The 71457-nt window shown below is 39.7% G+C and overlaps 3 protein-coding genes and 1 pseudogene across 3 annotated transcripts; 2 read left to right on the forward strand and 2 right to left on the reverse strand.

Moving 5' to 3' along the window:
• Positions 1–11662: 11662 nt before the first annotated feature.
• On the reverse strand, positions 11663–14624 carry LOC103219989 (lithostathine-1-beta). The gene is made up of 6 exons (XM_007970069.3): positions 14590–14624; positions 14182–14291; positions 13447–13565; positions 13002–13139; positions 12132–12243; positions 11663–11923 (listed from the first exon to the last, which is right to left on the reverse strand). The coding sequence occupies exons 2-6, from the start codon at positions 14243–14245 to the stop codon at positions 11856–11858; spliced, it is 501 nt and encodes a 166-aa protein (XP_007968260.1). The 5' UTR covers positions 14246–14291; positions 14590–14624; the 3' UTR covers positions 11663–11855.
• A 7970-nt stretch (positions 14625–22594) lies between these two features.
• On the reverse strand, positions 22595–27588 carry LOC140713275 (transcription factor NF-E4-like; annotated as a pseudogene).
• A 6822-nt stretch (positions 27589–34410) lies between these two features.
• On the forward strand, positions 34411–37470 carry LOC103219988 (lithostathine-1-alpha-like). Its single transcript, XM_007970068.3, has 6 exons — positions 34411–34556; positions 34857–34964; positions 35592–35710; positions 36006–36143; positions 36896–37007; positions 37218–37470. The coding sequence occupies exons 2-6, from the start codon at positions 34901–34903 to the stop codon at positions 37283–37285; spliced, it is 501 nt and encodes a 166-aa protein (XP_007968259.3). The 5' UTR covers positions 34411–34556; positions 34857–34900; the 3' UTR covers positions 37286–37470.
• Positions 37471–57129: 19659 nt separating this feature from the next.
• On the forward strand, positions 57130–60187 carry LOC103219987 (lithostathine-1-alpha). The gene is made up of 6 exons (XM_007970065.3): positions 57130–57202; positions 57504–57613; positions 58265–58383; positions 58691–58828; positions 59550–59661; positions 59857–60187. Exons 2-6 carry the CDS (start codon positions 57550–57552, stop codon positions 59922–59924), a joined length of 501 nt encoding a protein of 166 aa, XP_007968256.1. The 5' UTR covers positions 57130–57202; positions 57504–57549; the 3' UTR covers positions 59925–60187.
• The last annotated feature ends 11270 nt before the right edge of the window (positions 60188–71457 follow it).

The raw sequence follows: 71457 nt of genomic DNA on the forward strand, positions 1-71457 counted from the left end.
ATTGTCATATCCTCCTCTGAGTGTCATCAGTATCTCAAGTTTCCTAACCACCATCTCACTTTCTCCATGCATACACTTCACAGACAAACGTAGTCAAACTCAGTTTTGTGAATACATTGTCTCTACTATTCAGTTGCTGGACCAGTTAACTAATCAACTGAGGTTGCTGATGGGGTTTGATCTCTTTCTCTGAGACTCCCAAGGAGAAATCACTCTGGCAAGGACTATTGCCTGCTGGCCACCATAACTCTATGGGCGTAGGGTCAAATTTGGTCTGAAGAAAGATCCAACAACTCTGAGACTTGAGATCTGAGTAAATTACCTTTTGTAAGAGTAGTGGATCCTTGAATCCAAAACATGAAAAACTAAACCACGAGACATGTTTAGAGCCACCACCTATGAAACAACATGGGCATTTCCAAACACACATTGACACTAGTTACAGGAGCAGCAGAAATAAAACTGCCCTAAGATCTTAAACTTAGGGAAAGAGATGGAGTTTGCAGGCCGAGACTGGATTCTCGCTCGCATGAAAAGATCTTCTCCTCAGATAAACAACAGCATGCCTCCAAGGCATAGTATACTCACAAATCTAAAATGAAAGCCTAATGTCTGTCTGTGTATGTTTTAAGGTAAAGAGTAAAGAAGCCAATGAGATGACCATTTAACAAATAGCCGTTATAGTAATTGAGGAGACAAGTATTAACTAGAGCCCAGATAAATGAAGATGATAGGCGAATCAGGAGAAGCTATAACATTGGTCCCCCACAAAACTTATGTTGGAATTTCATTTTCATTAAGAGGTGGAATCTTTATGAAGTGATTGAGTCCTGAGGGCTTGGACCTCATGAGTAAGATTAACGCCATTATAAAAGAGGGAATTTGGCTCTCTTTGCTTCTTTGCCCTTTTGCCTTTTGTCAGGCGGTGATGTAGCAATAAGGTCCTCACCAGATGTAGTAACTATATCTTAGATTTCCAGCCTCCAAAACTGTGAGAAAATTAATTTCTGTCTATTATCAATTACTCAGTCTCAGGTATTCTGTTGTAACAGCACAAATGGACTAAGACTGGAAGAACGCCTACTTCATATCCCTTACTCCTTCTTCACCAATATTAGAACCAATCATTTACATGATGTGTCATTGTATCATGCTAAGAATATTTTAGACCATTTTGCATTAGAGTTTACAAATGCAATTTGGTCTTTATGGGTGAGATATGTATATATGATATATATTCTGGATACAAGTATTTAAGTATGTATCCAGAATATATGCATTTTGGGCTTAATGTATCTATTTGGGAATTACAAAAGTTTCCTTTAAAAGATCACTCGAAACTATCATCTGTAGGAGTTATTTACCTGCAAAATATATTGGTTTAGAAGGGTGAAAAGGATCAAGTTTGCTGATAATTGTGCAAATTCTATACCATCCCTATGCATCTTTTAACATAAGATAAACTTTAATCATATTTAGCCATTTTATTTTTAATTTTGTAATATTTATAGCTTAACCCCATTCTAAATTGAACCAGATGGAGCTTAGCTGAAAGGATTTCATCTACAGATTCTACCTGTAGGGGTCCGCTCCGTGACAGGTCATTAGGGGGATTTGTTTAAGTCCTGAGTAGTAAAAAAAAAAAACAAAACTGCATTTACCATCAACAACTTATGGAGAAAAGAATTAAAAAAATCAGTAACACAAACTTTGAATAGGTTTATCATAAAACATTTTTGAAACTTAGAGAGAAGAGACAATTTTCTAGAAAAGTCTATCAAACTCATTCCAAAAAATAGGAAAATTGAATGGACCTACAGTCATTAAACAAATTAAAATTTAAGCTTCAATACATAAAGAACCATTTAAGCTACAAACACGAATTAAAATAAATAACCCTGTTCATAGTACTTTGAAAGTTTTGAGGCCTGAGAGATCTTATGAGTCTTCAATAAACAGATAATCCCAATCTTACACAAGCTATCAGAAAAGCCTATAAAAGAGGAAAGTTTCCAGTTCATTCATGAATATATTATACCTTTAACACCAGGTCTGAATAAAGGTACATCAAATATAAGAACTAGAAATCTGCAAAAATTACAAACTTAGATAATCCGTCAGAAATTCAAAACCTCTACATGAACAATGTGACAAGCTGACTGAGTATTCACGATGAAAATCATATTTTTTGTAACGTAATCTCAGTAGTGGCATCCATCACTTTGCAATTATTTCATTTCTCAGGATCTAATCACTATGCCCCGCTGACACGAAAGGGGAGAGTAGTACAGAAGGATTTGATTACTGGAGGGTGAAAGTCATGGTGTGGCAAGGAGCCAAACATCAATTTGATCAATATGTAGATTATTTCCTTTTTTTTTTTTTTTTGTCCGTTAAAAATTATCCTGCTAAGAACATTTGTACACAAGTTTTTCTGTGAACGTAAGTTTCCATTTCTAGTGAACAGGTCCCTAGAAATAGAGCTGCTTGGTCATATGGTAACTTCATGATTAATATTTTGAGAAGTTGTCAAGCTGTTTTCTAAATCAGCCCCATCGTTTTACACTTCCCACCAGCAGTGGTAGAGAATTGCAATTTCTCTACATTATCAACAGTGCTTGTTATTATGTCTTTTTAATTATAGCCTTATTAGTAGGTATGTGAGGTACACTCTCCTTATGGTTTTCATTTCCATTTTCCTCATGTCTAATGATGGAGCATTTTTCCATAATTAAGCATATTTTCATGTCTCATTGGCCATTTGTATATCTTATTTAGGGAGATATATTTCAAATATTTTGCCTATTTTTAATTGCATTATTTGTCTTCTAGTATTGAGGTATAAGATATAGATATGAGACTTGTATACAAGATATGCAAGATATATGTATAGCTATTATATATACATATATCTTATATACAGATTCCTTATCAGATGTATGATGTGCAAGTATTTTCTACCATTCTATGAGTTGTCTTTTCACTTTGTTGATTGTGTCCTTTTAAGCACAGAATTGGTAAATTTTATTGAAATCTTATATGCATTTATTATAGGTATATATATGTATATATTTACCGCCTGTGCTTTTGATGTCATAACTTTACAAAACTATTGCCCATTCCAAGGTCACTGAGGGTTCCTTATATAATTTCTTCCAAGTGTTTGACAATTTTATCTTTTAAATTTGTCTGTGATCCATTTTGAATTAATTTCTATGTGTAGCATTAAAATGATAAGCAATTGGCCAGGCGTGGTGGCTCACACCTGTAATCCGAGCACTTTGGGAGGCTGAGGCAGGCGGATCACCTGAGGTCGGGAGTTCGAGACCAGCCTGACTAACATGGAGAAACCCCGTTGAATATTCTTCTCCATTGAATTTCCATGACACATTTATAAAAAAAAAAAAAAAAAAAAAAAAACTAGCTGTAAATGAGAGAGATTATTCCTGGATTCTGATTTCTCTACCACTGAAATCTGTGTTTATCATTATGCCAATTCCACAAAATCTTGATTATTGTAGTTTTGTAGTAAATTTTGAAATCCAGAAGCGTAAGCCCTCCGATGTTGTTTTTCTTTATCCAGATTACTTTGGCTATTCTGAATTTCCATATGAATGTTAGAATTAGCCTCTCAAATTCTGCAAAAAGGCCAGCTGGGACACCAATAGGGATTGTGATAAATCTATAGATCAATTTGGGGAGAATTTTCACCATTATATTATATTATCTTAGTCACTGAACAAGAGATAAATTTTCATTTATTTAGATTGCTGATTTCATTTACCAGTGTTTTGTCATTTTTAGTATACAACACTTGAACTTTTTAAAAAGTGAATTTCTAAAAATTATATTCTTTCTATGTGAACACAATGAAATTGTTTCTTGATATCATTTTGATTTGTTCATTGCTAGCATATGGTTTATCCTACAGGATGTTTTTTTGTATGTTTGAGAACTCTGTATGTTTTGCTGGTGTTGGGTGAAGCATTTTACAGATGTCTGTATGATCCAGTTGGATTAGAATATTTTCAAGTGTTCTACTTCCTTATTGATCTTTTAAGCATTCTACTCTCTATTCCAAGTGGTGAATTGAGGTGTATTATTACTGAATTATCTACTTCTCCTTTTAATTCTGTCAGTTTTTGTTTTACGTATTTTGTTTTGCTTCTTTTTTTATTATTATTATACTTTAATTTCTGGAATACATGTGCAGAACATGCAGGTTTGTTACATAGTTATACATGTGTCATGGCGATTTGCTCCACCCATCAACCCGTCATCTACATTAGGTATTTCTCCTAATGCTATTCCTCCCTATGCTGCCCCTCCGCCCCCTGACCCCCGACAGGCCCCAGTGTGTGATGTTCCCCTCCCTATGTCCATATGTTCTCATTACTCAGTTCCCACTTATGAGTGAGAACATGCAGTGTTAGGTTTTCTGTTCCTGTGGTAGTATGCTGAGAATGACGGTTTCCAGCTTCATTCTTGTCCCTATAAAGGACATGAACTCATCCTTTTTTTAATGGCTGCATTGTATTCCATGGTGTGTATGTGCCACATTTTCTTTCTTTTTCTTTTTGGAGATGGAGTCTTGCTCTGTCAACCAGACTGGAGTGCAGTGACACAATCTTGGCTCACTGCAAGCTCTGCCTCCTGGGTCCATGCTATTCTCCTGCCTCAGCCTCCTGAGTAGTTGGGACTACAGGCGCCAGCCACCATGCCTGGCTAATTTGTACCACATTTCCTTTATCCAGTCTATTACTGATGGGCATTTGGGTTGGTTCCAAATCTTTGCTATTGTGAATAGTGCTGCAGTAAACATATGTGTGCATGTGTCTTTATAGTAGAATGATTTATATTCCTTTAGGTATATACCCAGTAATGGGATTGCTGGGTCAAATGGTATTTCTGGTTCTATATCCTTAATGAATTGCCACACTGTCTTCCACAATGGTTGAGCTAATTTACACTCCTACCAACAGTGTAAAAGTGTTCCTATTACTCTACATCCTCTCCAGCATCTGTTGCTTCCTGACTTTTTAATGATTGCCATTCTAACTGGCATGAGATGGTATCTCATTGTGGTTTTTTATTTGCATTTCTCCAATGACCTGTGATGATGAGTTTTTTCATGTTTTTTGGCCACAAAAATGTGTTCTTTTGAGAAGTGTCTGTTCATATCCTTCACCCACTTTTGGATGGGGTTGTTTGTTTTTTTTTCTTGTAAATTTGTTTAAGTTCCTTATAAATTCTGGATATTAGCCTTTTGTCAGATGGATAGATTGCAAAAATTTTCTTCCATTCTGTAGGCTGCCTTTTCACTGTGATGTGATAGTTTATTTTGCTGTGCAGAAACTCTTTAGTTTAATTAGATCCCATTTGTCAATTTTGGCTTTTATTGCAATTGCTTTTGGTGTTTTAGTCATGAAGTCTTTGCTCATGCCTATGCCCTGATTGGTATTACCTAGGTTTTCTTCTAGCGTTTTTATGGTTTTAGGTCTTACATTTAAGTCTTTAATCTATTTTGAGTTAATTTTTGTATAAGGTGTAAGAAAGAAGTCCATTTTCTGTTTTCTGCATGTTGCTAGCCAGTTTTCCCAACACCATTTATTAAATAGGGAATCCTTCTCCATTTCTTGTTTTTGTCAGGTTTGTCAAAGATCAGGTGGTTGTAGACATGCAGTGTTATTTATGAGACCTCTGTTCTGTTCTGGTAATCTATATATCTGTTTTGGTAACAATACCATGCTATTTTTGTTACTGTAGCCTTGTAATATAGTTTGAAGTCAGGTAGTCTGATGCCTCCAGCTTCGTTCTTTTTGCTTAGGATTGTCTTGGCTATGCAGGCTTTGTTGTTGTTGTTGTTCTATATGAAATTTAAAGTAGTTTTTTTTCTAATTCTGTGAAGAAAGTCAAAGGAAGCTTGATGGGAATGGCATTGAATCTATAAATTACTTTGGGCATTATGACCATTTTCACAATATTGATTCTTCCTATTCATGAGCATGGAATGTTTTTCCATTTGTTTTTGTCCTCTCTTATTTCATTGAGCAGTGAATTGTAGTTCACCTTGAAGAGGTCCTTCACATACCTTGTAAGTTTTATTCCTAGGTATTTTATTCTCTTTGTAGCAATTGTGAATGGGAGTTCACTCATGATTTGACTGTCTGTCTATTATTGGTGTATAGAAATGCTTGTGATTTTTGCACACTGATTTTGTATCCTGAAATTTTGCTGAAATTGCTTATCAGCTTAAGGAGTTTTTGGACTGAGACGATGGGGTTTCCTAAATATGCAATCATGTCATCTGCAAACAGAGACAATTTGACTTCGTCTCTTCCTATTTTAATACCCTTATTCTTTCTCTTGCCTGATTGCCCTGGCCAGAACTTCCAACACTGTGTTGAAAAGGAGTGGTGAGAGAGGGTATCCTTGTCTTGTGCCGGTTTTCAAAGGAAATGCTTCCAGTTTTTGCTCATTCAGTATGATATTGGCTGTAGTTTTGTCATAAATAACTCTTATTATTTTGAGATATGGTTCATCAATACCTAGTTTATTGAATGTTTTTAGCATGAAGTGGTGTCAAATTTTATCAAAGGCCTTTTCTGCATCTATTGAGATAATCATGTGGTTTTTGTCATTGATTCTGTTTATGCGTTGGATTACATTTATTGATTAGTGTATGTTAAACCAACCTTGCATCCCAGGGATGAAGCTGACTTGATCGTGGTGGATAAGCTTTTTGATGTGCTGCTGGATTCGGTTTGCCAGTATTTTATTGAAGATTTTTGCATCAATGTTCATTAGGGATATTGGCCTGAAATTTTCTTTATTTGGTTGTGTCTCTGCCAGGTTTGGGTATCAGGATGATGCTGGCCTCATAAAATGAGTTAAGGAATAGCCTCTCTTTTTATATTGTTTGGAATAATTTCAGAAGCAATAGTATCAGCCCTTCTTTATACCTCTGGTAGAATTTGGCTGTGAATCCATCTGGTCCTGTGATTTTTTTGGTTGGTAAGCTATTAATTACTACCTCAATTTCAGAGTTTGTTATTGGTCTATTCAGGGATTTGACTTCTTTTTGGTTTAGTCTTGGGAAGGTGTATATGTCCAGGAATTTATCCATTTCTTCTAGATTTTCTAGTTTATTTGTGTAGAGGTGTTTGTAGTATTCTCTGATGGTAGTTTGTATTTCTGTGGGATCAGTGGTGATCTCCCTTTTATCATTTTTTATTGTGTCTATTTGATTCTTCTCTCTTTTCATCTTTATTAGACTGGCTAGAGGTCTATTGAATTTGTTAATTTTTTCAAAAAACCAGCTCCTGGATTCATTGATTTTTTGAAGGGTTTTTTGTGTCTCTATCTCCTTCAGTTCTGCTCTGATCTCAATTTCTTGTCTTCTGCTGGCTTTTGAATTTGTTCTTGAATTGCTCTTATGATTTGCTCTTGCTTCTCTAGTTCTTTTAATTGTGGTGTTAGAGTGTCAATTTTAGATCTTTCCCACTTTCTCCTTTTGGCATTTAGTGCTATAAATTTCCCTGTAAACACTGCTTTAGCTGTGTCCCAGAGATTCTGGTACATTGTGTTTTTCTTCTCATTGGTTTCAAATAATTTATTTATTTCTGCCTTAATTTCATTATTTACCCAGTAGTCATTCAGGATCAAGGTTGTTTAGTTTCCATGTAGTTGTGCAGTTTTGAGTGAGTTTCTTAATCCTGACTTCTAATTTGATTGCATTATAGTCTGAGAAGCTGTTATGATTTCCATTCTTTTGCATTTGCTGAGCAGTGTTTTCCTTCCAATTATGTGGTCAGTTTTAGAATAAGTGTGATGTGGTGCTGAGAAGAATGCGCATTCTGTTGATTTGGGGTGGAGAGTTCTCTAGATGTCTATTAGGTCCACTTCGTCCAGATCTGAGTTCAAGTCCTGAATATTCTTGTTAATATTCTGTCTGGTTGATCTGTCTAATACTGACAGTGGGGTGTTAAAGTCTCCCACTATTATTGTGTGAGAGTCTAAGTCTCTTTGTAGGTCTCTAAGAACTTGTTCGATGAATCTGGGTGCTCCTGTATTGGGTGCATATATATTTAGGATAGTTAGCTTTTCTTGTTGCATTGATCCCTTTACCATTATGTAATGCCCTTCTTTGTCTTTTTTTATATTTGTTAAAGTCTGTTTATCAGAGATGAGAATTTCAACCCCTATTGTTGTTTTTTTTTTAATTATTATTTTTGGATTTCTATTTGCTTGGTAAATATTCCTCCATCCCTTTATTTTGAGCCTATGTGTGTCTTTGCACATGAGACGGGTCTCCTGAATACAGCACACAGATGGGTCTTGACTCTATCCAATTTACCAGTCTGTGTCTTTTAATTGTGACATTTAGCTGATTTACATTTAAGGCTAACATTGTTATGTGTGAATTTGATCCTGTCATTATTATGCTAGCTGGTTATTTTGCTCATTAGTCGATGCGGTTTCTTCATAGTGTCAATGATCTTCGCATTTTGGTATGTTTTTGCAGTGGCTAGTACTGGTTCTCCTTTCCATATTTAGTGCTTCCTTCAGGAGCTCTTGTAAGGCAGGCCTGGTGGTGACAAAATCCCTCAGCATTTGCTTGTCTGTAAAGGACTTTATTTCTCTTTTGCTTATGAAGCTTAGTTTGACTGGATATGAAATTATGGGTTGAAAATTCTTTTCTTCAAGAATGTTGCATACTGGCCCCCACTCTCTTCTGGCTCATAGGGTTTCTGCAGGAAGATCCTCTGTTCGTCTGATGGGCTTCCCTTTGTGGGTAACCTGGCCTTTCTCTCTGGCTGCCCTTAATATTTTTTCCTTCATTTCAACCTTGGTTAATCCAACAATTATGTGTCTTGGGGTTGCTCTTCTTGAGGAATATCTTTGCCATCTTCTATTTTCTGAATTTGAATGCTGACCTCTCTGAATAGGTTGGGAAATTTTTCCTGGATAATATCCTGAAGTATGTTTTCCAATTTGGCTCCATTCTCTCTGTCACTTTCAAGTACACCGATCAAACGTAGATTTGATCTTTTCACATAGTCCCATATTTCTTGGAGGCTTTGTTCATTCATTTTCATTCTTTGTTCTCTAATCTTGTCTTCAAGCTTTACTTCATTAAGTTGATCTTCAATCTCTGTTATCCTTTCTTCTGCTTGATTGATTCACTTATGGATACTTGCATATACTTCATGAAGTTCTCGTCCTGTATTTTTCAGCTCCATCAGGTCATTTATGTTCTTCTCTAAACTAGTTATTCTAGTTACCAGTTCCTGTAACCTTTTATTAAGGTTCTTAGCTTCCTTGCATTGGGTTAGAACATGCTCCTTTAGCTCAGAGGAGTTTGTTATTACCCACCTTCTGAAACCTACTTCTGTCAATTCATTAGACTCATTGTCTATCCAGTTTTGTTTCCTTGCTGGTGTGGAGTTGTGGTCCTTTGGAGGAGAAGAGGCTTTCTGGTTTTTGGAATTTTCATCCATTTCACACTGCTTTTTTCTCGTCTTCATGGATTTATCTATCTTTGGTCTTTAATATTGGTGACCTTTGGATGGTGATTTTCCTGGGTGTCCTTTTAGTTGATATTGATGCTATTGCTTTCTGTTTGCTAGTTTTCCTTGTAAGAGTCAGGCCCCTCTTCTGCAGATCTGCTTGAGTTTATTGGAGGTCCACTCCAGACCCTGTTTGCCTGTATCTCACCAGCAGAGGCTGCAGAACAGCAAATATTGCTGTCTGTTCTTTCCTCTGGAAGCTTTGTCCCAGAGGGGCACCTGCCAGATGTCAGCTGGAGCTCTCCTGTATGAGGTGTCTGTTGACTCCTGCTCGGAGGTATCTCCCAGTCAGTAGGCACTGGAGTAAGAGACCCACTTGAGGAGGCAATCTGTCCCTTAGCAGAGCTTGAATGCTGTGCTGGGAGACCTGCTGCTCTCTTCAGAGTCAGCAGGTAAGAACAGTTAAGTCTGCTGAAGTTTGGCCCACAACCACTCCTTCCCCCACGTGCTCTGTCCCAGGTAGATGGGAGTTTTCTATAAGCCCCTGACTGCGGCTGCTGCCTTTCTTTCAGAGATGTCCTCCCCAGAGAGGAGGAATCCAAAGGGACAGTCTGGTTATAGCGGCTTTGTCACACTGCAGTGGGTTCCACCTGTTTCAGGTATTTTGAGACATCTTCCTGAAGGATTAACTACTTTATTATTATAAAATACTCCTTTTATTCTCAAGTAACATTGTTTGCTTTAAAGTCAAATATGTCTGATATTAGTATCGATGAAGGCAAAACAAGTCCCCCCAAAGATGGAGTCTTTCCCTATTTGGTGTCACAAAGCCAATACATGAAACAGAAAGTGAGTGTCAAGCACTGCAGGATTTATTTGATGGCCATGGAATTGAGAAGCAGGAACATGACTCACAAATTGGCTTCTCTGCTAGTTAGGGGTAAAGGGGTTAAAATACAGGGTTTCTCTAATGAAAGGACTGGACATTAAAAACAAAGGGAGGAATATTCATGTCTTTTCTGGAAATAGATTGTGAACTTCCTGGAATCAGAGTGTGCCTTCCTTTTTGTACCTTTATTGCTTCTTCTGGCCATTGTCATGGTGATTGTCGACTGTCATTGTGCTGGCATGAGTGTCATTTAGCATGGAAATGAGATCATAATGAACCCGATGTTTTTCTGAGGTCCTTTGATGGTGATTTTGATTCTAACCAGTCTCAGCTGGACTGGTTATAAAGGGAACTTTTTACCACAGGCATTCTGTTTCTTAAAGATAAGCAGAGTTAGGACAGGGTAGAAATTCAGCAATCTCATATAGGCATTACACTGAGGAACAGTACAGAAACCAGTGTTCTTACAGTTTCTGTTTGCAAAATATGTCTATTTCCTTCGTTTTATTTTCAAATTATTTGTGTCTTAATCTAACTCATGTCTCTCATACATAGCACACAGTTGAATCGTGTTTTCATTGTTGTTACTTTAATCCAGGCTGACAATTTGTTTCCTTTGTTATCAAATCACATTTAACTCTATTATTGATATGGTTGATGTTATGGGCTGAATTGTGTCCCTGCACAATTAATTTGTGAAAGTCCTAAGAGTAATATTTCAGAATTTGACTTTATTGAGAGTTAGGATATTTAAAGAGACAATTAAGTATGCCTGTATATTTAATTTACATAATTGATCATTCACTTATTCATGCATCCAAGGAGTAGCATTTAACAAACTTTGCAGGCTGGCCTCCAAAAATGTACCACTAATGCACTCAGGACTGTAGACCTGACAATTCTCCTTAATTTATCACTTCAGTCCTGACTTCAAATTGCATAACCGAGAACAGATGTGTTCTCCTCAGACCCCAACCATGCGAATTCTTCTGGAATATCAAATACTCCAGTCAGACTGGATCAACAATTTAAATTAGTTGTGTAACTCACACTAGGTTCATGCTAACATGTGTTGTGGATGAAATCTTCATCTTTTTATCTTGCCATAAACAAGGCCACCACATGTTCATAAGCCCGACATACATAAAATGTGAGTGGGGTTTTAACAAGCGGATGGCCCAGGGCAAGCTCTGGAGTGTGACAATCATTCCCACTCCAACCACCCAAGCATGGGCTGTAGAAAGAGCAAATGCAGAAGACAGAACAATGGAGAAAAATATGTTTGTTTTTATTTTTCAGGGCTCTAGAGACTGGGACAAGTAAAGGTACTGAAGATCAGCAATGCAAACTCATTAGGAAGGAGATGGTCTGAACTGAGTTGGAGAAATAGTCTAGTTTAATTTTTGACTTTGTAGTAATTGCAGGAGTGGTTCTAGATATCCATTTTTCAGCTGCCTCTAGTTTTTGAACTTGCAAACAAAGGAGAACTTCTTCTCACAAGATTCATCCTTCCATTTCTTGAATCCTATAGTACAATGAGAAGAGTCAGACAGAGAATATCAGAAGGAGGGTAGCCCCTCCTCGACCTAGGACTCAGAACAAAAAACAAGAGGAAATATTCCTTTATTTTCCAGATAAAGAGCTCACCTTTCCTCTATCCCAGTTCCCATGTTCATCCCCAGAGAAAAGCGGGAGGGAAATGACAACAGGTGGATAGATTGTCTGCCTCTCACCTGAGCATGAAGTCAGGCTTGCACAGTAGCCAGCATTAGCACTGCTTGGGGCTCCAATGTCCCAGGATTTGTAGGAGACCAGGGACCCACTGCTCCAGTGCCAGCGGCGGTTCTAGGTGGAGAAGGGCCAGAACAGGGGCCATGGTCACTCAAAAATCAACAGAATAACTAGGCCTGTGTGCACACTCAGAAACAGGCCAAGATATAGCAGAAAGAATAATCATTGTTGTCACCATGAATATCGTATTATTTCCTCTGCTTTTGCTCCTTCTCTGGAATGTCCAAATTCCTCCTCCTCTTCCAGCAAATAATAAGTGGTCAGAGTTTGATACAGAGACCCATAAAAGCCCATTACAGAGAGTGCTTCCTGATCTTTTTTCCTGAAGCTCAGAACTCTCATATCCAACATAACATTGGCTGTAGAGTAGTTGTTGATATATTATTTAGTTTAACACTGTAAGTGTTATCAACAACTACTGTACAGTTTTATATATTTGTATAAAATGTATAACAAATGCCAGCAGTAGATTCTCCTCCACTACTCTTTTCCTATACAGTCTACAGAGGGACCTCTTCCAAGACAGACAATAGCAAAATAGGGAAGAAGTTGTACATAAAGATGCATTCCTAAAAGTTGACACAATGAGTGTGCGCATGAATTCCCAGGAGCCCAGAAAATTCAGCCTTCAGCTCATGTCTCTAACTACCTACACTGAACTTCACAACGCATACATTATAGGATCTATAAAGAGGTTTCTTTTATTTAAAAAAACAAAAAGATAAAAGTTGGCGCTCGAGGTGCCAGACCTTAAACATCCCTCTTACCTCTCAAAAATGTTTATAAGGAGATAGAGGAGGCTGCAGACTGACCTTTTTGGGGTCATGGAGGCCAATCCAGACATTGCTGTCAGCAGTGCTACTCTCCTTAATCAGTGAGGCCACGAAGGCACCCTCCGCCTCGGTGAGCACAGATACCAGGTTGCCTGAATTCATGTTCTGGCAGTAGAGCTGTAGGTGAAGAAAATGGAGCACTCAGTGGAGGAGGAAGGTGTGAAGGATCTACTGAGACCTTCCAGAGGATGTAACAGAAAAAGGACAGCACAAAAATGTCCCTGATGATGCTGTCACTGACCACCAGTATCTCTGTGCTGGGAATGTGTTAAATAATGGGATAAAGTAGATTGAGAAGTTTTGGACTAGTGGTGGAATAGGGAAGGGATCAATCTTATCTCATTGCAGCCACAGGACACACTGCAAATTAGCAGCTGCCACTACCTTCATGGGCCTCCCTTCCCCTGCTGCTGTCCTCACTCACATCTGCATCAACCCAGGTCTCAGGGTCTTCATTAAAGTAGTAGCAGTAGGAGCGATAGGCATTGGTGCCTTCTGGGCAGCTGATTCGGGCATTAGGCAGCTCTGTCTGGGTCTCCTGGCCTGAGGGAAAAAAAGAGGTAATTAAGAAAGACTCTCAGGGCAAGGAAAAGGCTGGAAGGTGAATTAGGGGCTTTTCAGTTTCCTTTATAAGAATGTACTGATACAGTGTGTACTGGAGTGACTCCTTACTTCTGCCCCCTGCATCCTATCTATTTTTTTTTCTAGTTTCCTCTGCTCAAGACAAGAGCTTGCAATGAATAGGCTAAAGAAACGTGTCCTCGTCTTCCCTTTTATTTCTAAGGCTCAGGCTTCTGCCTTTAAAGACCCAGTCTTCCACCTTTCTCAAGTTTCTCTTGATTTCCCTGCACATGATTGCCTTAGCTCTCCATCCTATCAATGACTACATAAAAGCATCCAACTACCATCACATATAGATTCAATTAGATAAACTCAACCACAATGGTCACCTATAAGTGGTCTTATTAAATTCTGTCTCAAACTCATGAATGAAATGAGGGTGTTTTTGAATGGGATGAGATCAGCCATAATGATCACTGAACAACGTAAAACAAACTCTGATGTTGACTCTGCTTTATTTCAAGTGAACCCTATGCATGAGGATGGAGGGAAGACTTCAGAGCTGGGGTTGTGGGAGGTCTGGGGGAAAAAATCTCACCTTGGCTCAGAGACAGGAACATCAGGCAGGAGATCAGCATGAAGCATGAGTTGGTCTGAGCCATGCTGAGCAGCAGTGAATCTCTTGCTTAAGGAGCAAATCAGCAATCTCTGTAGGAGAACACAGGGAAGAGGGTTTGAAGAAGAGAGCAGATCCCCTATTATCTTTCTAACATCCTCTCCTCTTGGAATTCCTGTGACCAGGAAGGTCCACTGAGATAGCTACACTCCCAGATATTTCTCTTTTGGTTTGGGGATAACAGAGGCCAAATTACCCAAAATCAGCTTTGGTTTTGCTTAAGCTTCATTACTACCGGGATCTTTTATTCAGAAAATCACCCTGTATCTACCTCAAAATGAAGAGAAAATCGCATGTTAGACATGCTCTTCTCCTGTAATGCCCCCTTACCTGTTGGTAAGTGCCTTGTCCACTTGAGGTGGCTTGTCAGGTCAGACAGAGCAGGAGCTTTATATCAGGGTCTGAGAGAAAACCACATGATATAAATAGTGGGTGGAGCAAGGAGTAAGGGCCAGAAGGCCTACAAAGGGCACTAACAGGAAGAGATTCTGGCATCAGGAATAGCTTATTACTGGCACATATTAGGAGTGGTCACAAATGATATCAACTTACCATAAATAGGTTAGCAAACTGTCCAAGTTGATGTTGGGCTTTGTCCTTCCCCCACAGCATCCACGTGTCCAGTTCCCATAGCCTTTAGCCATCCTAGAAAGAGCAGAAGAGTAGATTTCTTTGTGCTATGTAAATATGGGATGATCCTTTCTTTGGTTTAGACGTGGGTAGGGGTAGGGGAAGAGTCAATTGAGTGCAAATGATTAAGCCCAATTAGCTGGTGGCTTTAAGTCATTTCTCCATTCCCTTTCAGGCTCAGGAAGCTCTCAAACCTACTTCAGAAGGCAAGGTGTATTAGTCCATTTTCACACTGCTATACTGCCAGAGACTGGGTAACTTAAAAAGGAAAGAGGTTTAATTGACTCACTGTTTAATTGACTCACAGACTTTCCGGAGGCTGAGGAGGCCTCAGGAAACTTACAGTCATGGAGACGAAGGGGAAGTAAAGCATGTCTTACATGGTGGCAGGTGAGCAAGAGGAGTGAAGAGGGAAGAGCCCTTTATAAAACCATCAGGTGTTGTGAGAATGGACTCACTATTGTGAGAACAGCATGGGGGAAACTACTCCTGTGATCCAATTGCCTCCCACTAGATTCCTCCATCCGCGCATGGGGATTATGAGCATTACAATTTGAGATGAGATTTGGGTGGGGACACAGAGCCACACCATATCACAGGGTTTAGTAGTTATGTAAATTTAAACCAGCATTTCCAGCAAGGTTTGAGTATAAGTAGTTAGCAGGATACAGATGTTCTCAAAGTCCAAGCAGGTGGGAACTACAGGGAGGTGATGCCTAAGTAAGCTCAAAGTAGTGGAATATGAAGTTGTTGGTTTGAAGTCAATCATCTGTTGTTGTGAAGTTACAGATAGTGATGGAAATTAAACACTTACTGAAATTCCCATTAAATATCCATTCAGATTCAGGGAGCAACAGCAAATCTGGAATTTAAAATTCAGTTGAAAAACTAACCAAAATGTTCACAGAAATAGAGATGGCTATATCAATCAAGATAAATGACTAAATAATATATTTTGAAATACTAACAGGAGTTAAATTAAATAAGTTAAAATCTTCGTATAAACATGAGCTCATTTCAAAAGCATATATCAACTTAAAAAGGATTTTAAAAGTCAGTTGCAAAAATTTACAAACTAATAATATTTATGCATGCTTTAAAGGGCTAATTCTTTGTATTGTTTCTTTATCTATTCACATGTAGTTTAAAGTAAAATAAATCCATAATAAAACACTATACAAAACATTTTCATACTTGTTAGAAATGCAAAATGTTTGTTCCTCAGTTCTGCAAGAAAAAATCAGCATTCAAACAAAAAGTTCTCTCAGTGAGGCAACTTTTACTTTCTGCAGAAAGGATGCCCCTCACGGATGGAACAATGGCAAAGGCATACACAGAATAAAGAGACACCAGAATATTTATTCCTTACGCATGAGGTCCCTATTGCTGTGTCCTGTCTCCATTGGCTAGAGTCAGACCTCACAATCTAAATTACAATCTGATTGGCTAATAATTTAAAACTTTTAAAAATAGGTACAAAAATAATAATTTTTCCAAATAAGGAAGGGGCATAGGCTGTGAACTGGGACATACCTATGAGCACATCCAACACAAATATCTTGGTGAAGGTACAAGGACATGGAATGTACTACGTGCCTGATGAGCATGTTTAATAGCTATATAAGATAGATAGGGCTTAACAAAGTTACTAGCATAAAGCAAGGGGGCTTGAGGGAAGTTCATCTTTAAAATAAACTATTATTTCTAACACTTATGATTTATTCTTTAACAAGAACAAAAACTTTGAAGAGGAAACATTTTACTGTCCACATTACTGTTTTCCTGGTGAATATATAACTTAATTTCTTTAAAATAATCATTTTAAACACAGATGGCAGAGGTTAATATTGTTTAGTCTAACAGGTTCAAAAGTGTTTGTCAAACTATTCCAATTTATTTCAGCATTTTCTAAAAATAATTATGTTTTCTTAAAAGCTTATAACCAGACAAAGATGTGAGGTTTTTTTTTCTATAAGTAAGAATTTCAATCATATTATTCAGAGTTAGAAAGGGATGAAGAAGAGAGAAGTATAGTGTGCTTGTTACCATGAGTTTATCTTGCCAAAATCAAACAAGCAATTATTATGATTGTTATGATTATTATTATCATTATTTTTGAGACAGGGTATCTCTTTGTCACCCAGGCTAGAGTGCGGTGGCTCAGTCATGGCTCACATCAGTCTTGAGCCTCTGAACTCAACTGTTCTCCCGCCTCAGCCTCCTGAGTAGCTGGGAGTACAGGCGCACACCTCCATGCCAGGCTAATTTTTGTATTTTCAGAGGAGACAGGGTTTTACTATGTTGCCCAGGCTGGTCTCAAACTCCTGGGCTCAAGCAATCTGCCTGCCTCAGCCTCCAAAAGTGCTGGGATTATAGGCAGGAGCCACTGTGTTGGGCCAATTTTTTTAAATTAACACAAAAAATATTTTTGTGGTAATTTTTTAAATGAGAGTTTTTCTTTACATCAAGAAGACTTCAAATAGACCATGACTTTTAAGGTACAAAAGATCCGATGCTTTCAAATACATAATAAAACACATTGTAGCTAGCCTGATATGAAAGCATTTTAAAACAAGTAACAATTGACACAACCCTCATAAAATATTTATTGCCCCAATAGCTGTATGCCCATTTAGATAACTAACCGTTATTGCTCACATATGTGACTGACCAAATCCCACATGCCAGGTAGTAAAATTGAGGACATTTACCGGCAGCCACTTTGGTTCCAAAGTGATGCCTTTATCAAGGAAGCCATATTTCCTAGACCTTTAAGATTTATCTCCTTGTCCTCAGGATTCTGAAGGTCCTATCCTCTGAACTAGTTTTACAAAGTTCTAAGAAGCTGATTTTATGCCTTTCCTAACTATTTCCTCTGTTAGTCTTCACATAGGTGGAAAGGGGTAAACTGGACATCTAGTGTTTGTATATCCCCAAATGGGGGCAATGTCTTGATAAACCTCAATAAAGCTTAGAGAGTTTCGAGGCTATGGCTTATTTTTAGTGCTATTGGCCATCTTCTATCTGCTGTTCCCTGTTTTCCACCTTTTAACAGATTTGAGACTTATTATAGAGAGAGAATCTCTCTTTTGTTTAAATCTCTTGGCAGGCATGTGAATAACAGCCTGTCTGCAAACTTTAGACTGGAAAGGAAAGGAGTTGAAGGAGTACCAAATGCACCAAGGATTTTCCATGGTCTGTTGTATTGTGCAGATGTAAAGAAACTTCCTTATAAATTAGCCTCTTCTGCTTCACGGGAAAGCTTCAGTTTATGTAACACAAACTTTCATCACGTGCTGTCTATGCCAGGCACTATTCTAAATGCTTGACAAATAGGCACCCACTTAATCCACATGACAACTTTGTAATATGGGTACCACTAGGAAACGTATATCACATATGAAGAAACTGAAGGTAAGAGCAGAGCTGAGTTACTTCCCCAAGATCAAACAGTTTGTCCATACTGAAGCTAGATTCAAAGGCAAGAAGTTTTGCTTCGGGGTCATTTTCTTAGCTCAATGAAACCTGTTAGTGTCCTTCTATTTATTTCCACATTCAACCAGTTTAGCTCTCTGAGGCCTAATTTCAATTAGGCCCATTGATCATGGCCATGGCCAGAGGCCACATGAGAAAAGCTCAAAAAAAAAAAATTCATTTAAGATATTAAGCACCCAGTCCTTACCCTACAAGTTAATCTGTCCTTTACACACACTATCATCACAATCCTGTGTGTGTGTGTGTGTGTGTGTGTGTGTGTGTGTACGTGTTTTTTAGGAAATGGGAATTGTTCTTTAGAGTCCTCATTGTAAGGTTTTTGTATTGGTTCGAACCCCGAGAGCACTCCAACAGACAACAGGAGACGGTGTGGAGCAACATGCTATTTTAATGAGCGCTTGGGTGCAGGATGGCAGAGGCCTAAAATGGCTTCAGCCCCAAGTGAGGACGGGTCAAAGGTTTTATAGTCTCCTGTAAACAGGAAGTCTGATATAATGGGTACGTTTACCCAGATGGCCTCTTTCTCGATCCTCAGTGATCTTCAGGGGTATGTGTCTTCCAGCTGGCTCTCTTCCTGCTTCTGCTATCTTGCTGGCGCACACTGCTGATGCAAGTAGCCTTGTGCCTTGGGACTGGGCCTGAGAAGGGAGGAGTTATTCATCTCCTTAAACTTTTAGACCTTGGGGAGAATCTTACATTCCTGTCTGTTTGGTTATAGGAAAGGGAAAAGGGAGACTTTCTCAATAACTACTTCAGCCATGACATAGGGGTGGTGTGGTACCTTGGAAAAAGAAAAATTTAATTTTTGTATATTCTTGAGAGATGGGTTAGTATCCATAGTGGTGGTGTAGCAAGAGCTTCATCTGGATTGTCTGGTAGTTAACTGTAGTTTCAACAGGAGTTTTAATGGCTTTTGTTATCAGTGGGGTAACACAGGGGAGAAACAAGAGGAACCCAATGATGAAGATTACTGTCCTTACCAGCGTTTTAAATCCTCCTAAATTAGAGAACCACCCTTCTAGAAGGTTTGTTGGGTCCCATCTCTTCCAGCTCTGGGCTGGTACATGGGCTACTTTTCTGATGTTTGAAGCAATTTGTAGACTACTTTTCCATTATTGTCTATGTTAAGACAGCAGTTAAAGATATTAAACTTATCACAGATTCCACCCTCTTCTGCTATTAAGTAGTCTAGTGCTAGCTAGCCTGTTTTGATAAATTGCCGCGTGCATTTGGTTTTGTTGTTGCACGAGCATTTCCAGGGCTGAAGTGGGTTTGGTTAGTGATTATCTCTACAATAGCCTGTAGTCTAATTATTCTATTTAGCATATATATAGGAGTGCGATAACCTCAGGAACCAACCTCAGCCTAAGTGGCAGGACCATTATACTCCATGATCCGTTGCAGAGGCTACTCATCCCATTGCCATCTTTGGCTTCCTCCTACCTTTAAGGATCATTTTTCTTTGTTTAGGTTATTGTATACAGGGACTCCGAGGATGTTGCCCGCTGTTAATGTTTTGGAGGAAGGTGTAGCCTTGGGGGTGCGTGGCCCTGGTACGATGGACCCAGTGGGGGAGTCTTTGGACTCTCACTGCAGTTGGCATGCTGAGTATCACAGTGTAGAGGCCTGTCCACTTTGGTTGTAGCTTTTGGGTGGGGGTCAGGTTGATAGATAAACACGTCTGTGCTTGCAAGACAATTATGTTGAGAGGACAAGGAGGTGTCGACAGGAGAGGCAGGGTCCACGTTTGCTGCTTTCATGAATGAAAAACCGTGTCTGGATTAAGGAGGGGAGGTAATTCCTGAGTGGCTCAAAGTCTGGTAAGGGTGGAGGCCCTAAGACAAAAGTTCAGCCACACGTGATTTCAAAGGGACTATAAAATGAGGGCGCTTTTGGTGTTGCGTGGAGTCTCAGGAGGGTAAAAGGGAGATTTTTTTTGTCCATAACTGGTGGGTTTCTAGAGCCAGCTTGGTGAGTTGGGCTTTAAGGACACAGTTAATTTTTTCAACTTTGCCTGAAGATTGAGGCCTGTAGGGTGTGTGGAGAACCCACTTTATTTCTAAGGATGTAGAGATGCCTTGGGTAATTTGGCTGATGAAGAGGTGCCTGTTATCAGACTGGATGGATGTTGGGAGTCCAAAAAGGGAAATTATATGCATGATGAGAGTTAGTGTGAGGATATTTGCACCTTCTGAATTTGCACCTTCTGAAGTTGTTGGGAACACTTCTACCTACCCAGGGAAAGTACGGACAAAGACTAGAAGACAGAGGAGCCATTTATCGGGCGGCATTTATCGAGTGAAGCCTACTTGCCAATCTTGCCTGGGTATCTGGCCCCGGACTTGGTGGGTAGGAAAAGGCGGTGGCTGGAGGGACCCCGGGGTGACACTGAGTGGTAGATAGAGCAGGACTGGGTAATTTTTTGAACACGGCTGGAAATGTGCGGACAAGTGAGAATAGGGCAGAGAAGTTGCAAGAGAGGTTTGTAACCAACATGGAAAGAGTTGCGGAGGCTTTGGAGGTGATGAAGACTTTGAGAGTGAGGAAGAACAAAGTGCCCTTCCTTGACATACCATGGTCTTTGCTTTTGAAGGTTTTGGGCTCAGAAGTTCTCTTTTTCTTCTCAGGAGTAAAGAGGAGAGAACAAGGACAGGGACAGAAACGGGCCTTGCACAGGTTTGTAGGGCTACCTGTTTGGCTACCTGATCTGCTAAAGCATTTCTGGCCGATATAGGATTGTCTGGGGTTTGGTGGCCCCTGCAATGAATGATGGCAACTTTCTGTGGGAGCCTGGCAGCTTGAAGGCGCTTGCTGATGGGAGAGTCATTGATGACAGGGATGTTTTTTGCAGTTAGGAAACCCCATTCTTTCCAAATGGACAAGTGTGGGTGGACTATGTGGTACATAATGATAATTTGAATATATGTTGATCTGTGTCTGGATGCTAGAGTGAGAGCTCGAGTGAGGGCGTTGAGTTCAGCTTTTTGGGAGGTGGTGCCTAGGAGGATCAGATTGGCTTCAATAGTGTGTGTGTGTTGGGGTGGGGGGAGTGACACTATAGCATAGCCAGCATTCCAGCATCCTTAATGTAGGAAGGTGCTACCATCTACAAACCAAGTAAAGGAGGCATCTGGGAGGGGTTGTTCTGTTAGGTTTGGCAAATGTGTAAGAAAGGTTTGAACAGTGTTCACACAGAAGTGTGTAGGGTCTTGGTTGGTTGTAGCTTCAGGTAAGAGCATGGCCAGGTTTAAACGGCAGCTGGTTAGTGTGGTGATTTTGGGGGTTTCTATGAATGGAGCATACAGCTGAAGGAGCCGTGGGGCATAGATGAGAGTACACTGCAGTGAGCTAACATGTCTTTGACGTTATGGGTGAATAAACGGTTAGATTGGCATGGAGAGATAGTTTTAGGCTTTTAAGGGTGAGGGCAGCAGCTCAGCTGCCATCAATGCTCGGAGGCAGTCAGGCCATCTGAGAACTGTGGCTTCAAGCTGTTTAGAGAGGTAGGCAACAACCTGGAGGCTAGGTCCCTTAGACTGGGTTAGAATACTCAGTGTAACTTCACACCATTTGTCGGTATACAGGGAGAAAGGTTTGGTGAGGTCTGGGAGAGTGAGGACGGGGGCTGAGATGAGAGCCTTCTGGAGTAGATGGAAGGGTTGAGTAAGCTATGCAGGTTTTAAAGGCTCATGGAGAGGGCCTTTAGCAGCTTGGTATAACGGTTTGGCAAGTAGAGCGAAGGAGGGAACCCAGAGCCTAAAATATCCCGCTAGTCCCAGAAAAGAGAATTTCTTGCTTAGTTTGTGGAGGTGGGAGGCACTGGAGGAGGGATATGAGGTCGGTTGTGAGCCCTTGGGTACACAGGGTAAGAGGGAGTATATATTGGTGCCTTTTTAGGGGAGAGGTAATGCCTCCGTTCTGCCAAGAAGTTTAAAAGAGAGAGATAGTATGGGCATTGCAGTCTCTTTGAGAGGCGCTACACAGGAGCAGATCATTAACACACTGGAGGAGAGTAGATGGTTTTAGGGATAAGGTACAGAGGCCGCAAGCAAGGGCCTGTCTAAAAAGGTCGGGGGCTGTCTCTGAAGCCTCTAAATAGTTCACACCAGGTGAGCTGATGTGAAATGTGGGTGTCAGGGTTTCCCACATAAAGGCAAAGAGGTATTGGGAATTAAGGTGTAAAGAATTTGTGGAAAAAAGCATCCTTTAAGCCTAGGATAGAAAATGAGTGGTATTGGAGGGAATTGCAGAAAGTAGAGTGTATGACTTAGGAACTACTGGAAGTACAGCTTGGTTAAAGAGCCTGAGGTCCTGGACTAAGTGATAAATTCCATCTGGTTTTTTGACAGGTAGAATTGCGTTAAAAGGGGAGTCTGTTGGGCAGAGTAGGTGACTGGTGAGGTGAGAAATGATAGGCTTTAGGCTTATGAGAGCTGCTTGGAGGATGGGATACTGCTTCTGTGATAGAAACTGGGTGGCCTTTTTAAGGGTAATGCGGACAGGGGTGTGGCGTTCTGCGACTGAGGGTGTGGAAGTATCTTAAACAGCAGGATTAACTACGGATGGGGGATAAGGAAAGGTTGCATGTTTTAGGGTGGGAGGTTGAAGGAGTAGAAGAAAGCTAGAAGTACTGGAGGAGTCTGGGGGGATGTGTTGGGTACCATGGAGAACGTGGAAGTGAATAGCGTGGAGTTTTGAAAGGATGTCTCTGCCTAGGAGCGGAGTTGGGCATGAGAGCGGGACTAAGAAAGAATGAGTGAAGGAAAAAGTGTGCAGGGAGCAGAAAAGTGGACGGGTGGCTCAGGGTTTGGAGACTTGTCCATCAATTCCCACAACAGAGACTTAGGAGGACTGGGTGGGTCCTGAAAAATTAGGTAAAGCAGAGTAGGTTGCCCCGATATTAATTTTAAAAAAACCATACTGGCCTCCGTGCCACCATCAGGGTTACCCTTGGCTCGGATGAAGCAGTGGTAGTTGCTGGGGCACCCATTTCAGGGCACTGTCAGTCTTCAGCGGCAAGGCTGATGAGATCTGAGTAGGAGGTTTTGGCCGGCTCCGGAAGGGATGGGGGCAGTCCTTCCAGGGGCCACTCACAGTCCGACTTTCAGTGAGGTCCTCGGCAGAGGGCGCATGGGCTGGTGGGCTTACTTGGATTTGGGCATTGTCTGGACCAGTGGCCTTTATCGCTGCACTTGAAACAGTTGCCAGGTGGAGGTGGATTGCTTGGAGGCTTCCGTCTGGAGCTGCGACCCTGGGGGCCTGCAGGGCCCCTGATGGCGGAGGTAAGCATTTGAAACTCTGCCTGTTTTTGCCTTTCAGTTTTCTCATCACAGCTGTTAAAGACTTTGAAGGCTTAATTTTAAAAGTCTTGTTGAGGGGTTTGAGGGCCGTCGTCAAGCTTCTGAAGCTTGCGCCTAATATCACAGGTGGATTGGGAAATGAACTGAAGGTTTAAAATAGTGGTTTCTTCTGGGCTGGTTGTGTCTAGGTTGGTATACTTTCTCATGGCTTCAGTTAAACGAGAGAGAAAAAGGGCTGGATTTTTGTCAGGACCTTGGGTGATTTCTGAAAGTTTTTCATAGTTTACCACTTTATGGGCACCCATTTTTAGTTCTGCAAGGAGGCACATAATTATGTGGTCTTGATGGCGCTATCCAGAGGCCCCATCTTAATAATCCCAGTGGGGGTCCTGGCTGGGGACTGCCTCCGTGCCAGTAGGCAGGACAGGAGCTTGGTGATGAATTGTGTCAGCATGTGCCCGAGCTAAGGTCCAGATATGGTCCGGTCCTGGTCTTCTGGGGTGAGGGTGGAAGAGAGGATAACGTAGAGGTCATGGCAGGTTAGTTTATAAGACTGGGTAAGGTACTGAAGCTCTCTAATATGAGAGTCTTCTGAAAATGAACTGAGTCTTTTGTTAATTTGAGAGACGTTAGTGAGGGAGAAGGGAACATGTACTAACAACACCTTCAGTTCCTGCCACTTCCCAAAGGGGGCATTCTAGCACTGGCACTGAAGTAAGGGTAGGGCATGGGCCAAAGATGGTGCCTGAGCGAGTATAGGTAGGAAAGAAGAAAGAAGCCGGAAGTGGTTCCTGCTCAGGGTTTGAAGGAGGAAAGGAGGTTGAGTTGACAGGCAGTGGAGGATAGATAGGGGCATAAGGTGGTGGAATGGTTTTACAGGCTTCAGGAGAAGGGGGGTGAAGAAGGAGAATTAGTACAGACAATGCTAGAGTTGTCCTGAGGAGAGGATGGTGTAGGAAAAGAAGTGGTTACTTTTGGAGGTGATGCCAGCTGGGAAGATGGTGGCCGAGAAGATGGTGGCTGGGAAGGTGGCGGCTGAGGAGAGAACAAGGAGGTTTGGAGGGTTAGAGAAGACAGTTGAGAGGAGGAGGTACGGGCTGGAAGGGGTGGACAGCAGTCTGTTGGATCGAATGAGGAAAAAGAGAGGGTCAGGAGGAGAAAGGTGATCAGGGCGGTGAGAATGGAGGGGAAGGATTTGAACAGGTAGGTAAGGATTGCAGAGGTCGGGTAGTAATTTGAGTGCACAAAGGCCTGGACAAAGGAATTTTTTCCCCATTTTTCCAGTCGTTGGCAATAATTGCTTAAGTCAATTAAAAATTGTAAAGTTAAATGTTGTATTTGTGGGCCATTTGGACCCGTTATTTAATTTGTACTACAACCAGGCTGTATTGCAAAAAAAAAAAAAAAGACAAGGCGCATAGGGTGGATATCTTGCCTGAGGCCTAAGGCTTGCAGGTTTTTTATGAGGCAGCCTAGAGGGCTGTTTTTTGGAATGGAGGATGAGGAGTTTTCCATAACAGAGGGTAGGCTGGGGAGAACAGGGAAAAAGGAGACCGTCCTGTACAGCCGGAGGGAGATGATAAAAGGAGCAATCGTCACTGCTGCCTTTTTCGTTCTCGGAACAGGATCAAATGGCTAAGAGGCGACCCCTTAACACCAGATGATCAGCGACTGCCTGGCACATGCCGGAGCCTTCTTGGACCAATGCTGGATTTTTGGACCAAAGAAACCAAGAGAGGCCGTGCAGATTTTTCCCTGTTAATGGGGCTCCCAAGGAAATTTACCAGTAAGTGAGATCAGTGACCGATATGCATGCATGGAGAAGCAACTGGAGACCGAGGAGCTTCCTTTGTCCAGCTGCTGTGGCCTGCTCTCTGGGGTGGAGGGGTAGGTCCGTGGAGGATGCAGACCTGAGCCCCTCCTGGGTTTCGGCACCAGATGTAAAGTTTTTGTATCACTTGAAACCCTGACAGCCTGCCAACAGACAACATGAGGTGGTGTGGAGCAACATGCTGTTTTAATGAGCACCTGGGTGCAGGATGGCTGAGGCCTAGAATGGCGTCAGCCCCAAGTGAGGACAGGTCAAAGGTTTTATAGTCTCCTGTAAATAGGAAGTGCCCTAGTCTGACATAACTGCTACGTTGGACCCAGATGGCCTCTTTCTCCATCTTAAGGGGTACGTGTCTTCCAGCTGACTGTCTTCCTGCTTCTGCTATCTTGCTGGCACACGCTGCTGGTGCAAGTAGCCTTGCGCCTTGGGACTGGGCCTGCGAAGGGAGGAGTTATTCATCTCCTTAAGGTTTCAGGCCCCAGGGAGAATCTTACACTCATAGCCTAATTATCACTTAAAGGTGACATCTCTTAACGCTGTTACAGTGGGAATTAAATTTCAACATGAATTTTTGAAGGGACAAACATTCAAATTATAGCATTCTGCCCCTGTCACCCCCAAAACTTGTGTACTTCTCACATATAAAGTACTTTCATTTTAACCCAGTAGCTCCTGGTCTTAACTCATTCTAACATAATCTTAAAAGACTATGGTCTAGATTCTCATCTAAATATCATCAAAATTGGATATATGTAAGACTCAGGTTATGATTCATTCTAAGGAAAATTCCCCTCCAGCTGTGAAATCAAAAAATTATATGTTTCTAAAATATATGGTGGGACAGGCATAGGATAGACAATTTCATAACAAAAGAGCAACAGAAAATAAAAAGAATTAGCAAACTCCAACTAAATCCCAACCCCCACCAATTAAATCATGAGGTATGAGAATTTTCTGTTTTGACTCCAAGTGCCACCATCAGTACAGCCTGGGACAAGGGTTGGGCCTCCATGGCTTTTCTGGGAGCAACGAATGCAGCAGCTCTCGCAGGCTGGAATATTATCCCCAAAGCTCTCTGCAGCTGGGGTTTCAAACTGTTATTGGGAAGTGCAGGAATTTTTTATTTTTAGTTTTAATTGGAGGAAGAGTTCTGCCAAGTGATTGATTTAACCAAAAAAGAGAATGTATTGAAGGAAAATAGAGAACAGAGAGTTTATTTCCTCTTTTCTGCTTACATTTAGCATGCCTGTTTTAGGTAATCTCTGGGGTGTAAAATTTTTCAAACCTCCCTTTTGTCAGGAGTTATTCCCTCCTGCTTATGTTTAACAACTATTTGCCTAGTAACCCACCCACTGATGTTCCATTAGGAATTGTCCTAGTGGGTAATCTCTGTGGTGGCCTTGCACCTGTGTCAGTTCTCTCTTTGGGCTCTGAGGCTCCCTGATACATTTTTTGAAATCTAGCTGTTACCATCAGCAATCCTGGAGAATTAACACTCTATGGACACTATCAAAACTAATACCCTGTACCTTCTGGAGTGATGGCCAGCACCACATCTGGGCTTCTGTAAGCCTTTTCTGAGATGGCTTAAAAGAGCTGCTCAGGAATGCAGGAATCAGAGACTTGAGGAAGCCCTGAGTGATGAGCAACAAGGTCCCAAGGGCTCCCAAGACTGCTCTTTTGACCTAATTCTGTTCTCCAGACATTGGCATTTTGGGCTTGTGATGGGAACTCATCTCCTTATCAAAATTTGGTCACACCCTAGGTTTTTCTTTTCTGAATATGCCTTTTCTTTATTTAAAACACAACCAGACTAAGAATTTTCCTAATCTTTACTTTCTGCTTCCTTTTCAACATACATTTCATATTTAATTTTTTCCCTTTTCTCAAGTTTTACTATTGACAGTTTAAAAAAGTCATGCAGCATCCTCAACAATTTGCTACTTAGACATTTCTTCCACCAAATATCCTAACTTGTGGTTCTTAAATTCTGCCTTTCATAAAATGTTGGGACACAAAGACCATTTAGCCACGTTCGTTGCCACTTAGTAAAAAGGATAACCCTCACGTCATTGTGCAATAACATGTTCTGCATTTCCATCTGGGATCTCATCAGAATTACCTCTACCATTCATATTGCTATTATTCTCTTCAAAACCACTCAAGTAATCTCACTGATGATTTAGGTTTAGCCTATAGCTCTCCTCTTCTTGAGCCCTCACCAGCGTAGCCCTTAACACTCTGTTAATAGCAATCTAGGCTTTTTTCTAGACTGATCTTCTAAACTGTTTTGCCCTCTGCCCATTACTCAGTTCCAAATCTGACACACATTTTTAGGTGTTTCTAATAGTAACAACCCCACTTCTGGTACAAATTTCTACCTTAGTGCATTTTCTACAGCTAGAACAAAACACTTGAGACTGGATAATTTGTAATAAACAGAAATTTATTTTCTAACAGTTCCAGAGACTTAGAAGTTCATTATTAAGATGCTGGAATCTTTCAAGGGCCTTCCTGCTGTTTCATGATATGGCAAAAGGCTGAAGGGCAAAGAAGCAAAAGGGAATGAAACTGGCCATTTTATAATGGTGTTAATCTCAACTATGAGAACAGAGGCTTCATGGTTCAATCACTTCTTAAAGGTCTATGTAAATATGATTACAATGTTCAATTAAATATCGACCTGAATTTAGAGAGGATAAACTTGATAATTTTCCCTGATTCTCTTACTGTCTTCATTCTTCTGAAACCTGGTTAATATTCATCTTCTCAACTGACATAATGACATTTGTTTAAAGGTTATGTGGTTGGTTATCTGTCTTACACTTTTCATCAGTTCATAGCCAGAAATACATTATGGGTTTAATTTAGATTCGTGGATTTACCTTGCCTTGGAGGTATATCATTGATCCTCTGAGGAAAGGATCTTTTCACTTGAGAGAAAATCCAGTTTGGGTTCTGAAACTCCACTTCTATTCCTCAGCCTCATATGTTATAACAGTTTATATTTCTGCTAGTTCTGTGCCTTCTGTATTTGAAAAGGACAATGACGTTCAACAAGTGTGTTCTCTTAACATAGATATTAGTTTCGCTTTTCATGTTTTATGGTTCAGGGATTCTTTAGTCCTACTGTCAAACTAAAGAGGAAAAATGAGGCAAAAGTAATATAAGTAGAGAGTTTATTTGGGCCAAGTTTGAGGACTACAACCTGGGAGCATAAATTCAAGTTTTCCTGAATATATGCTCCAATTAGCAGCAGTTATCATCAGGTTTTTAAAGGAAAAAAAAAAAAAAAAAAAAAAAGAGGCAGTTCCTAAGTTCTTTACTAATAATTTACATTAATAACAAAGACTATTTACAGGTTATAAATCGTAGTTTGTATAAAAAATATCAGGATAGTAAGTGAGGCAGCTAGTCAGAAACTAAATGCCCTTAAGCAGTTGCCCCCAGGCATGGGTGTGAAGGGGTATGACCAAACTTCCACACTCATGCCTCTCTGGGCCTGATAAATTTTGCATACCTCACATAGGTCAGAGCTCTGAGTTTGTTTTTTTTTTTTTTTTTTTCTCTTCTCACTACAAAGGGTAATTCACTTATATCCTGAAGTTCAAAACTGTTGTATTTTTTCCCAAACAAATGTTGGCCCTCCAGCCCATAGGTTTACAGTAGACAGTTGACAATATTCATTGCCAGAATGATTCCTCTTTGGAAATCTCAAAAGAAAACAAACAAACAAAAAAGAAAAGAAAAAAGAAACCTTGTCAGCAACCTCAGTTGGTTATTTAACTGACCCAGAGACTAGAAACTAGAGACAATGTTTTCACAAAACTGAGTTTGACTTTATCTGTCTGTGATGTATGTAAATGGAGGGAGTGGGATAGCGGTCAGGAAACTCGAGAGACTGTAGACACCCAGAGCAGGATATGGCAATCACTCTAGCTTTCCTATGGAGATGAGGTTGTGGATGGAAAGTTTTTACAAAATAACCATGAGTAAAATAGCTGCTGGAGTCTGCAGAAAAAGGACAGAGCAAAGTGGTAGAAGAAACAGAGGGCTGAGAAGTAGGTTGGAGTTAATGCTTTTTCTCACCACCACTGGATAGAGGTTCAGATACTTAAATTCTCTGAACACCTGCCCTCTTATGAGAGGGACAGTTTAATTATGTGTGATCCCATCTAATTATAACACTCCATTATTTCCAGTTATTTTAGAATTTTACAGCTTTTGCAGGGTGGGCAATAGAAGAGACAGATAGAGAACATAGACACTGATGTGTCTGTTTATTGGACCCAAATTCTGGCTGTGTTACTTTCTGTGAATCCTGTGTGACCTTGGGCAAGTCACTTCATCTTTTGGTGCTTATGGTATTTATGTTCAATGTAGAGATTTTTTTTTAAGTTAACATGTTTAATACTTGTAAAAATATTTCTAAGAACATAAAAATTAAAATATACATGTTTGCTTTAATGGGATAATATAATAGAAATACTCTAGACTAGGAAAGTGCATTTGAAGGTATTGTGCAAGTACAGAGAGGAATTATAGTTTAAGCTTTAATCATTGCTGTTATGTGCTTAGCAGACAGTCAGCAGCGTCTTTGCTGAATGCATCATCCCATCTTCACTCCCCTCTCCTTTCTCCTCATTGTATCTGGCAACAGTTCTGAAGAGGCATTAGAGCTGATTTATTAATTTGGGGAAGTGTGGTGTAAGGTGCAGTCCCCAGAAACCTTCAGCTTCTTCCATGGGAGTTTCTCTTTCCACAGGCTCATTTTGGGGCTTGCCTTGTCAGAAGAGGAGGCCTCCATGGTAAATGACGCTAGCATGCCATGAATGTGTGGCCCTCCCTTTCCCCACTGCCCCAAGCAGGATGCTCCACATCTTGTCCTGCTGCCTCCCTTGTCCCTTGTCCCACAGATGGTTCTGCTCCAGGCTCACACCACTCACTGGCCCTCCTCCCAGAGTCCTCCCTTCACACCCATCATCACTATTCCTGGAAGGTCTCTGCTTCTTCCTGGGCTGCTCAGGGCCATGGGAACTGGGCATCTGGTTGCTGCTGGGGAAGGGCAAAGCCTGCCTTTGACTTGCAGAGTTTACCAAGCTGTTTATGAGAAAGAACCTCATGCATGACCACTCCTGGGTTTGCCAGGAAGAGGCCCCCTGATGCTGAACTTGTGTCAGTGCCCTTTTCAAGGCCTGTGAATTCTCTCCTTGCCCTCTGCTTGGAATTTAAATTAAATGCTTATTTTATAGAGGAGAGATCTAAAGAAAAAGAGCTTCCCTTTTTTGATTTGAGGAATTTACAACTTTTCTGAGATTCCTTATTCATATTAAATAATGTAAATAAGTGGAAGCTTGTTAGTATGTGGGTTTCTAACTCTTCAGGGATGCAAGATTTTAAGAGATCATGGATGGTTTTCTCTAAGAGTTTAGTTTTTTCTTAGTGTTTTCGTGGCTTTTATTTCCATAGACAAGTGCTGAGACATGAGGAAGGGAGAAAAGAGGTCCTGGCTTGCTTCCTAACCTTCCAAGATTCCATCAAAACTTCAAATTTTCTGACCCCTTTGTTGTGTGACTTTTGGTGAGTCTGGCTCCTATCTGTGCGAAGGTGGTAAAGAACAGCTCCTTCTGTGCCAAACACAGACACAGACATGATTGTCATGCTAGTGTATGTAAAAGTCCAATTAAATTGTGGGTGAAGGATTGGGGGCTTGGTATCTTATATTTATAAACCTTTTAAGTTCATCCTTTGGGGCTTGTGGTATGGCTGTGATTGCTGAGTGGTTGTTTATTTGCTTATTTATTTTTCATTTTCTGGGTACATAGTAGGTATATATATTTATGGGTTACATGAGATATTTTATTGTAAGCATGCAATGCCTAATAAACACATTGCACTATGCCGTCTTCATTATTTTAAAATGTTCAGTTAAATTATCTTTTACTATAGTCACCCTGTTGTGCTAACAAATACTATGCCTTAGTCATTCTTTCTAAGTTAGTTATTTGGTTAAATCAGTCAGAGCTCTGGGAGAGCTGGATGGGTTGAATGTGTAGGTAAATCAAGGGAATTCAGAAGGATATTTGTGATAACTAAATGACCTTAAAGCAAAACTCACACTTATGTTTGAATTTTGCTTCACCACATAGTAGCTCTTTTATATTAAGTAAAATAGTTAAGCCGTTTCTCATCTTCAGTTTCTTCATATCTTAAATATGGCTGCAAATACCACCTGTATTTTCAGAATGTCATGGGATTAAGTGGGTTCTTACTGGTAAAACATTTAGAAAAGTATCTGGCATCAAGAACATGGCAGTGAAAGCTGTGTTACATAAACTGGAACTTTCTTGGTAAGGAGAGGAAGCTAAGTTGTAGGAAGGATTTCTTACATCTGCAGAGCACAAATAGGCCATGGAAGGTCCTCAGTGAACCTGGTACTACTTAACCTAATTTCCTCTTAGGTCTAATGTTTGCAGTATTCACATGTCTGCCAAGGACCAAAAAAAGAGGGAAATTATCTCTCCTTCATAAGTGTAAAATTTTTATTACAGGGGTGGAAAGGAGGGAATATCTACAAGGAGATGGCCAACAGCACCAAAAATTAGCCAGAGCCTTGAAACTTCCTAAGTCTTATTAAGGCATATCAAGACATTGCCCCACTGGAGGCTACGTTAACACTAGATGGGCAGGGTAATGATTTTCACCTATGAGACGACTTTCAGAGTGAATTTGGTAAAAAGATTTAAACAAGCTTATGAGAATGTCATAAAACTCAGTCAGAGGAAAGAACCTGGGGTTACTGAGGAAAACGAGATCAGCATTGAAGGAATAGGAACTATGACCTCCTTGAAAAGGGCATCACTTTGGAACCACAGTGGCTGCCCGTAAATATCCTAAATTTGTTTTTGTCTTGCATGTGGAATTTGGCCAGTCATATATGCAAGCAATAAGGGTATCTCAATAGGGACAGAGCTATTTAGGGCAATAAAGGTTTTTATGAGAGTACTCTCTCAATTATTATTTGTTTTATATCTCTCTTTTATATCACACTAGCAATAATACATTTTAGTAGGCACTATAAAGTATTAGATCCTTTATACCAGGAAAGTCATTGCTTGTTTGGAATGTTCTTGAAATGTAGATGAACTCATATTTTTAAGAAATACCACAAAATGTTTTGTTTTAATTTTTGTTTAATTAATTGTGTCTTTACTTTTTATCATATCAACCTGTGATGGTACCAAATATACTGGATTCCTCCCTACTCTATCCTTTGGTAACTCTATAGAGCATGACTTAGCCTCTTATTTATAGAAACAAGAAAGACATCTTTCACTGGTGCTAAGTTTTTTAGAAAGCGTAACTCATTTTAGTAAATGCAGAAATTAAATGGACTACATTTATAACTATGTATAAAGCTATCATTTGGAATAAATACTATTAATATTTGATATCTTTGTTTAAAATCTTTAGCTTTTATAAAACAAAGGAAAGATTTAAAAACTCACTCTAAATTCTCTATGCAAATAATATAAGTGGTTATGTATATTCTTGAATTTCAGATTTTTATTCTTTAAACTACATGTGAATTGACCAAAAAATTATACAATGTTAATTGCTATCTTTTTAAAGAATCTATACATTTTATTAAATAGTTTATAACTTCCTGCAACTGACAGTTTTGTATTCAACATTATGTTTTTGAAACTAAGCCATCTTGATAAATATCTAGCTTATTTGCTTTAATGTGTTTAGTATCTTATAATACATTATCTATTTATGCCAAGTGATACACCTGTCTCTGTGAACATTTAGGTTAGTTTTTTTTTTCTAATATTCCATTCTGAATTTTTTTTTTTTTTTTTGGATGATGATTCCACTAAATACTCAGTTGATTCTGCTAAATGCTCAATTTCATCACATCATCTGTGACTTTAAGAGATTTTTAATTTCATACTGAATTCTTCAATGAAGCCTACCCTCATATCCAACTATTTTGAGCTTTCTTAAGCATTAGCTCACTGTACAGTTCCCACCTGCTTCGACTTGGAGAATGCCTATATCAGGCTAGCTACTTATACTAAAACCTGGCTGGACATATTGGTTTACATGTATGTAACTCTTAAGGCTTGACATCTGAAGTAGGTCTTGAGAGTTCCTGAACCTGAAAAGAAATAGAGGAATGGCAGGGCACGGTGACTCATGCCTGTAATTCCAGCATTTTGGGAGGTCAAGTCGGGCAGATTGCTTGAGGTCAGGAGTTCGAGACCTGCCTGGTGAAATCCTGTCTCTACAAAAAATACAAAAAATTAGTCAGGCATGGTGGCATGTGCCTGTAATCCCAGCTACTCAAGAGGCTGAGGCAGAAGAATCGCTTGAACCTGGGAGGCAGAGGTTGCAGTGAGCTGAGATTGCACCACTGCCCTCCAGCCTGGGTGACAGAGTGAGATTCTTTCTAAAAAGAAAGAAAGAAAAAAAGAAGAAAGAAAGAAAGAAAGAAAGAAAGAAAGAAAGAAAGAAAGAAAGAAAGAAAGAAAGAAAGAAAGAAAGAAAGAGAGAAAGAGAGAAAGAGAGAAAAGAAAAGAAATAGAGGAACAACCCAAGCAACCAGCAAATTGTGCTTAATCATGTGACTCAGCCATCTCTTCCTCTACCCCTACCTATACTTAATATAAAAGAAGGGACTCCATATTTACAGAAAGGACAAGGAAATCTACTCTTTTCCTCTTTCTAGAACTACTAAAGGTCATAGGCACTGGACACCTGGTTGCTGCTGAGGAAAGGCAAAGCCTGACTTGCACTTGGACAGTTTGCCAATCTGTTTGTGGTAAGTTGATGTCATTTGCGGTCATTCCCAGTGAGTGCCAGGAAGAAGCTAGTTCGGCTGCCAGAATCTCTCTGTCTCAGTGCCATAAGTAGGCCCTCTGATCCTCACTTCTTGCCCTGCCTCTTGCTTAATTTATGCAGCTCCATTCTCAGACCTTGTAATAAACCTCCAACCAGTGCCTGGCCCAACAAGCCACTTCAGACCCAGCAAACGGGTAAGTGGACATTACAAGAGGAGGGCAACTCTAACATGGGCTCTTCCTCTTTCATCTTGGGGAAGATTCAGGATAATTTTCTAACCAAAAGGCCTCCACAGTAATGAAGTCTAAGCACGAGACATATGTGTTTCTGGGTTACAGGATCTGTATAATCTCCAACCTGTAGAGAAATGTTGAGGTTGTGAGTATCTGAGATGGCCTTGCTGCCATCAGGAATCCAGAGAGAGGAAATTATAAGGAAGGTAATCATGCTCTGCTCTTCACTGCTCAAACCCTCTTCCCTGTGTTCTTCTATAGAGATCGCTGATTTGCTCCTTAAGTAAGATTCACTGCTGCTCAGCATGGCTCAGCCTAACTCATGCTTCATTCTGATCTCCTGCCTGATGTTTCTGTCTCTGAGTCAAGGTGAGATTTTTCCCCCAGACCTCCGCAACCCCAGCCATGAAGCCTTCACTCCATCCTCATGCATATGGGTTCATGTGAGAAAAAGCAGAGTCAACATCAAGGGTTGTTTTCTGTTCTTCAATGACTTTTATTGCTGATTTCATCCCATTCAAAAACATCCTCACCTCATTAGGGAGTTAGAGATGGAACTTAGAATGACCCTTTATCAGTGAGCACTGCAGGTGGCATTGGTTTATCATATTAACACTACTCATGATGGGGGTTTGGGGATGTCTGTATGCAGACAGTCATTAGTGGAATGGTGAACTGAGGGGAGCTTTGTGTGTAGAGAAACCAGATAAGCTTGAGACAGGCAGAAGCCTGAGTACTTCGAGGCAGAAAAGCCTGAGCCCCATACATAAAAGGGACAATGGGGACACATTTCATGAGCCTATTCATTGTGTGCTCTTGTCTTGAGCAAAGACATCTTGAGAGAATATAGATAAGATGCAGGAGGGCAGTAGTGACCAATCACTTCATGACCTATAGCATCCTTCTCTTCCTATAAAGAATCCTCAGAAGCTCCTACCTCACCATCCAGCCTTTGCCCTGCTCTGAGGGTCTTTCTTAATTGTCTCTCTTTTCCAGGCCAAGAGGTCCAGACAGACTTGCCCCAGGCCCGGATCAGCTGCCCAGAAGGCACCAATGCCTATGGCTCCTACTGCTACTACTTTAATGAAGACCTTGAGACCTGGGTTGATGCAGATGTGAGTGAGGAGAGCAGTGTGGGAAGGGAGGCTCATGAAGGGGGGGAAGCTGCCACTCTCCAGTGTGTTCAGTGGCTGATATGAGATGAAACTAGTCCCCTCCCTATCCGATCATCAGCCCAAAACTTTCCAATCTACTTTATCCCATCATTCAGCACAGAGATGCCGGTGGTCAGTGACAGCATCATCAGGGACATTTCTGTGCTGTCCATTTACTGACACATCCTCTGGCAAGGCTCAGTATATCCCCCACACTTTCCTCCTCCACTGAGTGCTCCATTTGCTTCTCCAACAGCTCTACTGCCAGAATATGAATTCAGGCAACCTGGTGTCTGTGCTCACCCAGGCAGAGGGTGCCTTTGTGGCCTCACTGATTAAGGAGACTAGCACTGATGACGGCAATGTCTGGATTGGCCTCTATGACCCCAAAAAGGTCAGTCTGCAGCCTCTTTTATCTCTTGATTATCAATTTTCAGAAGAAAGAGGGAAGTCTAAGCTTTGGGAACTCTAGAACCAGCTTTTATCCTTTCTTATTTTTAATAAAAGGGACATCTTTAGAGATCCTATGATGTATGAGGTAGTGAGATTCAGTGTAGGTAGTAGGAGAGATGAGTGGAAACTGGATATTCTAAGTGTCCTGGGCATTCATTAATGCATAAACTCTATCTACTTCTAGGAAAGCATCTTTATATACCACCTCTTACCCATTTTATTATTGTCTTTCTTGAACAATATCCTTCTGTAGACTATATACAAAAAGGTACTAGTGGAGGACAACCTACTTATGGTATTTGGGAGCCTGGTGTTATACTAAACAATATACCAACAACTAATGGGCAACCAGTGGCATGGTGAATATGAGGGTCATGGGTCTCAGGAGAGAAAAATAAGAAACCACATTCCATAATGAACTTTTATTTATTTATTTATTTATTTATTTATTTATTTATTTATTTATTTTGTACCAACTTCAGAACATTTGTCATTTTGTGTGAGAGTGGGAGAGAACTGGACATTCTGGGAAAGGAGAAGCTTAAAGCAAAAGCAAAGGAAAAAATGTTCTATTCATGGGAACAATAAGGTTTATTCTTACCTTATGTTTGGCCTGTTACTGAGTGTACACACAGGCCAGGTATTTCTCTTTCCAAGTCACCTCTTTCCCTCTTCTGGCCTTTCTCCATCTAGAATCGCCGTTGGCACTGGAGCAGTGGGTCCCTGTTCTCCTACAAATCCTGGGTCATTGGATCCCCAAGCAGTATCAATCCTGGCTACTGTGTGAGCCTGACTTCAAGCTCAGGTAAAAGGCAGAGAATCCATCCATTTGTTTACCATTCCCTCCTGCTTAGTTCTGGGGATGAACGTAGGAACTGGGGTAGAGATGAGGTGAGATCCTCATCCAAGAAATGGTGAAGTGTTTTTTTCTTGTTTCTTGTCCCGAGTCCTAGATCCAGAGAGGGGCCACACTCCTTTCAAACCCCTTATTCTGACTCTTCTCATTGTGTCTTAGGATTCAAGGGATGGAAGGATGTGTCTTGTGAAGAAAAGTTTTCCTTTGTCTGCAAGTTCAAAAACTAGAGGCACTGGAAAATGGACGTATAGAAGTGATCCTGCAATTACTACAGAGTCAAAAATTAAACTGGACTACATCTCCAACTCAGTTCAAACCCTCTCTTCTCTACTGAATTTGCATCGGTGACCTTTAGTACCTTACCCACCCCCAGTCTCCAGAAATAATAAAAATAAACATGTTTTCCCCACTGTGCTGTCTTCTGCATTTGTTCATTCCACAGTCTATGTCTGAATGGTTGGGGTTGGAATGATTGCAACATTTCAGAGCTTGCTTTTTCCTAGCTATTTTTTAAAGCCTCATTTACATATCATGCCTGTTGCACTTACAAACATGTGATGCCCTTTCTTATGACAAGTTAAGAAGATAAAGATTTCAGCCATATCCTGCATGTTACCATGGACCTAGTTTGTGTTAAAGAAATAACTGCATTGTAAATCTAGAGATGGCTGGAATATTTGGTATCATGAAAGGATTTACATAATTAGGGTCTAAGGAGTCCACATCTTTTCTCAAATATGCAGGTTGACTTCATGACTGAAGTGATAATTCAAGAAGAATTGTCAGGTATAGAGAGAGGACTTCATTGGTGGTAGAATAACTAGAGGTTGGAAGACCAGGAAGTTTTGTTAAATGGTGCTACTTCAATAAATAAATAAATGATAAATTAGATAAATAAAAATCTACAGGCATATTAATTCCCTCATTAAAGATCCTATCTCCAAATATGTTAAATTCTGAAATACTGAGTTTTAGGACTTCCACAGATTAATTTTGTAGGAATTTTTCTGAGAGGCAGAGCAAGATGGCAGAATAGAAGACTCTGCCAATTGTCCCCCTTCTGCAGGGACACCAATTTAACAAGTATTCAGAAAAAACACCTTCATAAAAACCAAAAGTCAGATGAGTCCTCTTAGTACCTGGATTTAACTCTGAATTACTGAATGGTAATGGTGACACATCCTCTGAGAGAGCTGACACATCCTCTGGGAGGGCTGAATTACTGAAAGAGGCACTGAAAAGATAGAAAAAACAGTCTTGAATCGCTGATGCCAGCCCTCACCCACCCACAGCAACACTAGCGTGGTGCAGAGAGCATCGCTGAGCACTGAGAGAGGGAAAGTATAGCAATTGTGAGGCATTGAACTCAGCACTGTCCTATGAGAGCCTAAAGGAAAACCAGACCAAAATCATGTGGATGAAAAGAGTCAAACTCTTTAGAATATTTGAAGAGATTTATTCTGAGCCAAATATGAGTGGCCAACGGCCTGTGACACAGCCCTCAGGAGATCCTGAGAACATGTGCCCAAGGTGGCTGGAGTACAGCTTAATTTACACATATTAGGGAGACACGAGACATCAATCAAATACTGGAAGCTGGGGGTGAGGGGGATGGTGCTTCCAAGTCATAGGCAGATTTACAATTTTTCTGATTGGAAATTGGTTGAAAGAGCTAAGTCATTATCTAAAGACCCGGAATCAATAGAAAGTAATGTCTGGGTTATGGTGAAAAAAAGTTGTGGAAAACAAAGTTTTATCATGCAAATGAAGCCTCCAGGCATCAGGCTTCAGAAAGAACAGATTGTCAATGTTTGACATCAAACTTAAAGAATCTATTCTATCAGTAATTCCAAAAGAGACAGGGTATAATGAGGCGTGTCTGAACGCTGCCCACTATCATGTCCTGAACCAGTCCCTCAGGTTAGCCCTGGAATGCCCTTACCTAGAGGAGGAGTCCATTCAGATGGTTGGAGGGCTTAGAATTTTATTTTCGGTTCACACTCTGCTGAAATCTTCCCACACATGGAGAGTTTAAAGCAGCCCCAGTCAGAGGGGAATTTCCAATCCCAGTGGTTGGAACTTTAATTTCTGCACACCTCACCACTGCAGGCTAAAGTGCTCTGTGCTCTAAAAAAACTTGAAAGGCAGTCTAGGCCACAAGGACTGCAGCTCATAGGCGAGTTCTAGTGCTGAACTGGGCCCAGTGGACGCTGGTGGGGGGTGGAGAAAGAGATCTACAGAATCACCAGCTGTGGTGGCTAAGGGAGTGCTGGCATCACCTCTCCCCCTAACACCAGGCTGCAAAGCTTGCAGCTTCAAAACAGACCCCTTCTTTCTACTTGAGGAGTAGAGACTGAAGAGTGGGGAAGACCTTGTCTTGAATCCTGGATACCAGCTCAGCCACAGTAGCATAGAAAACTGGAAAGAGTCATGAGGTCCCTGTTCCAAGCCCTAGCTCCAAGCCCTAGCTCCTGGCTGATATTTCTAGATACACACACACATTTCTAGACAACCTGCTGCCTTGAAGGGAAGGGTCCAGTCCTAAAAACATTCATCATCTGCTAACTGAAGAGCCCTTGGGCCCTGAATAACCAGCAGTGATACCCAAGTACTAAGTCAAAGGACGTGGGTTAGCCTCTGAGAATTGCTCACTTCACAGGAGACTCAACACATTACTGGCTATGGTGGCTATCAGGTGAAATTCCTTTTGCTTGAGAAGAACACAAGGAAAAGTAAAGTGGACTTTGTCTTGCATCTTAGGTACTAGCACAGCCCCAGCGGGGTAGAGCACCGAGTGAGCTGTTAGGTTCCTCGATTCCAGGATTTGACTCTTGGACAGCATGTCTGAACCTGCTCTGGGTCAGAAAGTAGCCCACTTCCCTGAAGGGTAAGTCCCAGGCCAGACAAATTTCACCACAACTGACTTAAGAGCCCTTGGGACTTAAGGGAACATTAGGTAGAATGCAATACTCCCCGTGGCCTGTGGTGGCAGTGGCTACACAGGGAGGCTCCTCTGCCTTTGGAAAGAGCAAAGAAGAACGGAAAAGACCTTGTTTTGTGGTTTGAGTGCCAGCTTAGCCAAAGTACAATAGAGAATCAGGTAAACTTCCAACATTTCTAATGCTTGTCCCTGCTACTGGGCAGCACATCTGGACCTGCCCAGGGCTTGGGGAACCTTGCCACCCTGAAGTAAATTGTTTCCTTTGCTGTGCAAAAGCTTTTGAACTTGATGTGATCCCATTTTGCCATTTTTCTTTGGTTGCCTGAGCTTGTGGGATATAACTCAAGAAATTTTTGCCCAGACCTATGTCCTGTAGATTTTCCTCGATGTTTGTTTGTTTTTTCATTCGTTTTTGTAGTAGTTTCATAGTTTGAAGTCTTATATTTAAGTCTTCAATCCATTTAATTTTTGTATATGGCCAGAGACAGGGGTCTAGTTTCATACTTCTGAATATGGATATCCCATTTTCCCAGCACCATTTATCGAAGAGACTGCCTTTTCCCCAGTGTATGTACTTGACACCTTTATCCAAAATGAGATCATCACAGGTGTGTGTAACAGTCACTTCTCAGTCCTTGGAAGAGTCGTCACTGCTGGCCTCATAGCACAAGTCAGAGAGAATTCCCTCCTCTTCAATTTTTTTGAATGCTCCTGAACTTTTCTTTGTTGGGAGACTATTTATTACTAATTCAATTTTATTGCTCATCACTGGTTTATTCAGGTTTTCCAATTCATCCTGATTCAATTTTGGTAGGTTGTATGTATATAGGAATTTGTCTACTTCCTTTAGATATTCCAGTTTGTTAGTATATATTTGTTCATAATAGTCCCTGGTGATCTTTCTTAACTTGTGTGGTATCAGTTTTAATGTCGTTTTCATTCTGATTTTGTTTATTTGTATTTTCTCTCATATTCTTGGTTACTTTAGAAATCAAGATAAAAGAGAGAAAATATTTATTTTTATTCTTTTAAAAAAACAACTTTTTGCTTTTTTTTTTTTGGTTCCTTGTATGTTTGTAGTCACCATTTTATTTATTTATGCTCTTATCTTTATTATATATTTTCTTCTGCTAATTTGGGGTTTGATTTGTTCTTATTTTTCTAGTTCCTTAAGGTGTGTCGTTAGACTGTTTATTTACAATTTTTCTATTTGTTTGATATAGGCATTTATTGCTACAGACTTCCCTTTTAGCACCGCTTTTGTTATATTCCATAGATTTTGGTATGTTGTATTTTAGTTTTCACTTGTTTCAAGATATTTTTTGATTTTTTAATTAATTTATTCCTCGACTCTGTGGTCATTCAGGAGCATGCTCTTTAATTCCCGTGTGTTTGTACAGTTTCCAAAGTAAAGTTTTCAATTCTTGTTATTGACTTCTAGTTGAATTTCATTGTAGTCTGAGAAAATACTTGATAGGATTTTGATTTTTTAACAATCATCAAGACTTAGTTTTATATCCTAACATATGCTCTATTGTGAAGAATATTCCATTTGTTTATGAGAAGAGTGTGTATTCTCTGTTAGATCAAATGTTTTGTATGTGTAGTAGGTCCGTTTGGTTGAGCATGCAGTTTAAATCCAAAGTTTCTTTATAAATGTTCTTTCCAGTGATCTATCTAATTCTGAGAGTGGGAAAGGGGTATGGAAGTCCCTGACTTTTATTCCATTGGAATCTCTCTCTGTCCCTTTAAATCTAATATTATTTGCTTTATGTATTTTGGTACTTTTATGTTGGGTGCATTTATGTTTAGAATTATTATATTCTCTTGCTGAATTGATCCCTTTATCATTTTGTAATTAACATCTTTGTGCCTTTTCAGTATTTTAGATTTAAAGTCTGTTTCACCTGATATAAGTATGACTATTTCTACTTGCTTTTGGTGTCCATTTGCATGGAATATCATTTTCTATTCCTTTACTTTCAGCATTTTTACAGGTGAGATGAATTTATTATAGGTAGGATATAGTGGAGTTATTTTTCTAAAAATCCATTCAGTCAGTTTTTTAAGTGGAAATTATAATCTATTTACATTCAAAGTTTTTATTGATATTTGAACACTTATTCCTCTCATTTTATTAATTGATTTCTGATTGTTTTGTACATCTTTCATTTCTTTTTTTCCTCTTCATTGTTTATCATTGTGGTTTGGGGGCTTTCTGTAGTGATAACTTTTGAGTCTTTTCTCTTCCTTGTTTGTGTGTTTGCTTACCAGTGGTTTTGATATTGTTATGTTTTCATGATGGTAGATGTTGTTCATTCACTTTTGGGTACAGGACTCCCTAAAGCATTTCTTGTAGGACCGGTATAGTGATGTGAATCCCTTTACCTTTGGTCTGTGTGAGAAAGGCATTCTTTCTCCTTCATTTATGTAGGGTAACTTTGCTAAGTATAGGATTCTTGTCAGGCAGCTTTTTTTTGTTTTGTTTTGTTTTTCCTTTCAGCACTTGGAATATACCATCCTGTTCTCTTCTGACTCTAAAGATTTCTTCTAAGACATCCACTGTTAGTATAAAAAGGATGACTTTATAAGTGACTAAGTGTTTTTATCTGGCTGTTTTCAGAATTCTTTGTCTATGACTTTTGACAGTTTGACTATAATGTGCCATAAACTGTGTCCATTTGGGGATCTCTGAGCTTCTTGTATTTAGATGTCTAAATATCTTGCTAGACTTGGGAAGTTTTAATCTATTATATCATTATATTGCTTTTCCAACTCTTTCATTTTTCTCTTCAACTTCTGAGACATCAAAATTTTGAATATTTGATCACTCTGTGGTATCCCATACATTACCTAGGCTTTGCTCATTCTTTTATATTCCTTTTTCTTTATTTTGGCTTGATTTGAAAAGACTTGTCTTTAAGTTCTGAAATTCTTAATTCTGCTTGACCTAGTAGTCTATTATTAAAATTTTGCATGTAATTTGTTTTTTAATTCAATGAGTTATTCTGTTCCAGAATTTTTGTTTGGTTGCTTTCTATAATATCTACCTCTTTTGTAAATTTTTCATTTATGTCTTGAGTATTTTTTATTTCTTTACATTGCTTTTCAGTACTCTCTTGTATCTCACTGACATCTTTAATATTAATATTTTGAATTCTCTTTTCTAGATTTTATAAATTTCTTTTTGACTGGAATCTATTACTGGAGAATTATTGTGTTCCTTTGGAGGTATCATATTTCCTTGTATTTCCATGTTTTCTGTGTCCTTACTTTAATATCTATGCATCAGGTGTAACAGTCACTTTTTTCCAATTTTTCAAATTTGCCTTCATAGAGGAGAGCTTTTTTCTGAAGATGTATCTATGATGTTGCTTTGGTAGGGCACTTTAACATTGATTCTGGGTGCATCCAGTAGTGTAGTCTCTGTATGATATATTTGATTGTGTTGGTGGTGTTTGGTTTCCTTAATTGCTTAGGGTACGGTTGTTGGCAAAGACTGTGGTGAGGTTTTTCTGGGATTGAGAAGTCATGTGAGCCAGTCTTTGGAATCCAGTGTTGGCAATGGTGGGCTGAGCATGCCTGTTCTTGGGCCCCAGGTTGGCATATGCTGGCACAGGTTTTAGCAGGTCCAGACAAATTGATTCTTGGGGTCCAGGTTGATTGCTCAGGTGCTACAAATGATAGTGGTAGGCCAGGCAGATGGGCTTGTTTTCAATTCCCTGGGCTATGGGTATATGGCATTGGTGATGGAAGAAAGAGTGGTGGGACTACCTTCTGAGACCTGTACAGTTTGCACTGGTGTTAGCAGTGGCTGCAAAGAGCTGGGCAGGCCAGTCCCCAGACCTTTAGGTGGTATATGCAGGTGGGCACAAGCTGTGGTGACAGCAGCAGGTTGGATGGGTCTGACCTCAGTCCCTGGAGGAGTTTTCATGCCAATTTATGGTAGACTGAGATGGGAAATTTTCAGTTCCCTGGATAGTATACTTGTGTACTGGAAAGGGTGAAGGAGTGGGCCAGGACTAGGCAGACCTGCCCTCAGCACCCCCTGCTAATGTATGGAAATAGAATATGGCAAAACTGATGGATGTCACTTCTGAGACTATATTACTAAAGGAATATAACTTTCAACCTGAATATGAAGAATCTACACGTCACACTATACATATGCTTATTTTGAATTTCTGACATTTTTGGAGGGACTCTCATTTCTAATTTTGTAATTGATGTAGACTTCTAGCTCTGTTTTTCTATATATTTTTATCTGATTCTGGTATAAAAGTTATAATATATTCAAGAAATGAACTATAGAAGTTTCCCCATTTATAGGCTCTGCTGATGGTTTGTGTAAGGCTGGAATTATCTATGTAAGCTTATTCAATGTATCATGTCCTATGCCTTGTAAAACATTATGGGCATGGTTATTTAGTTTGACTTAGTTTCTACCGATTATATGCTGCTATTTCAGTTTATTAATGGCTATGAATCTATTCAGTTTTCTATTTTTTTGAATGAGTATGATAGCTTTTCTAGGAAATTATATCCTCTCTAAGTTTCAAAATGCTCTATAATAATTTATTCAAAGTATTTTTTATTCTTTTTTATGACTGTGTATTATTCTATTGTGTGCCTGTACCACATTTTCTTCATCCAGTGCACCTGGAGGCAATTATCCTAAGTGAATTAACACAGAAACAGAAAAACATATACCACATGTTCTCACTTATAAGTGGAAGCTTAACATTGGTTACGTACAAACACAAACATGAGAGAAATAGACACTGGAAACTCCAAAAGGGGAAGGGGAAGGAAGAGGACAAGGGATGAAAAACTACCTACTGGGTACTATGATTACTATCTGGGTGATGGGGTGGATAGAAGCCCAAATCTCGGCATCGTGCAGTATACTCATGTAAATAACCTGCACAGGTAGCCCTTGAGTCCAAATTTTTCCAAAACATGTATGCTTAGTGTTTTTTAAAAAATATTCTATTAAGGAAAACTGCTGATGGGGAAGGCAACTTTTGACTTCTCAGAACTTAAAGAAATCCCCCTAATGAATTGTCAGTGAGCAGGCTCCTATAGAGAAAGCCTTGCAGATAAAGTCCTTTCCGTCAAGGTCCACCTGGTTCAGCTATGAATATGATTCAGCAACAAATATTATAAAATTAAAATTTAAAATGGCTAAATAAGATTGAAATGTATTTATGTCATGTTAAAAGATGCACAGGCTTGCTGTGAAAGTTTCACAAATATCAGCTAACCTAGTCCTTCTAAACTATTATCTTTTGCACGTAAATAATCCCTACAAACTTCTTTCATGTTCTAAGAAGGCTGCCAGTGCTCCACCCCTACAGGCATCTGACAAGAGGAATAGAAGACAAAATGGCCCATATCACAGTTTTTAACTCTCTTTTAAAAGAAATGTTTTCATTCCACAAAGGCTCAGATACACATATCTCATTCATAAAAATGTAATTACATTAAGTACTCTGATGCATAAGACCTTAAAAAGAATGTTCTTTGTTGTGATACATTGACACGTCATGTAAATTCTTGCTTATATCATTAGTGAGGAAAAGGAGATGGATACCAGGTAGGCATTCTTCTAGTCGTAGTTCATTTTGTGTGCTATAACGGAATGAAATACCTGAGACTCAGTAATTTTTAATGAGCACAAATTTATTTTTCTAATCTTTTGAGACTGGGAAGTCCAAGATCAAGTTGTCAGATTTTGGTGAGATAACTTTTGCTACATTGTTGCATATACACAGAATATACAGAAAAATGTATCATAGTATTTGCCTGGAGAATTTATAACTTTTTAAGTAAAACTAATAATATTAAACAAAGATGACAAACGTTGACATTATTCGTTCTACTTAGCAAGTTCATAGGTGTTTGTTATGTTAATCCAACTTATTTCTGCATTTAGTAAAAATATTTATGCTATCTTAAAAGCTTATAGCCAGGTTAAGGTACCTTTTTTCTTATAAATAAGAAAGTTAATTATATTCTTCAGACTTAATAAAAGATACAGTAGGTAGGAGTCCAGTATACTTGTACCATAATAAGTGTATCTTTCAAAAAAAATGAACAAGTAATTAATAGTTTAAAATTAAAACAAAAAATTCTTTGTGGCATAATTTTTTTTAAATATGAAAGTTGTTCTTTACTTCAAGAAGACTTAAAGCAAGCAAAAATGTTCCAGATATAAAAGATCTAATACTTTAAAATACATAATGAAATACACTGTAACTAGCATGATATAAAACAGAGAGAGATTCAGTTCAATACTGTATCAACAATTGACACAGCATTCTCATAAAAATCTTTATCACTGCCAGTATCCAAAAACACATTGAGAGGTCATTAACTTTATTGCTTGCACATGTGGCTGGCCAAATTCCCCATGCAAGGTAATAAAACTGATAACTTTATCTGGCAACTCCTTTGTTTCACAGTGATGCCTTTTTCATATGAACTGTATTTCCTATCTATGCAAGGTTTATCTCGTTGTCCTCCAGATAACAAGGCCCTTCCTGTGACATAGTTTTACAAGATTCCAAGAAGCTCATTTCAGGTCTTTCCCACCATATTCCCTCTAGCAGTCTTCTTGTATATGGAAAGCAGTCTCCTGGAAATCTAGTTTTAATATGTCCTTAAGTGGGGAAACTTTCTGATAAGCCTCCAATAATGCCAAGGAAGTTGCAAGCTATGGCTGATTCTTCATGCTGTTTGCCATTTTCCAAGAGGTATTCTCTGCTTTCCACCCTTGTAATTGAGATTTTAGACATGTAAGAGAGAGATAATCTCCTACTTGTTTATATCCTTGGCAGGCATGTAAATAATAGCCTGTTTGCAAACTTTAGACTGGAAAAGAAAGGAGCTGAACAAGCACCAAATGCACCAAGGACTTACCATGGTCTGCTGTGTTCTATAGGTGTAAGGAAATCTACTTATAAGTTAGCCTGTTCTACATCACAAGAAACCTCTGATTTTTAAATGTTAATTTTTGTCACATGCTCTCTATGCCAGGCACAATTCTAAATGCTTGCCTAATTACAAACCATTTAATCCGCATGAAAACCTAATAATATAGGTACTGCTAGGAACCATATTTGACACATAAAAAAACCGGAGGCAAGAGAAGGGCTAGGTAACTTCTGCAAAATGAAAACAGCGACTAACACAGGAATAGAAAACCAAGTATTGCATGATCTCACTTATAAGTGTGAGCCAAACATCAAGTACATATGGACACAAACAAAGGAGCAACAGACACAGGGACTACTTGAGGATAGAAGGTGGAAGGCAAGTAAGGTTTGAAAATCTACCTGTCAGATACTATGCATACTACCTGGGTGATGAAACAATCCACACACCAAACTCCTGCAACACACAATTTGCCCATGTAACAAACCTGCACGTGTACCCCTGAACCTAAAATAAAATTTTAAAAAACAAACAGCTACTATGTGTTGGCACTAGATTCAGACACATGCAGTTTAGCTTCAGGGCCATTCCCTGAGCTCCTAAAACACTGATTTTCCTCTACTTATTTCTACATGCAACTCATCCAGCTATCTGGATCCTGACGGATTTCAACACATAACCACCCATTGATTATGGTCAAGGACAGAGGCTCCACAAGAAGAGCTTAAAAAGTGAATAAATGTAAGACATGAAGCACCCAATTCTTAACCTGCAATTTAATTTGTCTTTTACACACACACTGGTACCACAAACCTGTGTGTGTGTGTGTGTGTGTGTGTGTGTGTGTGTGTGTGTGTTCCAGAAAGGAGGAATTGTTCTTTAGAACCTTCATGGTGGCCTGGTCACCACATAAAAGTCCCACCTTTTAACACTGTTCCTTTGGTAATTAAATTTCAACATGAACTTTGGAGAAGACAAACATTCAAACTGCAGCATTCTAGCAACCTACAAATCACGTATTTCTCAGGTACAAAATGTTTCATTTCATCCCAAAAGCCCCAAACGTCTTAGCTCATTACAGTACTCTCTTAAAAGTGTAAGGTCCAGATTCTCATCTAAATATAATCAAAATCAGATATGTGTGAAACTCAAGTATGATTCATTCTGAGGCACATTCTTCTCCAGCTGTGAAATCAAGTAAGTTATGTACTTCCACAATATAGTGGTGGGACAGGCACAGGATGGACAGCCCCATTCCAAAAGGGAGAAACAGAACATAAAAAGAAATAATAAATCTGTAATGAGTCCAGTTCCCACCAAAGCAAACAACATTAAATCTTGAGGTTTGACTTTGGCACCAAGTCAAACCTTCTCCACACATTGGGGCAAGGTTTGGTCCCCTATGATTTTGCAGGGTGCATGCCAGGAAGTAGCTCTCACAGGTTAGAGTATTTTGTATGCAGCGCTCCACAGGTGGCATCTCACACTGCTGGATCTACAGTTAGGGTTTTGAAGGAAACCCATCCCCCAAAGTTCTACTAGAAATTGTTCTAGTGGACAAACTTTGTGGTGACCCTGTCCTTGGGTCAATTATTTGAGCCCTGCACCTCTCTGAGGCATCTTTTGAAATCTATAATAGGCAAGCCTACAAAATTAGCAACCAGTGGGCACTGCCAAGATTTATATCCTGCACCTTCTGGAACGGTGGATGTAGCCACATGTGAGCGCCTTTAAGCCATTTCTGAAATAGTAAGGATTGCTGCTCAGGAATGTAGGCATCAGAGACTTGAAGTAGCCCTGGGCATTGAGCATCAAGGTCTCAAGGGCTTCCAAGGTCCAGCTTTTAGTATAATTCTATCCCCTAGATATTGGCATTCTGGACTTGTGATGGGAGAAGCAGCACCAGTAATCTTCAAGATGCCATTGGGCTCATTCTTCCATTGTCTTGATGAATAGTCTTGATGAAGAAGCAGCTGGCTTCTTCCATTCATACTAATCTCCTTATCAAATAGTTACTTGACTGTGTTTTTGGTTTTCTCTTGTTACCTTGCCTTTTCTTTCTTAAAAAAAAAAGCAACCCTGTAATATTTTTCTAATATTTACATTTTGTTTATCATTTCACATAATTATATCTTCTTTTATCATCAACTTTTATTTTAAGTTCCAGAGTACATGTGCAGAATATGCAGGTTTGTTACATAGGTAAACGTGTGCCATGGTGATTCAATGCACAGATCAACCCATCACCTAGGTATTAAACCCAGCATCCATAAGCTTTAAGTTGCTTCTTTCTTCCTGAATTTTACTATTATTAGGTCAAAGAAGCCATGCAACATCCTCAACAATTTGCTGCGGAGATATTTCTTTTAACAAATATCCTAGCTCATGATTCTTAAAGTCTGCCTTCGCCAATTGCTGGGACACAAATATAAGTCAGACAAGTTCTTTACCAGTTTATAAAAAGGATGGCCCTTCCTCCATTGTGCAATACCATGCTCCTCATTTCCATCTAAGACCTTATCAGAATTACTTCCAGTGTCTATGTTGCTAACAATATTCTGTTTACATTTACTTAGTAATCTTAGAGATGATTTAGGCTTGGCTGTTAGCGCTCCTTCTGAGCCCTCATCAGAAAAGCCCTTAACTCTCTGTTAATGGCAATATAGACTTTTTCTAGCCTCTTCTTTCAAACCGATACAGCCTCTGCTCATTACCCAGTTCCAAAGCTGACACACATTTTTAGGTATTTGTTATGGTAAGAATATCACTTCTGGTACCAATACCAATTTCTATCTTAGTCTTTTTTGTGCTGCTAGAACAAAATACCTGAAAGAGGGGAATTTATAATTGACAGAAATTTATTTTCTCACAGCTCTGGATACTAAGTTCAATATCATGGTGCTTGCACTTGGCAATGGCTTTCTTACAGTATTATCTCATGGTAAAAGACTGAATGACAAAAAGGCAAAAGGAAATGAAAGGAGCCATCTTATAATGGCATTAATCCCACCTGTGAGAACAGAAGCCTCATAGCTCCATTAATTCTTTAAGGTAACATTACTTAGTGGTATTGCAATAGCAGTTAAATTTCAACAAAAATTTTGGACGGAACAGATATTATAACCTTCTTTGATTTTCTTACCTTTTTAATTCATCTGGACCCTGGTTGATATTCATCTCAATTAACATATGGTATTTTTAAAAGGGTTATCTGGCTTCCTCTTTTACATTTTCTCTAATTCCATAGCAAGACATCCATTATGAGTTCAGTTTAAATTTGTGGATTTACCATGTCTTGGAGGCAGGCCATTGTTCCTCTGAAGAAAGAATTTTTTCACGTGAGTGAAAACAAAATCTGAGCTCCCAAACTCCACCTCTATTCTTAAATCTCAGATTTTAACGCAGCTTATATTTGTGCTAGTCTGTGGCTGATATCAATGTGTGTTTTAAAAGCCCAACGTTGTTTGGCAGAAGATGGCTCTGAACATGGCTATATGCTTAGCTTTTCATGTTTTAGGGTTCAGGGATCCACTACTCCTGCAAAAGATAATTCACTAAAGAAATTGAGGATCAGAGTCTTTGGAGCTTTCCCTAAACCAAATTTGGCCCTTCAGCCAACAGTTGACAACAGTCCTTGACAGAGTGATTCCTCCTTGGAAGTCTCACAAAAATAAGTCAAACCCCATCGGCAACAAGTTAACTGGTCCAGAGACTGGGAAGTAGAGACAATGTATTCACAAAACTGAGTTTGACTTTGTGTGTCTGTGAAGTGTAAAAATGGAAGTCAGAGGAGGATATGGTATAACTCCAGCTTTCATGTGGAGATGAGGTTGTGGATGGGAAACTTTTACAAAAAAAACCACAAAGTAAAATAGCTGCTGGAGCCCGGAGGGAAGGGAGGGGCAAAGTGGTGGAAGGAATAGCAGACTGGGAAGTGGATTGGAGTTTCAGCATTTTATTTGATCACTATTGGACAGTGGTTCTCTTTAGAGAGGAGGGATCCAATTTTAGTGTCTGAACTAGACAATAAAATTCTCTAAATACCTGTGTCCTTATGAGAGGGAGTAGAACAATATGTGATCCCATCTGCCAATAACTTTCCATTCTTTCCGGTTGTGTCAAAATTTTAGAACTTTTGCAGGGTGGGCGATAGAGCAGAGAAATAGAGAGCACAGACCCTGGTGTCAGGTTCTTTGGGTCTGAATGCTAGCTATGCCACATATTGTGGTTACTGTGTGGCCTTGGGCAAGGTAATCCACCTTTCTGTGGATAAGGTTTTTTAAAAATTTATGTATGTATTTATTTATTTATTTACTAAGGTAACTGTCTTCTATGTAGGGATTTTTTTTTTTTTTCTTTCTTGAGACAGAGTTGTGCTCTGTCACCAGGCTGGAGTGCAGTGGTGCTATCTTGGCTCACTGCAACCTCTGCCTCCCAGGCTCAAGCGATTCTCCTGCCTCAGTCTCCCAAGAAGCTGGGACTACAGGTGTGCACCACCATATCCAGCTAATTTTTGAATTTTTAGTAGAGACGGGGTTTAACCATGTAGGCCAGGACAATCTCTATCTCTTGACCTTGTGATCCACCCACCTTAGCCTCCCAATATGTAGGGATATTTTTTAAAAGTTAACATATTTTACAGATGTAAAAATATTTCTCAGAACATGAAAATTGTAATATACGTGTTTGTTCAAATGGAATAATATAACAGAAATATTCTAAACTATTATATGAAAGGGTGTGTTTGAAGGTATTATGAAAGTACATAGAGAATTATAGTTTCAGCTTTAATCATCACTGTTATGTGCTTAGCAGAAAGCCAACAGTGTTAAGAGTGTCTTTGCTGAATGCATCATCACCATCATCACTCTCTTCCTCCTCTTTCTCTTCAATGTATCTGACAACAGTTCTGAGGAGGCATTAGAGTTGATTTATTACTTTGAGGAAGTGAGGTGTAAGGTGCCATCCCCAGAAACCTTCAGCTTCTTCCATGGGAGTTTCTCTTTCCACAGCATCCTTTCAAGACACGCCTAGTCGGTAGAGGAGGCCTCCATGGTAAATGACGTTAGCATTCCACAAACTTCTGTCTCTCCTTTTCCCCACTGTCTCAAGCAGGATGGTCCCCATCTTGTCTGCTGCTGCCCTTGTTCCTTGTCCCACAAATGGTCCTGCTCCAGACTCACACACTCACTGCCCCTCCTCCCAGAGTCCTCCCTTCACACCCATCATCACTATTCCTGGAAGCTCTCTGCTTCTTCCTGGGCTGCTCAGGGCCATGGGAACTGGGCATCTGGTTGCTGCTGACTTTGCAGCATTTTTGACTTGCACAGTTTGCCAAGTTGTTTGTGAAAGAGAACTTTATATGGGACCACTCCCAGGGCATGCCAAGAAGAGTTCCCCCGATGCCAGAATTCCCTTGTGTTGGAGCCATCTATAAGGCCTCTGAGCTTCTACCCTTGCCCTCTGCTTGGAATTCAAATTGAAAGCTCTCTTTACAGTAGGAGGGATCCACAGAAAAATAGCTTCTGTTGTGGATTTGAGGAACTTACAACTTCTCTGGAAACTCTATACTCAAATAAATACATTAAATAACTGGGGGCTTGGTAGAGTAGGTGTTTCTGACTATTCAGTGATGTAAGATTTAGAGTAGGAAGATGTCCTGGATGATTTTATGTAATAGCTTTTTCTTTTCTTTTTCCTTTTTTCTTTTCAGTGTTTTAATTGGCCCATAATAATTGTACATATTTTTCAGGTTCACTGTGATATTTCAGTACATGTATACGACCTGTAATAAACCACCCGGGGTAATTAGCATGTCTATCCCTTCAAACATGTATCATTTCTTTTGTTGGGAATATTCAAAACTCACTCATCTAGCTTTTCAAAAATTTACACAAAATTGTTATAAATTATAGCTGCCCTGTAGTGCTATAGGACATTAGAATCCATTCCTCAGATGTGGCTGTACTTTTGTATTCCTTAACCAAGCCTTGGCTGTCTTCTCTGTCCCCTTCAGTGCCTGTAGTAACCACTATTTCACTCTCTACTGCTATGAGATCTAAATTGTTAGCTTCCACATATGAACTAGAACATGTGGTATTTGTCTTTCTGTGCCTGGTATTTTCCTGAATCTTTCTGTGCCTTTCACTTCTCTGAACAAGTGCTGAGACATGAGAAAGGGTGAGTTGGGGGCCCTAAGTTTCTGCTCTTTCAAGGCTCCTCCAATATTTCAAGTTATTTGACCACATTGGTTTATGACTTCAGGTCAAAACTGCTCATATGTATGCTAAGATGGTAGCATACCATCTTGAATGGCTCCCCCTTTTTCAAACACAAACACACAGACACACACATACCTATCTGTGTTGTTAATACATGTTAAAAATAAATAAATAAATTATGGGGTAGATATGGGTGCTTGATGTCTTTTATTTATTCACATTTTAAGCTCTTCTTATGGTGTCCCTGGCCATGGCCATCATGAGTTTGTGGTTATTAAATCAATCCTCAGAGGCCTAGATGGGTTGAACATGGAAATTACCTAATAAAAGAAACTCAGAAAGGTAGTTGGAATAACAAAATGACCCTAAAGCAAAACTGCTTGTGTTGAATATAGTTCCAATAAATATTTGCCATTTGAATTGGTTTAGTTACTTAGTTTTTCCCTGACCCTCAGTCTCTTCATTTGTTAAATATGGCTCTTCATAGCACCTATATTATTAGGATGTCATGTGGATTAAGTAGGTTCCTTTTAGTCAGCATTTAGAATAGTCCCTGGCACAGAGAGCATGCAATGAAGGTTTGTGTTAAATGGCCAGACGCAGTGGCTCATGCCTGTAATCCCAGCACTTTGGGAGTCCAAAGTGGGTGGATCACCTGAGGTTAGGCATTCAAGACCAGCCTGGCCAACTTAGTGAAACCCTGTGTCTACAAAAAATACAAAAATTATCCAGGCATGGTGGTTTATGCTTGTAATCCCAGTTACTTGTAAGGCTGAGGCAGGAGAATCATTTGAGCCTGAGAGGCGGAGGTTGCAGTGAGCTGAGATGGCACCACTGTGCTACAGCCTGGGTGACAGAGTGAGGATCCGTCTCAAAAAAAAAAAAAAAAAAAAGTAAGAAAGAAAAGGGAAATCTGTGTTAAATAAAACAGAGGTTTCCTGGGAAGCAGAAAAGGCTAAGTTATAAGTAAGTTTCTTTATGTCTGCAGAACACAGCAGACCAGGGAAAATCCCGAATGCACCTTGTATTTCTTGAGCTCCTTTCCTCTCCAGTCTAAGGCTTGCAGACAGGCTTCTATTAACATGCCTGCTAAGTATTTAAACAAGAGGAATGTTATTTCTCAATAGTAAGTCTAAAATCTCTATTCCAAGCATCAAAAGCAGAAAATAGCTACTGGATGATGGCCAGTAGCCACCATCTATCATCCACAGCCTTGAAACGTTCTAAGCCATATTGAGTCTTATCAAGAAATTGCCCTACTTGGGCATATATTAACCTTAACGTCTTTGATACTTGTTTCTATCTCTGAGAAAACTAACATAAGGAATAGATGGGAAAGGCCTGAAATGAGCTTCTGGAAATCTTATAAAACTAGGTCAAAGGTACTTGGGGATCCTCAGAAAAATAAGGTAAATACTAAAGGGATTGAATGTATGGCTTTCCTGAAAAAGGAATTTCTTTGGGACCATGGCTGCTACCAATTTATGTCCTAAATTTTATTATCTTGCATGTGGAATCTGGCCAGTCACCTATGTAAGCAACAAGTGCAACATCTCAATGGAGTTACCACTACTGGGGACAATAAAGATTTTTATGGGTGTACTCTGTCAATTGTTATTTGTTTTGAATCTCTGTCTGTTTTATGTCTTCCTAGTTGTAACATCTGTCATTATGTATTTTAGAGTACTAGATCTTTTATACCTGGACAGTCATTTCTTGTTTGAAGTTATGTTAAATTAAGAAAAAAATCTCATATTTTAAAAATATTTATTATAAAGACATATGCATACATATATTCATTGCAACATTGTTCACTATAGCAAAGACATAGAATCCACCTAAATGCCCATCAATGATAAACTGGATAAAGAAAATGTGGTACATATACACCATGGAATACTATGCAGCCATACAAAAGAATGAGATAATGTCCTTTTCAGCGACGTGAATGGAGTTGGAAGCCATTATCCTTAGCAAACTTACACAGGAACAGAAAACCAAATACTGCATGTTCTCACTTATAAGTGGGAGCTAAGTGATGAGAACAATTGAACAAATAGAAGGGAACAACACACACTGGGACCTTTTGGAGAGTGGAACATGAGAGGAGGGAGAGGGTCAGCAAAAATAACTAAGGGTACTAGGCTTAACACCTGGGTGATGAAATACTCTGTACAACAAAGCCCCATTACACAAGTTTACCTCTGTAACAAACTTGCACTTGTACCACTTAACTTAAAATTAAAGTTGAGAAAAGAAAAGAAAATATTATGCCATTAAGTATTTTTATCTTAATTTTTTAAAATTAATTGCTTGTTTAATTTTCACCAGATAAATATGTCATGGTACCAAGTATACTGAACTCTTCCCTACTATTCCTTTGTTAATGGAAGAATATGTCTGAATCTCTTATTTAGAGAAAAACTAGGAATCATTCTCTGGTTGTAATCATTTTAAAAGGCATAACTACTTTTTGTAAAAGCAGAAAAAAATTGGATTAATTTAACAAACACATAGGAACCAGACAGTGAGAATAAACAATATTAACATCTGTCATCTTTGTTTAATATCATTAGTTTTTGTTTTTGTTTTTTTTGTTTTTTGAGACAGTTTCTTGTTCTATCACCCAGGCTGGAGTGCAGTGGCACAACCACAACCCACTGTAATCTCAACTTCCCAAGCGCAAACAATCCCCCACCTCAGCCTCCTAAGTAGCTGAGACTACAGGCATGTGCCACCATATCTGGAGATATATATATATATATATATATATATCTATATACTTTTTTTGTAGACATGGGGTCTCACTATGTTGCACAGGCTGGTCTCAAATTCCTGGGCTCAAGTAATTCTCTCATCTCAGCCTCCAAAAGTGCTGGGATTACAGACTTGAACCACCACACCAGGCCCATCATTAGTTTTTATATAAAGGAAAAAACCTAGAATTGTTAGGCAAATATTATGGCAAATTGTAATATATATTCTTACATTTCAAATTTTTATTTTTTAAACTGTATGAGAATTGATTAATAAATAAAATTTAGTATTAATCTGTCTTTTAAAACCATATATAAAGTTTATCAGGTAGCTTATAACTTCTTGCAACTGAATTTTTGTATTCAATGTTATGGATTTGACACTAATCCAAGATGAAATATAGATATCTAATTTATTCAATTTAAATTGTTTGATATTTTATTGTATTTTGTTAATCCATTTGTCCCAATTCATATACTTATCTCTCTTTCTGTGAACATTCAGGTTAGTTTCTTCTTCCTAATTTTGCATTCCGATTGGTTTTTATTCCCTGAATCATAAATGAGTATTCTATGATGATTCTGCTAAATATTCCATTTCACCACACAATCTTTGACTTTATACTAACAAACAGTTGACTTCACATGGACAATTTCAATGAAGCCTGACTTCATATCTAGCTCCTTTAAGCTTCCTTGGGCATCAGCTCTCTACAATTCTCACATTGAGAATATCTGTATTTTGCTAGCTCAAACCTTGCTGGACTTGTTAAATGTTTAGATATATAAATTTAACCTACCTCTCGAGATAGGTCTTGAGAGATTTGTGAGCCTAAAAAGACATGGAGGAACCACTTAATGCCACAAGCACATTGTTTAATCAGTTAATTCCTCCCCATCTCCTAGCCATGCCTGACACCAAAGAGGAGCCTCTAAATTTACAGAGAGTAGAAGGAAATCTGCTCTTCTCCGCTCCTCTCTGGGTTGTTAGGGGACATGGGAATCCTCAGTTGTTTTCTGCTGAGTGGCAGCCAAGTCTACCTTGGACTTAGACAGCTTGCCAAATTGTTTGCCGGAAGGGGACCTGATTTGTGACCACTCCCAGGGTGTGCCAGGAAAAGGCTCCTACTGGTGCCAGAAGCTCTTACTGTCAATGCCCTCCCTAAGCCCCCAAAACTCACCCCTTGCCCTCACCCCTTTCGCTTAAATGATGTGGTTCTTATCTCAGATCCTGATATAAAGCTCCTACAGCTACCTAGCCTGAGAAGCCAACTCAGACTCAGCCAACAGGTAAGTGGGCATTACAGGAGGAGGGCACCTCTAACATGCACTGTAAATCTAAAATCTTGGGGAAGATACAGCATGAGTTTCTGTCCAGGAGGTTTTAGCCGTAATGAAGCCTCAGTGGGATCCAAAGCTGTTTTTTGGTTACTGAGTCTATAATCCTCAAACTCTCAAGAGAACCTTTTGAAGGTATGGGTGTCTCAGAGGACCTTCCTGGTCTCAGAAATTCTGAGAGGAGGTTTTAAGGAAGGTAATAGGTGCTTTGCTCTCCATCTCTCAGAACCCCCGTCTCCGTGTTCTCTTATAGAGATTGTTGATTTGCCTCTTAAGCAAGAGATTCATTGCAGCTCAGCATGGCTCAGACCGGCTCATATTTCATGCTGATCTCCTGCCTGATGTTCCTGTCTCAGAGCCAAGGTAAGATCTTTTTTCCACCAACCAACTCTGTCTAGCCCTGAAGCCTTCACTCTATCCCCAAGCATATGGGTCTACTTGGAAAAAAAAAAAAAAAAAAAAAAAAAAAACGAGTCATCATTAAGGGTTGTTTTGCGGTGTTTAGTGATCTTTATTGCTGTTCTCTTCACATTTATATACATCCACACCTCATTAAGGAGTTTGAGCTAGAATTTAAAATGACCCCTTATAAGCTACTGCTGCAGTTGGGATGAGTTAATCTGATTAAATTTATATACATGATGGTGGATTTGGGGATGTCTGTGTGTAGAGAGTCACTAATGGGGTGTAGAACTGAGGAGAGCCTTGTGTTCAGGGAAACCAAGACAGGCTTGAGAAAGCAGAAGCCTGAGTTCTTCAAGGCAGAAGAGCCTGAGCTCCAGACATAAAAGGGAAAGTGGAGACATGTTTCTTTAGCCAATTCATTCTGGGATTTTTTTGCCCAATCAAATAAACCAAAGAGAGAAGATGTAGGATGCAGGAGCAAGAGTGAGCAGTCATTCCATAATAGACTAGATTATTCTGTTTCTATAAAGGAACCCCAGAAGCTCCTACCTCATCTTCAAGCCTTTTCCTTACTCCGAGAGCCTCCTTTAATTGTCTGTTCTTTTTCAGGCCAAGAGGCCCAGACAGACTTGCCCCAGGCCCGGATCAGCTGCCCAGAAGGCAGCAATGCCTATGGCTCCTACTGCTACTATTTTAATGAAGACCGTGAGACCTGGGTTGACGCAGATGTGAGTAAGGACAGCAGTGTGGAAAGGGAGGCTCATGAAGGGAGGGGAAGCTGCCACTGTCCAGTGTGTTCAGTGGCTGCAATGAGATGAGACTGAATCCCTCGCTGTACTATCATCAGCCCCAAACTTTCCAGTCTACTTTATCCCATTATTCAGCACATTCCCAGCACAAAGAACCTCGTGGTCAGTTACAGCATCATCAGGGACATTACTGTGCTATCCTTTTTATGACCCATCTTCTTGGGGGACTCAGTATATCCCTCACACCCTCCTCCTCTACTGCATGCTCCATTTTCTTCCCCAACAGCTCTACTGCCAGAACATGAATTCGGGCAACCTGGTGTCTGTGCTCACCCAGGCGGAGGGTGCCTTCGTGGCCTCACTGATTAAGGAGAGTGGCACTGATGACTTCAATGTCTGGACTGGCCTCCATGACCCCAAAAAGGTAGGCTGCAGCCTTCTTTATCTCCTAATGATCAGGTTTGAGAAGTAAGAAGGAGGTTCACATTCTGGTCTCCTAAGTACCAACTTTTGTCACTTTCCAGAACTCAAGCTGTTTACAGATCCTATAACGTCCTGTGTAGCAAGGTGCACTGTAGATGATTAGAGATATAAGAGGAAAGCTGAATTTCCTAGGTGTCCTGGTCATTCATAAATAAACTTATTCTGTTTACAGTCAACAAAGCATCTATATGAACCAAATTCTTACCTATTTTGTTACTGTCAGCGTCATAAGAAAGACTAGATTGCTGACTATACAGAAAAGGAGACTTGTGGTAAAGAATCTACTGCTGTACTACTGGCATTTGGGAACCTGGTAGTACACTATGTAATATGATATATCAACAACTAATGGTCAGCCAACGCTATGCTGGATATGAGGGTCCTGGGCCACAAAGACAAAAAATTAGGAACTACTTTTTAAGTGAGCTACTTTGGGTCTCTATGTCAAATTCATAACACTTATTTCTTGGTGAAACATGGTTAATGAGTTGGACAGTTCAGGAAAGAAGAAGTTTAGAGCAATAGCAAAGGAAAGGAAACAATATATAGCAAGGTTTATTCTTCCCTTGTGTCTTAGTATGTTTCTGAGTGTGCACACAGGCCCAGTGATTCCATGAATTTTTGAGTGATCACTGCCTCTATTCTGGCCCTTCCCCATCTAGAACCGCCGCTGGCACTGGAGCAGTGGGTCCCTGGTCTCCTACAAATCCTGGGACATTGGAGCCCCAAGCAGTGTTAATCCTGGCTACTGTGTGAGCCTGACCTCAAGCTCAGGTGAGAGACAGAGAATCCATCCACCGCTTTCTGTTCTCTCCTGCTTAGCTCTAGGGATGGAACTGGGACTGGGATAGAGGAAAGGTGAACTCCTCATTAAGGAAATGGGTGTTTGGTTTTTGTCCTGAGTCCTAAAGCTAGGAGGGTCATACTCTTTCTGGTCTCCCAATTCTAACTCTTCTCATTGACTTATAGGATTCCGGAAATGGAAGGATGTGTCTTGTGAAGACAAGTTCTCCTTTGTCTGCAAGTTCAAAAACTAGAGGCTGCTGGAAAATAGATGTCTAGAACTGATCCAGCAATGACTACGGAGTCAAAAATTAAACCGGACCATCTCTCCAACGCAACTCAACCTGGACACTCTCTTCTCTGCTGAGTTTGCCTTGTTAATCTTCAGTACTTTTACCTACCTCAGTCTCTGGAACCCTAAATAATAAAAATAAACATGTTTCCACTATTGTGCTGTCTTACTGTGTCTGCTATTTCCACAACTGATGCCTGGGTGGTTGAGATGAGAGTGATTACAACAAAGCTTGCTCAGGCCTATCCACTTTTAAAAAGTCCATCCACATACCATGCATATTAGAATTCAGTATTTATGAACATATGTGGCTTTGCTTATGACAAGGCTAACAAGATGGAGATTGGCCAAAAATTCACATGCTGGCATATCTCAAAGATATTTTGCATTCAGTTCCAGACCACTGTAATAGGGGTAATATCACAGAAAAGCAAGTTACACAGGTGGTTTTTTGTTTTTGTTGTTGTTGTTGTTTGTTTTTTTGCTTCCCAATGCATAGAAATGTTTTCTTTACACTATACTGTAATCTATTATACGAACAATAACATTATGTCTGAAAAAGAAATATACATACTTTAATGAAATAGTACTTTATTGCTAAAAAATACTAACAATCATCTGAGCCTTCATCAAGTAGTATTCTTTTGCTGGTGAATGGTCTTGCCTCAATGTTGATGGCTGCTGCCTGAGCAGTGCAGTGGTTCCTGAAGGTTAGGGTGGCTGTGGAAGTTTCTCAAAATAAGACTACAATAAATTTGGCCACATTGATTTGATTCTTCCTTTCATGTATGATTTCTCTGTAGCATGTCATATTGTTTGATAGCATTTTTCCCACAGTAGAACTTCTTTTAAATCGGAGTCGGCCTCTCCAAACCCTGCTACTTCTTTATCAACTAAGTTTATATGTTGTTCTAAACCCTGTGTTGTCATTTTAACAATGTTCACAGTACCTTTGACAAGAGTAGATTCCATATCAGGAAACCACTTTCTCTGCTCATCCATAAGAAGCTGCTCCTCATCCTTTCAAGTTTTATCATAAGATTGCAACGATTCAGTCACCTCTTCATGCTGCATTTCTAATTTTAGTTCTCTTGATATTTCCACTACATTCACAGTTACTTCCTTCACAGAAATCTTGATCCTTTCAAAGTTATTCGTGAAGGTTGGAATCAGCTTCTTCCGAATTCCTGTCAATAATGATATATTGACCTCCTCCCTTAAATAAAAAATGTTCTTAATAGCATCTAGAATAGTGTATTCTTTCCAGATGGTTTTCAATTTACTTTGCCCAGATCCATTGGAGGAATCACTATGTATGGCAACTATAGCCTTGTGACATGTATTTGTTAAATAATAAAAATTGAAAAGTGAAATTACTTTTTGATCCCTAGGCTGCAAAACAGATTTTGTGTTAGAAGCAGGCATGAAAAAATCATAAATCTTCTTGCATAGATCTGTGTTCCTAAGCAACAAGGTGCATCATCAAGGTGCAATAATATTTTTTAAAAAACCTTTTTTTCTGATACAGAGGTCTCAACAAGTAGAATTAAAATATTCAATAAACTATGCTATAAACAGATGCTCTCATCCAGGCTTCAGTGTCACTATCTTTATTATCTTAGCTAGATCTTCCGGATAACTTGCTAAACCTTCTCCATCAACACTTGCTGCCTTTCCTTGAGCTTTGATGTTATGGAGACAGCTTCTGTCCTGCAACCTCGTGAACCAGCCTCTGCTAGCTTCAGACTTTTCTTAGGCAGTTTCCTCAACTCTCTCAGCCTTCATAGAATGTTGCTGACTTTCTCCAAGTCAGCAAGAAGGATGTGCTTTTAAAAATTATTTTTGTGTTCACTGGAATAATACTTTTAACTTTCTTCAAGAACTTTTCCTTTTTGTTCACAACTTGGCTGTTTGGGAAAAGAGACCTCATGTTTAGCCTACCTCAGTTTTGGACATGCCTTCCTCACTAAGATCAATCATTTCTAGCTCTTAATTTAACTCAAATGATGGGCAATTCTTCCTTTCACTTGAAGAATTAGAGGCCATGGGAAAGTTATTAATTGGCCTAATTTCAATATTATTGTGTCTCTGGGAATAAGGAGGCCAGAGAAAAGGGAGAGAGCTGGGGAAGTGACCAGTGAGCAGTCAGAACACACACATTTATTGATTAAGTTCATAATCATAATGTTTCATCGAAGCCCAAAATAGTGATAATAGTAACATCAAAGATCACTGATCACAGATCACCATAACGAATGTAATAATAATAGTAAAGTTTTAAATACCACAAAATTACCAAAATGTGACCCAAAGACTTGAGGTGACTACGTGATATTGGAAAACAGCACTGATAGACTTGTTCAATGTAGAGTTGTTACAAACCTGCCATTAAAACAAAAACCAAAGATACAGTATCTATCAAGCACAATAAAATGAGGTATGCTTGTATTCACATAAACCCAGTTCAAGTTCCAGAAGCAATTGTTGATGGTCTACAGATGGCTGGAGTATTTGATATTCATGAGATATTTGTATAGTTACGGTCTGAGGATGTCGCATCTTTGCTCCATATGCAAATTGAAGCCACAACGAAAATGGTAATTTAAGGAAAATTTTCAGATCTAGAGTGCTGAATGCATAGTGGAATGACCTAGGGATGTGGAATCCAGCAACAGTTGTTACATGGCTCTCATTGAATACATAACAATCAATAAATAGTTAAAATATCCAGACATACTTAGTTACCTTCTTGAAGATTATATCTCCAGATACAGCCAAATTCTCAAGTTTGGAGCCTAAAGAGATTAACAAATTAATTTTGTGAAGACTCAATTCAGATCATAACACCATCCATATCAATAATACCATTACATGGGATTTGATAAAACAATCCAATCCAAAAACACAGGTTGTTCTATTAAAACAACCACCACAATAATAAAATTAAGATTCAATTATGTGGTATTTATAGGAGACCTGGCTTAAATTTACAGAGTTACTAAATGTTTTTTTTCAAGTGTTTGATAATTTTATCTCTTAAATATGAATCTACATTTCATTTTGAATCAATCTCTATATACAGTGTAAGAAATAGAACCAAATGCATTCCTTAGCATATAGCTATTCACTTGTTCCAGCACCATTTGCTAAAGAATATTCTTCCCTCTTGAATTTCCATGATACAGTTGGCAACAAACAACTAACTATAAGGCTAAAAGTTTATTTCTGAAATCTGCATTCTATATCACTGATAATTCATGTTTGTCATTATGACAATTCTACACAATCTTTATCACTTTAGCTTTGTAATAAGTTCTAAAATCTGAAACTGTAACTGTAAAAACTTGTGTTCTTTATCAAAATCATTTTGTCTATTCTTGACCAATATTGTTTTGGCTGTTCTGAATTTCCATACGAATATTAGTCAACTTGACAATTTCTGCAAGAGGAAGCTGGGACTTTGATGGGGATTAAGACAAGTCTATAGGTCAATTTAGAGAGTACTTTCACCTTAATGTTTAGTCCCTGTTCTATGAACACAAACTCTCTTTTCACTTATTTAGGTCTTCTCTACTTTCATTTAACAATGTTTTGTAGTTTCTAGTGTACAAGATTTGCACTTCTTTTAAAATTTGTTCTTAAAATGTTATTTGTTTTGATATTATTGTAAGGAAAATGTTTTCTTGATATTATTTTAAATTGCTTATTCCTACCATATGGTTTTTCCTAGGGAATATATCTTGTGTGCTCGAGAAGGATGTGTATTTTGCTGACATTAGGTGAAGCATTCATTCTATATATGTTTGTATGATTTAGTGAATTTAGAATATATTTAAAGTGTTCTACTTTCTTGTTGATCTTCTAAGCGTTTTACCGATTACTAAAAGTGCTGCGTTGAAGACTCGAACTACTACTGTTCAATCACCTGTTTCTCCCTTCACTCCTCCCAGATTTTGCTTTATGCATTTTGGGACTCTGTTCTTATGTGTACAGGTGTCTACAATTATTACATCTTTCTGAAAGACTAACCACTTTGTCATTATACAATGCTCCTCCTTCCCTTTAGTAACATTTTCTGCTTTAATGTCTAACATGTCCAGTAACATTTTTTGCTTTAGTGTCTAACATGCCTGTCATTAGAGCAGACACTCCAGTGTTCTTATGGTTGCTGTTTGTATGACATATCTTTTCCTGATTTTTTACTTTCAAACTACTGTATCTGTTTCATGAAAGGACCATATAAGTGGAGCAACTGGCAAATGAAGGAGCAGTTGAGAAGAGAAAGAACAAAGCAAACAAATCCAGTTTGTCAGTAAGGGGCGATTTATTAGAGAACTTACAGACAGAAGTGTGGTCTTGGTGGCAGCAAGACAGGCAGATCTCTGAACCGTAACTTCCCAGGCCCAGTGCTTATACACCATAGGGAAAGGGGTTGCATGCTTTTTAGGGACAATTAAAGGCAACTTTCCAGAACAAGGAAAAATGCTGTATGTGTCATAATTTGTAATTTGTTATGATAATATCAAGGTTGTTTTGCTCTAAAGGAAAGATTTAGAGTGACTACATATTCTTGCACCAAAGACAGTCAAAAAGCCAGGCACAGTGGCTCACACCTGTAAGCCTTTTGCTTGGGAAGCCAAGGCAAATGGATTGCTTTAGACAGGAGTTTGAGACCAACCTGGGCAATATGATGAAACCCTGTCTCTACTAAAGATACAAAAATTAGCCGGATGTGGTGACATAAGGTGCGCCTGTCATCCCAGCTACTGAGGAGGCTGAGGCAGGAGGATCACTTGAACCCAGGGAAGCAGAGGCTGCAGGAAGCTGTGATCATGCCACTGCACTCCAGCCTGAGTGACAGGAGTGAGATCCTGTCTCAAAAAAAAGAAAAAAAAAAGACAGTAAATAAAGAATCAGGAGGTATTCCTGGGACTAGGGTTAAGCAGAAGTCAATATAGGAGATTAGCATCCAAGATGGAGTCACTTTTGTCTCCATACTCCACAGCTCTAATCAGGCTCTTATAATCTCACACACCCACATGTTCCACGATGGTCCCTGAGCTGGGGATAGGGTAGTATGGGGGGCACTGCAGTCATTTTGATGGTGTGGATAACACGTTACATCAATTTGCTCTCTACATGTAAGCAGAGGCTACAGCAGTACTATGAATAACAGGTGATGATACCTATGCTACGTATAAGAAACTGAATTAATAATGCCTTTTGCTACCATGTTCTCCAGGAGTCAAAAAAAAAAAAAAAAAAAAAAAAGGAGAGCCTTTGGGAGAAAAGGTAGAGTCAGAAAGAAAAGGCAGTTATTTGTTCACATGTGTCCTGTAGGACTGAAGTCACATCGCTGGAATTAAGAATTTTATTATATTATTATTATATATTATAAAATTATCATAATATTAAATAATAATATAGTAGTAAATAATACTATAATATTAATATTAAATTATTAAGAATATATACACGGCATTCAACCTTCATAATGGCACAAGTCCCCGCCTTGTGCAGCCATTAGGACATCTATTGCAGAAAAAGGAGAGAGTAACATGCCTTTCGTTCTACACTACAAGGTAGAGGAAACATTCCCCAGTCAGACATTTCATAAAACATTTAGGTGAAGGAGACACAACTACTTTACATAAAGCCTGTTTATATATTTTAACTTTTCTAATCCTATTAACCTTTATATTTTTATATTCTAGGACCCAGGAACTTCTTTTCTCCATCCCCAGACCATTTGACTTTTTTCTGTGGAAAAAGGATTTGGGTTCAGAGACTTAGGCTTTTTAATGTTGGGGGACTAGGAGGGGCTCCCTTTGGTCCACTCAACCTTCAATCATGTTGTATGAAGACCTTTGTTTTAATCCCACTAATTTCCATTTTATTCTTTCCATTTTTAAAAAATCATCCAAAGATTTTCTCCCTGCTGCCTGAGTCCCATGTCTCTCCTGTTTCTTTTTCCTTTCAGTTTCATCCTTATCAATGTTTTCTTCATTCATCTTGTTTCTTAATATTTGTTTAAAATTTCCCACCTTTCTGAGATGAGTCCATTCACTCTCCCTCCTGCCTTTCCCCATTCTCTTGTTAATAAACTTGGTGTTTTTATTAACATCTGTGAGACCCATTTGCTCAGACAGCAAATTTGATAAGACTTCTTGAACTGATATTTAACTCTGCAGGAGTAAAGTCACATGACGTTCCCATGTAAAAGGAGTCACCTTAACCACATCATTTACCCTGACCTAAGTAATGGGTATACTCAGTGGCAAATATTCCTATCTTCATAAAGCCAGGCCCATGTGGCTTTCATAGAAAGTATGTCAGCTGCTTCATCTAAAGTGAAAGTATATCAGCTGCTTTATCTAAAGTGCTTTACTTGGCATTTATAGGGAGAGCTGGACAGCTCCTTTCCTCAGGATAAACAGATCTCTCAATGGCTTTCATCCTGTCCACCAGGCTGGTAGTTCCCTTGGGAATGACCTCCTGTGTGTCTGGATCATTTATCCCTGTTTGCAATTGTTCAATAGTGAGTTGTGGGTCCTGCATCAACCCAAACCTGCTATTTCACTTTGAAGTGTTTGAAACCAAAGATATTGCTCCTGTATTAGTTACTCTCAGAATCCAATTATTTAAGTTTTCTCAGAAAGCTAATGATGTTGATCTGCAACATGAAACAATTCTTTCTCACTGTATCCTCTTGTTTCAATAGTTACTGGTTGTTCCTTCTCCCACGTCGATTACCTTTCTGGTAACCACTGGTCAGAGGTAGTTTCTTTTGTCCTGGAATAATCTTCCCTTTTGCGTGCAGGTAGCTTTGAGGTTAGTGGTGTGAGTTCAGACAGGCCCACATCAAAACTTGCTCCAGCCTTAAGTTGCAACCCATCACTCTCTTTTATTTTCATTTAAACTATAACTTATTACAATAACCAAGGCATTGAATATTTTACTTTTTGCTTATTAGTTTTCATTTTCTTATGCATCCAGTGAATCAACTCCCTGGAAATTGCAAGGTATTGGAATGTGAGAGTGCTTGCTGCTGCGCCTTCAAAACGTCATTTTCCATTTTAATCAACCCTGCTACTTGGGGATTATATGGCATGTGAAATCTGCAGTCTATATCTTTTTCATGTGCCCAATCTTGGACATCACATCCAGTGAAATGCATGTCTCCATTGTTATCAATGCATGGAGGGTATCCATACACGACGCTGAATTTTTCCAAGCCCTTAATGATGGTTGTTTGGTTTGCCATTTTTCTAGGGATGGCCTGCAACAATCTCTTGGCAGTATCAACACATGTGAGTGCATGCTTTTTTTCCAAGATGCCTGACAGGGGTCTGACGTAGTCTGTCTGTCAGGTTCTTACAGGAGCAGCTGTCCTATGTGTGTGTGTGTATATATATATTCACCTTGTTTCTGTCCATGTGTTTGTGGGATATGGCAGGGGCAGCTTGTTACTGTCACCACTAAATCTGCAGAGTAGAGAGCAATCTTGAATCTTGTTCCCTTTGCCATTTGTCAGCACTCTCCTGTGATGTGATGCCCACTGTGTTTATGGACAAATTAGCTAGTTCAGATAATTGCAAGGGAGCTAGTGTTCTAATTTTTGCTAGAGTATCAGCTTCCATGTTTCCAGGAGGTGAATCTGACTGTTGTTGAAACATGATACACAATTAAGCTTGTAGTGAGTTCTTGCAGCCTTTCCCCAATGTCTTTCCACATAGCGGCTCCCTATAAGAGTTTCAAAGTATGTATCAGCCCTCTTGGGCCCATTGGGCAAGCCAATTGTAAGACCTTTAAATACTGCCCAATTATCTGTACAGAGAACTATAGACAGTGGCTGATGGGTACAAACCAACCATGCACCTCAGAGTTCTTCCCACTGACTGCTTTGCTGCATTCCTATCTCAAACCAGACAGTATCTGCCCATAGTTGTACAGCTACTGTGATCCATATACAAGGGTTAGCTCTTGTCTATTGGAGCACCAAGCATTTTCAAGAATGAGGGCTGTACCTTTGTGCATTATTGGAGACATCTCCTATGGGGGCTCCTCAATAAGGGCAGCACTGGTCCCATAGATAGCGCTGGCTCTAAGATGGCATGTAGTTCATTCCCAAGAGACTCATGGGGAAGACACTATGTTGTTGCAGGGATACATGCCACTTTTGTAAAGTGAGGCTTGGAGAATAGCTGATACAGGCCTGGGACACAACTCTTCTATCCAACTGATGCCCTCAGGCCTTATGTTCGCATGCAAAGACATTGGCACCTTAGGAAGAGGGGACTTGAGGCTTATGCCTGAGTCACTAATATTTTAGCCTTCTCAAATGCGTCTTCTTATTCTCTATCCCAGCAACAACTAGATCCCTTCTTCACTAGTCATTATAGAGCATGAAAACTTTGCACTAAAAGGGGAATGAAGGCCTGCCAATATTCCAAAAGACCTAGGGAACTCTGTAACTGTTTAACTGCTTTTGGCGTGGCAAACTGTATTTTATCAATGACTGTGCATGGGATAAGGCATGTCTTACCCAACCAATATCGTTTGTGAGTTGATGGCCCATCCTCTGGACTGCAGAAGAGTGCACAATGCATGGAGGTGCTGTTGTAGCAATAGCGAGTCCTCAGAAGTTGGCATAATATCATTGTTACAGTGAAACTGTTTAACAACAGGTGGGTCCTGTGAGTCAGGGTGCAAAATGCTATTTTGGTATTATTTGCTCTATCACTTAGATTATGTTAGGCATAGTGATGTGTATCTCTGGAACCACCTTATTTGCTTCCTGGTAGTCTACTCTCATGATCCAGGTGCCATCAAGTTTTCTTACTGGCCGTACAGGACTCTAGAAAGGACTCTGGCATGGTCATACAACATTAACTCTGGCCATCTCCTGCACGGTGTCTGCCATTTCTTTTATCTCACCAGGAAGATAGTATTGTTTCACATTAATAAACACAGCGGAGGAGGAAGGTGTACCAGTTCCCATTTTCCTTACCCTCTTAAAATAGCTTTTATCACCCAAACTCATGGGCCAATTCCCTCACAGACATTTGTAAAGTGCATTCTAAGTGGACTGAAGATGTTTTCTGGAATAAATGAGATAAAAACATATAATAAGTGGGGGTACTCTGCCCAATACAAAGGAGGAAAGGAGCTTGTTTCACTCAGATTGTTCGCCCCCCTTAACCGTCCACAGCTGCTCACTTACCAGGATGTCTCTTTGGGTTTCCATGGATTATGGTGCATTTTTCACCTGTGTCCACTAAAGCTAAACCTTTCTGCTTGTTTTTTGGACTTCAGTAGATTGTGAGATCCATGTGGGGCCTCTGTTTGCGCCCTATTGCTGGCAGGTAGAGGCAACAGTCTCTAGACTGGGGAGGAGTCGCCCCTGGAATGCAGAGAGATTGGGGTTCTTTTATGTGAAGTTTCCTCTTCTTCTCCCTATTATGGTGGGGCACTAGGAAGTAGTCTAACATGTTGATCAGGTGCCAGGTTTTTCCAAAGGCCCCCTAATACAGTGCTGTGTTTCTGATCTATTTTTTGTTTTCTCCAGCTGAGATCAGATCATACCATATCTGCTTCCTGGTAATCCTAACTAGGCCATTCATTCCTCCCTTTTTTAGTCTGGCAGACTTGGCTTCTCCTTCTCCACCCCCTCCCCACACCCCCCCCCAAACCTTTTTTTTCTTAGTAACCAGACAGACCTTATCTCTTTCCTTTTCATTTTCTCCAAGATTAGCTACAGCTTCCTCATGTAATATATATCTTGTCCCACAAGAGGGATTAAGAGGCATAGGAAAAAATCATACCAGTTCCAGGGGTGGTGGGGACGGGGCAGCTTGCAACAACTTATTATTATTATATATTTATTTTGCCCATAGTAAGCACAGCCTTATCCGGTCCTGCAAATTGCTGATCATAGATGGCCTGAGCATGCCCAACGCCTTTGAATTTGTCTTTGTTTCCTCCAGAGTTCACCATGCCAGAGTTTGACCCAGAAATTCCCCTACATTTGGCCAAGCCTCTGTCACAGCCAGGATAATCTGATCTATGAGACTATCCTTTCTCTCAACAGTTCCAGCACTATGCAACGTCGTCTCAAAGGGGATTGAGTGGTTACAGTACTCATTTTATCAGCTTCACTTTCTGCTAAGAAGATGCCATCCACACTAGGGTTTCTTAGCTGCATCATCTATGTGGCTCAGTTTTCTATTGGCTGCTGTTTGAAAGTTTCACTATGTTCAATAATTCCGCCAAGGTGTAATTTTGGATATTGAAGTTTTCCTGAAAAGGCTGTCCATTACTGCCTGGCTGCAGGCATTGGGCTTTTGTTTTCCATTGCATGAGAGGTCTTGCTCTCAAAAGGGAAGGATAATTATCCTCCTCCTGAGATATGTCTTCATCTCACTCACTAACTGGTTTCTAAAGACAACAAGTCTTAATATTCCAGTCCAATTTAGGAAGAAAAGCTTGCACTTTTGGCCAACACAGCTCTTTCCCACGTAACTGTATAAAGCAGCAGGCTAAGGGTGCCAGGTGAGTATCCTGAGTTTTGAGCTTATCTGCCAGACTAGATGCAAACATGGACGTGGAGGTCCTCATATCCTTTTCTAACTGTAATTCTTCCTCTAGTCTTCGTACCTTCACCTCAGCTGCTAACTACACTTCTGTGGCCATTCCCACAATCCGTAACAGTGGCCAACCCTCTGTCGCAGCCACCTGGTGGACCTTCTTACCCCAGCGAGCTGTAAGACTCTCTACTAACGAGCATTCTAGACCCTTCAGCATTTTCAGGGCATCCCTGTACTCACATGATGGTCCACAGGCATCTAGAAAGTAGGCAACACCACCCCACATCGATGAGGGGGGCCCTCCAGGATTTCCTCCACACATGCTTCCTGCCTTTTGCCCATACTTTGGTTCTTGGACCCCTCTTGACTGACTCCCCAGGTGTTTCATAAATGACCACATATGCAAAGCAAACACCAAACACAAAAGGAGCCAAGAAACTAAAGAATGAGGCGGAAAAGTCCAATTAGTCAGTACAGGGTGATTTGTTGGGGAACGTACAAACAGAAGCATGGTCTTGGTGGCCACAGGACAGGAAGATCTCCACACTGTTACTCCCTGGCCCCAGGGCTTATGTACCACAGGGAAAGACTGCACATGCTCTATAGAGACAGTTAGAGGCGACCCTTCCAAACAGACAAGAATTCTGTGTTCACTATAGCCTATAATTTGTGCAAAGACCTCAAGATTGTTTTTATGTAATGGCAAGATTTCTAGTAAGTATATGTTCTTACCCTAAGGACGGTAAATAATGTAGGAATTAGGAAGCATTCCCAGGACTGGGGCTAATCAAAAGTCAGCATGGCAGATTAGCACCCAAGATGGAGTCACTTTCATCTCCACAGTGTCTTTGAATCTAAGTCAATTTATTCATAACTTATAAATAGATTTTGTTATTGTTGTTTTAATTC

The sequence above is a fragment of the Chlorocebus sabaeus genome, chromosome 14 (genome assembly GCF_047675955.1).
Source record: "Chlorocebus sabaeus isolate Y175 chromosome 14, mChlSab1.0.hap1, whole genome shotgun sequence".
NCBI classification, from domain to species: Eukaryota; Metazoa; Chordata; class Mammalia; order Primates; family Cercopithecidae; genus Chlorocebus; species Chlorocebus sabaeus.

What these genes read in the sequence shown, in the direction of transcription:
- LOC103219987 (XM_007970065.3), top strand. Translation starts at nt 57,550, where the DNA reads ATGGCTCAGACCGGCTCATATTTCATGCTGATCTCCTGCCTGATGTTC. An exon ending in GTTCCTGTCTCAGAGCCAAG is followed by an intron (nt 57,614 to 58,264) that starts GTAAGATCTTTT and finishes GTTCTTTTTCAG; the next exon opens with GCCAAGAGGCCCAGACAGAC. An exon ending in GAGCCTGACCTCAAGCTCAG is followed by an intron (nt 59,662 to 59,856) that starts GTGAGAGACAGA and finishes ATTGACTTATAG; the next exon opens with GATTCCGGAAATGGAAGGAT.
- LOC103219988 (XM_007970068.3), top strand. Translation starts at nt 34,901, where the DNA reads ATGGCTCAGCCTAACTCATGCTTCATTCTGATCTCCTGCCTGATGTTT. An exon ending in GCCTCTATGACCCCAAAAAG is followed by an intron (nt 36,144 to 36,895) that starts GTCAGTCTGCAG and finishes TTCTCCATCTAG; the next exon opens with AATCGCCGTTGGCACTGGAG. An exon ending in GAGCCTGACTTCAAGCTCAG is followed by an intron (nt 37,008 to 37,217) that starts GTAAAAGGCAGA and finishes ATTGTGTCTTAG; the next exon opens with GATTCAAGGGATGGAAGGAT.
- LOC103219989 (XM_007970069.3), bottom strand. Translation starts at nt 14,245, where the DNA reads ATGGCTCAGACCAACTCATGCTTCATGCTGATCTCCTGCCTGATGTTC. An exon ending in AGACCTGGGTTGATGCAGAT is followed by an intron (nt 13,140 to 13,446) that starts GTGAGTGAGGAC and finishes CTTCACCTACAG; the next exon opens with CTCTACTGCCAGAACATGAA. An exon ending in GCCTCCATGACCCCAAAAAG is followed by an intron (nt 12,244 to 13,001) that starts GTCAGTCTGCAG and finishes TTCTCCACCTAG; the next exon opens with AACCGCCGCTGGCACTGGAG.